The sequence below is a fragment of the Myxine glutinosa genome, chromosome 12 (assembly GCF_964187855.1).
Source record: "Myxine glutinosa chromosome 12, kmMyxGlut1.1, whole genome shotgun sequence".
Classification (NCBI taxonomy): Eukaryota; Metazoa; Chordata; class Myxini; order Myxiniformes; family Myxinidae; genus Myxine; species Myxine glutinosa.
Genome location: NC_136272.1, coordinates 94364840 through 94436928, shown reverse-complemented (window position 1 = coordinate 94436928; position 72089 = coordinate 94364840).

Sequence of the window (72089 nt, the reverse complement as noted above, 5' to 3'; positions counted from 1 at the left end):
ACGTGCCGGATGTCCGTCGTAAATTCGGACACGGCGGAGAGGTGGCGCTGCTGGCGGGCCGACCACGGCTCCGTAACCTTGGCCATGGCGAAGACCAGGGGTTTGTGGTCCACAAACGCCGTGAACCGGCGGCCCTCCAAAAGATGGCGGAAATGGCGAACAGCCAGGTAAAGGCCGAGGAGCTCGCGGTCAAAAGCGCTATACTTGCGCTCGTTAGGGCGAAGCTGCTGGCTGAAGAAGGCCAGCGGTTGCCAAGCTCCGTTCACCCACTGTTCATGCACGGCGCCCACCGCGTAGTCGGAAGCGTCCGTGGTGAGGGTGATGGGTGCGTCGAGCACCGGGTGCGCCAGCATGGTCGCGTTGGCGAGGGCCAGCTTAGCGCCCGTGAACGCTGCATCCATCTCTGTGGTCCAGGCGACGACGTGCTTAGCCGGCTTGCCCCGGAGGGCTTCGTACAGTGGGCGCATGAGTTGGGCGGCGCGAGGCACGAACCAGTGGTAGAAATTTACCATCCCCAAAAATTCCTGTAGGGCCTTGATGGAGCGAGGGCGCGGGAAACTTTTGACTGCCTCCACCTTGGTAGGCAGCGGGACGGCCCCGCGCTTCGTGATGCGGTGCCCCAGGAAGTCGACGGCCGTTACGCCAAACTGGCATTTCGCCGGGTTGATGATGAGGCCGGGCTGGCCAAGGCGCTCAAAAAGCATGCGCAGGTGGACGAGGTGCTCTGCCCGGGAAGTGCTGGCGATGAGAATGTCATCCAGGTAGACGAACAGAAAGGTGAGATCGCGCAGCACACTGTCCATCAGCCGCTGGAAGGCCTGGGCCACATTCTTAAGGCCGAACGGCATTCGGAGGAACTCGAAGAGGCCAAAAGGTGTAATTACAGCCACCTTCGGAACGTCGGCCGGCCGGACAGGTACCTGGTGGTAGCCCCGAATGAGGTCGACCTTGGAGAAGATCACCCGCCCCGCCAAACGGGTGGAAAAGTCCTGTATGTGTGGTATCGGGTACCGGTCAGGGGTGGTGGCGTCGTTGAGGCGGCGGTAATCGCCGCATGGTCGCCATCCGCCACCCGGTTTGGGCACGATGTGCAGGGGCGAGGCCCACGCGCTATTCGAGTGCCGCACAATTCCCAATCGCTCCAGCACGTCGAATTTCGCCTTTGCTACGGCAAGTTTGGCCGGGTCGAGGCGGCGAGCCCTGGCATAGACCGGTGGACCTGTAGTCGGGATGTGGTGTTCGACGCCGTGCTTGACGGCGACGGCCGAAAACGTCGGCTGCGTGAGGGCGGGAAACTCGGCGAGTAGGCGGGTGAAATCGTCCACGGCCGGGAGCGCGCAGGCTAGCTTGGTCGGAGCGGAGCCGCTCAATGAGCAAGCGAGCGAGCTGAAGGTCTCCGCGTTGATGAGCCGACGCCGTTTGACGTCGACCAAAAGCCCAAGCGCAAAGAAAATCTGCACCCAGCAAGGCCATGGGCACGTTCGCCGTGATGAAGTCCCACCTGAAGCGCTGGCCCCCGAAGCAGAATGCGACGCTGCGCGAACCGAAGGTGCGGATGGAGGAGCCGTTTGCGGCAACCAAAGCGGGGCCGCAAAGCGCGGCCTGTTTGTCCTCCACTGAGGCGGGTATCACGCTCAGCTGAGCGCCAGTGTCACACAAAAAAACCCCACCCGGACTCCGCGTCCGTGATAAACAGAAGGCTGCCTGAATGGCCGACGCTCATGGCAGGCAGCGAGTGCCGGCCTGGTCGTTTCCCGACCCGCCGAAAGTGCATGGTGGGCGGCACGTTCTGGCCTTCTGCCCGAACCTGGCGTGGTAATAGCACATGGTCCGCTCTGGTGGAGGCTCCGGCGGTCGCATCGGGTTCGGTCGACGGGGCGTCGCGGCGGCCACTGCCGCCAGTGGCGCTGACTCGGCCGGGGGAGGCGCCGGTCGTGGCGAGGGCGTTGCCTCGGTCGGCCCAGGGTCCCAGGCGGCCGCTCCGACGTGTCCCCTTGCCGAGCAAAATTTATCGGCCTCCTTGGCCAGGGCGCGAGGGTCCGTGATGGGCGAATTAGCCAAAGCTAACCATACCTGCCCGGGTAGCCGATGGAGGAACAGCTCGCGGAAGAGGAAGTCCGAGCTGTGATCACCGAGTAGAGCAAGCATGTGGTCCATGCTTTTGGACGGACGGGCCTCGCCCAGCTCCGGGAGGTGTAGTAGTTGTCGTGCGCGTTCGGTCTCCATGAGTCCAAACGCACCGAGGAGTAGGTCTTTGAGCGCGCCGTATTTGTCGGCATCCGGCGGGTGCTGTACGAAGCTCAGAACCCGGGAAGCGGAGGAGGCGTTGAGCGCGGAGACCACGTGGTGGTAGCGCGTCGTGTCCTCCGTGATGTTCCGCAGGATGAATTGAGAATCCGCTCGAGCAAACCAAATGGCTGCGTGAGATTCCCAAAAGCCCGGGAGCTTCAAAGCTACAGCTGACTCCATCGCCGTGTTCATAGAAAGGGGTCACCAATTGTGGGAGCTGTGCTCGCACGATAAAATCGGACAAAATGGATGACGCCAGGAATTAGGTTTCTCTGAGCTATTTATTCCCAGCTCACTCAAACGAACTCCAAAGCACTCCATCAGCCCATCGAACGGGCGGCAATATATATCAGAAACTCAACACACAAAAGCCACGCCTCTCAGGCAGGGCGTGGTATGCAAATAGATAAGCCACGCCTCTCAACGGGGCGTGGTATGCAAGGTAAGCGTTCGCCCGGTAAAGGCAAGTCTCAACACGCCCGGGCGAGTCCGGACACGTGACCGCTCGCCGGTTGCGTCATCGGCCGGTGCAGGGTAATTGTGTCATGCTACCGGTAACCGCTACATAGTTGTGTTTTTTCAGTTTTGCGTTCGTTTCTCACTGCCAAGATCGTATTACACGCGGCTGCTTCTACATTCTACAAAACTCGTGCCTAACCTTGATTTCTTATCTCGTCAGCGATTGGTTATTGCTTCCAAACTAAGCATGACCAATGGGAGGACAGGAAACAGTGGGCATTCATTTCAAGACAACGCGCCATTTTCCATTCATGATCAAAGACTGCAGTTAACAGAGAGTACTCATACAGAGAGTACTCACTGGCCAAACACGTCCTGCTGATCCCTCACAGTAACGCCTACTGTGAGTCCCTTTTCAGCATGGTCAAGAAAATGACAACTGATCAGAGGAGCACGTTGGGACGCGGCAAGGAAGGTCACGCCAAGTCAAGCGTGTACGAGGACAGCCATGGCGTCAGAAACACTCTGTGTGGTTTGCTGGCAGGGAAGATTAACATCTTCAAGCCGGATGGAGTCAGCTGCTTCTCGTGGAAGCCAGATGCCGACCTTCTTAAGTAGGCTTAATCTGCCACCTACCAGGCTCTGAATAGCCAAATGTGCATCTTAACTGTTCAAACCTGAAAACTGTAAATATGTGTGAAACTGTAAATATGTGTGAAACTGTAAATATGTTATGAAATCAGAGTGGCCAGTCATTTCATTCATAAAGATGTGTCAGTGAGTTTATGTAAACTCTTGTGTAGGGGAGAGTGGGGTAAGATGAGCCATTTTTCAGCAATGCCCTTCTGGACATCAAATATAAAGTGCTGTGCATCAGAGCCATAGTGATTATGATGGTGTAAATACTTGCTTCTCCCCTCATACACGTTACCATTTCATTTTCATGTAATTAATTAGCACGAACATGGCCGAACTCAAAATATTTGACGATCCATATTTTTTATTCATATTTACCTCAGCGCATTTCAGCGAAGTACCCGCTAATCTCAGCCGGTTCCAGAGCAGCTCGCTGATTCGCTCAGAGCGATCACGTGATGTTCCATTCCCGCCGCCAGACTGATTCGCTCAGAGCGATCACGTAATGTTCCATCCCGTCACACGTCACTTCACCTTTTATGCGATCGTGTTTTGTATCGATTTTGTGCGATATGAATTAAATGTCTTTGAAACAGCTGTGAAACGTCTTTTCACAACCCTTCCGTAACCGATTGGAGCAGTTTATTGCCGCACAAAACGAGATCCGCGAAGCGAGTTGGTCGAGTCGTGCTGACCAAGATGGCGACACGGCGGCTTCACTTTTCACGGAGTATGAGCGTTCTATATATTTTCAATTCAGTGCGCCCGTGATTTGTGGCATAGACATGACCATTGGGCCTTCACGGTGTAATTTGTGCGAGGCTTTTGTCCGAGTGAGCTTGAGTCGAGAGGGCGAATGTACGGGTTGGGAATGTACGGGTTTCCCTTCCCCCGCCCGGCAACGCCGGTACTGGAGGACGTCACAGGATCGGTGAGTCTCCAAAATCCGCTTCGTGCTGTTGCGAATATGCAGGACTATGTCCGATTGTTGTGCTGCTCTCCGACCATGAGAACTGCAACGTCATTGTTGACTGGCCATCCCGTTCCCTCCCCCTTCCCCCTCCCCCCTCCGCCCCCCCCTCTTCTCCCCTCTCCCCCCCCCCCTCTTCTCCCCTCTCCCCCTCCCCCTCCCCCCCCTCTTCTCCCCTCTCCCCCTCCCCCTCCCACTCTTCTCCCCTCCCCCCCCCCCGTTCCCCTCCCTTCCCCTCCCCCCCGTTCCCCTCCCGTCCCCTCCCCCGCCCAGCAATGCCGGGTACTTCTGCTAGTTATTGATAAAACACTGAGAAAACCCATTGAAACTGGGAATGCATGAAGTATTAATGAATACACATTTTTTTGACAATCACGCAAAAGCTGTTGCTTATAGCTTTAACAATGCAAAACAAGACAAAGTAGTTTCCTGTAAATGTTCACGTTTTTCAGATCAGATTTTTCAGTTCAATAATTGAAACTTGATAAATGCTCCTTTCCCTTGTGTGAAATTTACGCACATGTAAGAAGCACCTCGTGTCTATTACAAAGTAACATGATGTAATTGATCTAATGAAATGTAACAGTTTGAACTGAAATAATTATACATGTATTGTGTTCTGATTATTAGTAAGACACATGAATTATCAGTAAACTTTGGCTGAATGTTCATACATATGTAATCGTCAAGATTTATCAGTCAGATATGCTGATGAACTGGTTTGTATTTCAAATAATTATGAAGAACAACCACGTGCTGTCTTCCTTTTATAGTCCCAAGGCATTTTTCCATTTACCTGTGATTAATGCAAAAATATTTACATAAATCATTCTTAGGAATAGGACTTAGATCTATACACAAGTATCAGTGTTACAAGAACTACAGTTTTCAACTCCAACTTCTGTATAAAGCAGTAACTTTATCTTGCACACATGTTCATGGGGTAAGATGAGCCATGGCTCAACTTGACCCGACCCAATTGATCATCTTACCCCACGGGCGCCACTTTGAATATAAACATGCTCATTTCACGTATTGATTCAATTTACAATTCATACTCTCAGGTAAATAATCAACACCATTCATGTTCACATTACTACATAAACAATTCATTAAGCTTCCATTAATTCTATTGTTATCACCCTCAAAACACCATAACTCAAAGTTTGGGAAATTCCGAAAAAAATACAAAGTTCATTAGATCTTACTTACCCCTGCTTCATATTCCTCTGCATGTGTACTCAGGAAGAAAGACTGTTGCTATGAAAATATAGATGGCGCTCTCACACCTTCAAATATTTCACTTTCTAAGAAACATGGGGTGGCTCAACTTACCCTTAGTCTCAACTTACCCCACTCTCCCCTACATGTATGGGCACATACATGTAGAGCTTGGACAGTGAGTAATTTATGTAAACGTGACTGATGATCATGATGTCTTAGAAAAATAAAGATTGGTGAGTAGATCAACCATGTTAAGTTTTCTCTTTTTCACTCTATAAAGATGTTGATATATTTCAGCTAACTGTGGTCTCAAAATGCAGGAGATTGCAGCATTTTGCTTCATTTTTTTGAAAAATTTCCGGGGGCGCTTGCCCCGGGACCCCCCTAGGGACGAGTGCGACGCACCGCTTTTCTTTCAAAAAAGGTTGGCAGGTATGGGTTTCTACTTTCTAAACGTGACCTTCGCGGATCGCCATATGCAGATTCGCCACGGACCCACGATCGATGTTTCTATACGTGAACGTACCCGTTTGTTTGTGAACGGGTACGTTTTTCATGGAAGTCCTTCACGAGCTTGCTGTCCATGTCTGATGTGCGACTGAAGGTGCTACAGGAATGTGGAATTTATTGGTTTCATGCTTTAGCATTCGCCGTATCTACATTGCCTGTTTGCCTCTGGCCTCCCACCCGTGCGTAGCACGGGTACCTCACTAGTACTGAAAATAGATTAAATTCTCCAACCCAAGCTTTATGCTATATATTACCCACAATGCACGGCAACAATGACTGCAACCTCCCTATCCATTGCCATATCTTCCATTGATGGCCTCGCATTGAATCTTCTACTCCGGCCATGCATTCCATTCTTCTTGGTTAAGCTGTCTCATTCTCCATGATAAAGATTCAGGCTCACGTGATAAATATTTCCCCAATAAGCACATGTTATAGATACGTCTTCCATTCCACACCAATGCCATGTACTCCCTTGTTTGCTAAGGCATAATTGGTCCTTTGTACAACGCAGCCCTCAGATGTTTTTTCACTTCATTAATTTGTGTGTTCCTTTCTCAATCGCAATCCCAAGTGCTTCGTTCCCTGCTTCGGCCTTGTGTTCTCAATCCCAGCTGTGGCCAAGTTTGGCCCGAACTGAAGTGTGTTAGCCAAAAAAACCTTGTGCCTTCATACGATCATGAAACACTACTATATTTCCTCGAAGTACTCAGTGCAAGACACCACAATCCGCCATGGCGATACGCAGGGATGGAAAGTTACAACCATTTGGCTCCTTCAAACTTCACCATCAGAAACCTTTTAATTTTCAATCACATGGATCATCTCATGATATTACATCCTTTCTACTACATACATGAATATTATTCCCACGATCTTGCGGACACTAATATTTGTGGAAGTATAACTCTGAAGGCCTTCCTGAAATTCCCTAAAATGCTTCCCTTATTTCTGGTATTATAGAGAAGTAGCAGCAGTTTCCCAGCTGAGCGAGCTATTCCCGATGGGGGTTTTGGGAAGTGGTGGACATTGAAAAGCTATGGAGTTGTTGTCCTCATGGTTGTTACCTTTTATCTGCTGGATGGCAGCAGCATTACCCGACCCCACATCCCAGTGTACACTTTACAACGACTTTTGGTGGCCTCAAAACAGACGTCAGGTCAATGTTTGGTAGATGAGAACCGAGCCCAGATTCGGACGCACCTGCACCCAAAATGTGGGGCCTCTAGGTGCTACATATATATATATATATATATATATATATATATTTTGTATACAAGATCGAGGCTCGTGAAAGAGCTAACATTAATCACACAAAAAGTCAAACCGACACATAAAACACAAAAAATAAGGGGAGCGGTAGACAAGATGGGGAGAGAGGGAGAGGACACAAACACGACATTTGAGAGCAGGGACATCGGGAGAAATGTGGGAGGTGGAGGGCTTGGGGGGACGTGGGAGAGGTATAAAACATATGAACACTGCAAGGACTTCAAGGAAAGAAGTTGGAATAAAAAAAATTTTTAAAGTATCTGGGGTGAATTAGCGGGGGTAGAAAAGATCAAGGTTTTGGATGGGGGAAGATAAGAGATGGTGGTGAACAGCTGTTTTAAAGACCTGGAGGGAGGAGAGGGATTGAAGGGAGTGGGGGAGTTTGTTCCAGAGGCGGGAGAAAAGGGGAATGAAAGAGTGAAGGTGAGCAGAGAGCCGAGATTTTGGCAGTTTAACCGTAAGAGGGTTGCTGGCAGATCTTGTGCGACCTGAAGGAATATTAGGGGGACAAAGCACAGAGAGAGCTGGGGGAGCCAGGCCGGAGAGGAGTCGATAGAAGACAGAAAGACCACCAACCTGCCTGCGGTGAGTGAGTGAAAGGCCCTCGGAGTTAGCTTCATCGCGGGAGATTCCAATGATTCTGAAAGCAAGCCGAGCTAGGTGTGAGGCAGGAGCACCGGCCCAGAGGGGAGAGCAGTATTCCATTGAGCTGTGGATGAAAGCCTTGTATGTGGTGAGGACCTCAGGTGTGCCAAGGAAGGACTTCGCACGACGGAGGATGCCCAGTCGGTGACTGGCTTTGGCGGACAGCTTGGAAATGTGGTTTTCCCAGGAAAGATCGTGGCAGATAGTGAGACCCAAAAGCTTGAGCGACAGAACTTATTGGAGAGGATTATTCAGAAAGTGGATGGGAGGGTTTTCCAGACGATCTTTTCGGAGAGACAAAGTGAGAGTGTGAGATTTGTCAGAATTGAAAGACATGTTCCACTTATTTGCCCAGTCTGTGATTTTGTCCAGGTCTGCAGAGAGTGAGGAGGGTGCAGTCTGCCGATCTGAGGGATGAAGAATGGAGCGGCAGAGAGTGGAGTCATCAGCAAAGAGATAGAGAGGATTTTCAAGAGAGTCGGAGAGATCATTGATGATCTCTTGAACGCACAAATGAAAACACAAACACTTGAAAATCTGATAAGTTCTTTGCACGGGTTATTGAAATTTCCTGCTATCCTCCACTTTGGAAACTTTTGACTTTTCAAAGAAAAATGTATACAGTATGTCAAATTACTTTGACAAAGTGGATGTAATTCCATGGAAGGGAATGCAGGTGGTTGAAAGACTGAGTTTATAAGAGGATATAGTTCATGATTGGTCTAGAACCGCAGACGACATATTCTACAAAATCAAAAAGTTCATGGTGATTGATGAAGCCTTCGAAATTTCTCAAGGTATTCCCTACCAGGGGGTGCACACATCCTATCGAGAAGGTCATGCCATGCCATCTGCATAAAAACATTCGGGATAGGTAACCGCCATTTCATGGCACGTGCTCCGATGTCCCTTCCATTCATAAACTTCATACCACCCAAATGTTCTTTGGGTGATCCAAATAGATGAAAATCCGAAGCCAACAAGTCCCGAATGTATGGGAGATGATTTAGAACTTCCCAACTAAATCTCCCAACTTCCCAAGCTGGGGGACAAATAACATCTGAGATGTAATGATTTGTAGCATCTTCCAACAAATGTGTGGAAATTATATAAAGGTGCTTTTCAAAAAGCCCTCACATCATGTACAAGCCAAAAAGTCCCTGGAATTCTCTTCTGTTTCTACAAAGAGGGATTTTATTATTTATTCTTTCAATATAAAATGAAGTGAATTGATAACAGCTGTGGAGGTCTTGCATTTTCCTAGGTTACTGCATAGTGAAATAACTGAAAGCAAACCTGCTTACACTGAGTCATACTCCACCAACGTTTTCCTAAACGTGAAACATGTGTGCCAGGAATAATGTTATTCTGTGGTTTTAAACAACAACATTTTCATGATTGGCATCAATTTCTGGCCTGTAGAGTTCTATAAAATGCAAGCAGAGCAGAGTAACACACGAGATATTTACCCTAATAGGGCATTTTATTGAAACGAATGCTTAATTATCTAGCAAACGTATACTGTACATTACTACATACATATCTGAACAGACTGGTGGTTGCATCATTACTGAGGCGTGGCAATGCCTGCACTGATGGGAGCGCACAGGAAATTGGAGCAGGAAATTTAGAGTTTGGCCGGAAGACCGGCACACAATGACCAACTGCAAAGGGCACCGTGGGACCTTCAACATCCACCGACAACATGTACAATGTCCCGAGGGACACATAGATGATGAATTACCCTGCATGTGAAAATCCAGGATGACAGTTTTTATCTGGGCCAGGATTCAAACCCCGATGAACAGCCTAGAGGTGAGTGTGCGTACCTCTAAAGTCTAGGCCATCCTGTAAACCCAAAATACAGCATGTATGACTAAAATTATACACAACCACAATAATAACCTATATTAATCTGATGTACAAGCAGATTTGGCCAGATCAAAGGTAGAAATGTCCAATGATGGAATGTTATTTCCCGGAAAGTTTGAAGGAATTCGCACAGACTTCAACACAAAATTGCAACAAAATACTGCTCGAGTTTGCACATCCCAGAAAAAACTAATTTCAGAACTCGTAGATCTTGCGATCCGAGTGATATGCAAGTTACAGTCACGTGAAAAAGTAAGTACACCCCATGTAAAGTTTTGACTTTTTCAACATATTTCAGCATACAGCTATTTGATCTTCATTTCAACAATATTGATAGATAAAGGTGATATAGTATAACAAATATCATGAAGCATTTACATTTTGTGGCCTGGTAGAGCCTGGTAGAGCTCTAAGGTAGAGCCTGGTGTTGGGCTAGTGGCTAGGGTGCCGGCTTAGGATCCTAAGATCCTGGGTCCGAATCTCGGTCGATCGCTGAATTAACGCCAGGTGGGTTGACTCAGCCTGTCATTCCTTCCGAGGTCGGCAAATTGAGTACCAGTTCACTGGTAATTCCCTGCTTGTCGTTAAAGGCGGCAAAAAGGGTTGGTGTCAGAAGGGCATCCGGCCGTAAAACATTGCTTCAAAAAGGGGACCGAAAAACAACAACAACCACAGTTCCCGAAAAAGGCGCAACACCCCGCTTGCGGGGAAAAATGGCCTCTAAAGGTGGTTTATTTACATTTTGTAGTCCATTGTATAATTTAAATAAACATAAATGCAAATTTCGCATGTGGAAAAACTAAGTACACCCTTGGCTCTAATAGGTGGTATTGCCCCCTTTGGCAGAAACAACCTCAAGTAGGCGTTGCTTATAACTGTCTACCAGTCTCTGACATCGACTGGGAGAAATTTTTGCCCACTCCTCCATGCAGAATTCTTTCAGCTGTGTGATGTTTGAGGGGTTTCTTGCATGCACAGCTCGTTTCAAATCCCCCCACAACATATCGATGGGATTTAGATCCGGGCTTTGACTTGGCCATTCCAGAACCATCCATTTCTTTCTTTTCAGCCATTCCTTGGTGGATTTACTGGTATGTTTAGGGTCATTGTCATGTTGCAAGGTCCACCTTCGGTTGAGCTTCAACTTTCCGACACATGGCCTCACATTATCCTCAAGCACCCTCTGGTACAAAGAAGAATTCATAGTGGCTTCTCTGATGGTGAGCTGCCCAGGCCCTGATGCAGCAAAGCTGCCCCAAACCATAATATTTCCACCACCATGCTTTACAGTTGGTATCAGGTTCTTGTGGTCAAATGCTGTCTTTGGTTTTCGCCAAACATGTCTTCTGGTACTGTGGCCAAATATCTCTACTTTTGACTCATCTGTCCAGAGCACATTGTTCCAGAAGTGCTGGTCTTTGCCCAGTTGTTCATTGGCAAACTTTAGTCTTGCCCTGATGTTCTTTCTGGACAGCAAAGGTTTCCTCCTGGCACACCGCCCATGTAGATCAAATTTGTGCAGCCTCTTTCTAATGGTAGACTCGTGCACTTTGACATTAACAGTGGCAAGAGCTACCTGTAGGTCCAGTGATGACATTCTGGGGTTCTTAGAGACTTCTTTCAGCATCTTGCGGTCTGCTCTCGGGCTGAACTTGCTGGGGCGGCCTGGCCTGAACAAGTTAGCAGTTGTTTGGAATCTTCTCCACTTGTAGATGATCTTCCGGACAGTCGAATGATTGATTTCAAATTGTTTGGAGATCTTTTTAAATCCCTTCCCAGACTCGTAGGCATCTATAACCTTCTTTCTGAAGGCCTCAGAGAGCTCTTTTGATCTAGGCATGGTGACGCCGCACACTTCAACAACAAAGAGCAAACCAAACGAAATGTCTGAGGTTTAAGTAAGACAGGTTCCTCCAAGATCCTCTCTCACGATGTTCTAATCATTTGCACCTGAGCTGGTGCACCTGATTCTAATTTTAGGTATTTGAATGAGTGATAAATGTCGGGGTGTACTTACTTTTTCCACATGCGAAATTTGCATTTATGTTTATTTAAATTATACAATGGACTACAAAATGTAAATGTTTCATGATATTTGTTATATTATATCACCTTTATCTATCAATATTGTTGAAATGAAGATCAAATAGCTGTATGTTGAAATATGTTGAAAAAGTCAAAACTTTACATGGGGTGTACTTACTTTTTCACATGACTGTATAACTAAAACTCCAAATGGAGAGAAGGATTTTTCCTCTCACTCAAATGAATCTCTTCTTAAAGGAAAAGAAAACTCTAAGGTATCTCCACTTAAACTCAAAATAATCCAAAGATTCTCCTTTTCTTCTTATTTCAAAACGCTCAAGTGTGGGATCTATGGAATAAATGTTGTTGTTTGGGATCTATGGAATAAAAGTTGTTGTGTGGGATCTATGGAATAAAAGTTGTTGTGTGGGATCTATGGAATGAAAGTTGTTGTGTGGGATCTATGGAATAAAAGTTGTTGTGTGGGATCTATGGAATAAAAGTTGTTGTGTGGGATCTATAGAATGAAAGTTGTTGTGTAGGATCTATGGAATGAAAGTTGTTGTGTGGGATGTATGGAATGAAAGTTGTTGTGTAGGATCTATGGAATGAATGTTGTTGTGTGGGATCTATGGAATAATAGTTGTTGTGTGGGATCTATGGAATAAAAGTTGTTGTGTGGGATCTATGGAATGAAAGTTGTTGTGTCGGATCTATGGAATGAAAGTTGTTGTGTGGGATCTATGGAATGACAGTTGTGTGGGATCTATGGAATGAAAGTTGTTGTGTGGGATCTATGGAATAAAAGTTGTTGTGTGGGATCTATGGAATGAAAGTTGTTGTGTGGGATCTATGGAATGAAAGTTGTTGTGTGGGATCTATGGAATGACAGTTGTGTGGGATCTATGGAATGAAAGTTGTTGTGTGGGATCTATGGAATAAAAGTTGTTGTGTGGGATCTATGGAATAAAAGTTGTTGTGTGGGATCGATGGAATAAAAATTGTTGTGTGGGATCTATGGAATAAAAGTTGTTGTGTGGGATCTATGCAATAAAAGTTTTTGTGAGATCTATGGAATGACAGTTGTTGTGTGGGATCTATGGAATGACAGTTGTTGTGTGGGATCTATGGAATGACAGTTGTTGTGTGGGATCTATGGAAAGAAAGTTGTCTTTTGGGATCAATGGAATGAAAGTTGTTGTGTGTGATCCATGGGATGAAAGTTGTTCTATGGGATCTATGGAATAAAAGTTTTTGTGAGATCTATGCAATAAAAGTTGTTGTATGGGATCTCTGGAATAAAAATTGTTGTGTGGGATCTATGGAATAAAAATTGTTGTGTGGGATCTATGGAATAAAAATTGTTGTGTGGGATCTATGGAATGACAGTTGTTTTGTGGGATCTATGGAATAAAAATTGTTGTGAGATCTATGGAATGAAAGTTGTCTTTTGGAATTTATGGAATGAAAGTTGTTGCGTGTGATCCATGGGATGAAAGTTGTTGTATGGGATCTATGGAATAAAAGTTTTTGTGAGATCTATGCAATAAAAGTTGTTATATGGGATCTCTGGAATAAAAATTGTTGTGTGGGATCTATGGAATAAAAATTGTTGTGTGGGATCTATGGAATAAAAGTTCTTGAGAGATCTATGGAATAAAGTTTTTGTGAAATCTATGCAATAAAAGTTGTTGTATGGGATCTCTGGAATAAAAATTGTTGTGTGGGATCTATGGAATAAAAATTGTTGTGTGGGATCTATGGAATAAAAGTTCTTGAGAGATCTATGGAATAAAAGTTTTTGTGAGATCTATGCAATAAAAGTTGTTGTATGGGATCTCTGGAATAAAAATTGTTGTGTGGGATCTATGGAATAAAAGTTTTTGTGAGATCTATGGAATGACAGTTGTTGTGTGGGATCTATGGAATGACGGTTGTTGTGTGGGATCTATGGAATAAAAGTTGTCATGTGGGATCTATGGAATGACAGCTGTTGTGTGGGATCTATGGAATAAAAATTGTTGTGAGATCTGTGGAATGACAGTTGTTGTATGGGAACTATGGAATGACGGTTGTTGTGTGGGATCTATGGAATGACAGTTGTTGTATGGGATCTATGGAATGACGGTTGTTGTGTGGGATCTATGGAATGAAAGTTGTCATGTGGGATCTATGGAATGACAGTTGTTGTGTAGGATCTATGGAATGAAAGTTGTCATGTGGGATCTATGGAATGACAAATGTTGTGTGGGATCTATGGAATGAAAGTTGTCATGTGGGATCTATGGAAGGAAAGTTGTTGTATGGGATCTATGGAATGAATGTTGTTGTGTGGGATCTATGGAATAAAAGTTGTTGTGTGGGATCTATGGAATGAAAGTTGTTGTGTCGGATCTATGGAATGAAAGTTGTTGTGTGGGATCTATGGAATGACAGTTGTGTGGTATCTATGGAATGAAAGTTGTTGTGTGGGATCCATGGAATGAAAGTTGTTGTGTGGGATCTATGGAATGAAAGTTGTTGTGTGGGATCTATGGAATGACAGTTGTGTGGGATCTATGGAATGAAAGTTGTTGTGTGGGATCTATGGAATAAAAGTTGTTGTGTGGGATCGATGGAATAAAAGTTGTTGTGTGGGATCTATGGAATAAAAGTTGTTGTGTGGGATCTATGCAATAAAAGTTTTTGTGAGATCTATGGAATGACAGTTGTTGTGTGGGATCTATGGAATGACCGTTGTTGTGTGGGATCTATGGAATGACAGTTGTTGTGTGGGATCTATGGAATGAAAATTGTCTTTTGGGATCAATGGAATGAAAGTTGTTGCGTGTGATCCATGGGATGAAAGTTGTTGTGTAGGATCTATGGAATAAAAGTTTTTGTGAGATCTATGCAATAAAAGTTGTTGCATGGGATCTCTGGAATAAAAATTGTTGTGTGGAATCTATGGAATAACAAGTACAAAAAGTTTTAATTAAAACAAAAGCCGCGTCGATGTTACACAATGCCTAGATGCAGCTGTGCCTATAACGTCGATGTTACAGGCACAGGACATTCCTATTGATTCGATTACTTGATGTTATTTTTGTGCAAAGTGAAAATATATCTCGGCAATTTCCCGTGTGTGGCGACGAATTTTTAATATATCTCGGCATTTTCCCGTCTGTTATTTCAGGCGGTGTATGACTGACCATGCCGAGATTTAAAAAAACAAGTACAAAAAGTTTTAATTAAAACAAAAGCCACGTCGATGTTACACAATGCCGAGATGCAGCTGTGCCTATAACGTCGATTTTATCGGCACAGGACATTCCTATTGATTCCATTACTTGATGTTATTTTTGTGCAAAGTGAAAATATATGTCGGCAATTTTCTATGTGTGGCGACGAATTTTTCATATATCTCGGCATTTTCCCGTCTGTTATTTCAGGCGGTGTATGACTGACCATGCCGCGATTTAAAATATATATATCTCGGCAATTTCTCGTGTGTAGCGACATGTGAACGAAGCTATGCTCCTCTCTCCACATTATTGTGACGACGTATAAATTAAGTATTTCATCGTGACGATTGTCATCAAATGGACGAATTTTTAATATATCTCGGCATTTTCCCGTCTGTTATTTCAGGCGGTGTATGACTGACCATGCCGCGATTTTAAAAATATATATCTCGGCAATTTCCCGTATGTGGCGACACGTGAACGAAGCTATGCTCCTCTCTCCACATTATTGTGACAACGTATAAATTAAATATTTCATCGTGACGATTGTCATCAAATGGACGAATTTTTAATATATCTCGGCATTTTCCCGTCTGTTATTTCGGGCGGTGTATGACTGACCATGCCGCGATTTAAACAAAATATATATATCTCGGCATTTTCCCGTCTCTTATTTCGGGCGGTGTATGACTGACCATGCCGCGATTAAAAAAATATATATCTCAATGGACTTGAAGTTACAGGCCTTTGAGAATTAATTTCGCTCTATAAAGGGCAACTTCCATCGGATTTTCTTCCCGTTTTTTTTCAACCGAGTCTAAAACTATGTTAGCGACTGTGAAAAATGAAATGATATATCGAATTTGATTTGAAATAAAACTGTGTGAGAGAGGAAGACCCCACGGGCCTACAAAACAGGCCTCAAAGCTATGCGAGTTAATAAAATGGTGGATATTTGTTTATATGAAGCCTCTCCCACAATGGGTGGAGCTATGGTTCCCAGAATGGGTGGAGCTTTGAGGTTTTGTCTTCTCTGCAAGAACAAGAAGAACAAGAAGAAGAAGAACAACAACAACAATAGCAGAGGGCACTCTATGACCAGCGTCTTGCGACGCGGCTAAAAACAATATATCTCGGCATTTTCCCGTCTGTTATTTCGGGCAGTGTATGACTGACCATGCCGCGATTTAAAAAATATATATCTCAATGGTCTTGAAGTTACAGGCCTTTGAGAATTCATTTCGTTCTATAAAGGGCAACTTTCATCGGATTTTCTTCACGTTTTTTTTCAACCGAGTCTAAAACTATGTTAGCGACTGTGAAAAATGAAATGATATATCGAATTTGATTTGAAAGAAAACTGTGTGAGAGAGCAAGACACCACGGGCCTACAAAACAGGCCTCAAAGCTATGCGAGTTAATAAAATGGTGGATATTTGTTTTTATGAAGCCTCTCCCACAATGGGTGGAGCTATGGTTCCCAGAATGGGTGGAGCTTTGAGGTTTTGTCTTCTCTGCAAGAACAACAAGAACAAGAAGAAGAAGAAAAAGAACAAGAACAGCAGAGGGCACTCCATGAGCAGCGTCTGCGACGTGGCTAAAAATTGTTGTGTGGGATCTATGGAATGAAAGTTGTCATGTGGGATCTATGGAATGACAGTTGTTGTGTGGGATCTATGGAATAAAAATTGTTGTGAGATCTATGGAACGAAAGTTGTCTTTTGGGATTTATGGAATGAAAGTTGTTGCGTGTGATCCATGGGATGAAAGTTGTTGTATGGGATCTATGGAATAAAAGTTTTTGTGAGATCTATGCAATAAAAGTTGTTATATGGGATCTCTGGAATAAAAATTGTTGTGTGGGATCTATGGAATAAAAATTGTTGTGTGGGATCTATGGAATAAAAGTTCTTGAGAGATCTATGGAATAAAAGTTTTTGTGAGATCTATGCAATAAAAGTTGTTGTATGGGATCTCTGGAATAAAAATTGTTGTGTGGGATCTATGGAATAAAAGTTTTTGTGAGATCTATGGAATGACAGTTGCTGTGTGGGATCTATGGAATGAAAGTTGTCATGTGGGATCTATGGAATGACAGCTGTTGTGTGGGATCTATGGAATAAAAATTGTTGTGAGATCTATGGAATGACAGTTGTTGTATGGGATCTATGGAATGACGGTTGTTGTGTGGGATCTATGGAATGACAGTTGTTGTATGGGATCTATGGAATGACGGTTGTTGTGTGGGATCTATGGAATGAAAGTTGTCATGTGGGATCTATGAAATGACAGTTGTTGTGTAGGATCTATGGAATGAAAGTTGTCATGTGGGATCTATGGAATGACAAATGTTGTGTGGGATCTATGGAATGAAAGTTGTCATGTGGGATCTATGGAAGGAAAGTTGTTGTATGGGATCTATGGAATGAAAGTTATTGTGTGGGATCTATGGAATGACAGTTGTTGTGTGGGATCTATGGAATGAAAGTTGTCATGTGGGATCTATGGAATGACGGTTGTTGTGTGGGATCTATGGAATGAAAGTTGTCATGTGGGATCTATGAAATGACAGTTGTTGTGTAGGATCTATGGAATGAAAGTTGTCATGTGGGATCTATGGAATGACAAATGTTGTGTGGGATCTATGGAATGAAAGTTGTCATGTGGGATCTATGGAATGAAAGTTGTTGTATGGGATCTATGGAATGAAAGTTATTGTGTGGGATCTATGGAATGACAGTTGTTGTGTGGGATCTATGGAATGAAAGTTGTCATGTGGGATCTATGGAAGGAAAGTTGTTGTATGGGATCTATGGAATAAAAGTTGTTGAGAGATCTATGCAATAAAAGTTGTTGTGAGATCTATGGAATAAAAGTTGTTGTGAGATCTATGGAATAAAAGTTGTTGTGAGATCTATGGAATAAAAGTTGTTGTGAGATCTATGGAATAAAAATTGTTGTGTGGGATCTATGGAATAAAAGTTTTTGTGAGATCTATGGAATGACAGTTGTTGTGTGGGATCTATGGAATGACGGTTGTTGTGTGGGATCTATGGAATAAAAATTGTTGTGTGGGATCTATGGAATAAAAGTTTTTGTGAGATCTATGGAATGACAGTTGTTGTGTGGGATCTATGGAATGACGGTTGTTGTGTGGGATCTATGGAATGAAAGTTGTCATGTGGGATCTATGGAATGAAAGTTGTTGTGTGGGATCTATGGAATGACAGTTGTTGTGTGGGATCTATGGAATGACAGTTGTTGTGTGGGATCTATGGAATGAAAATTGTTGTTTGGGATCTATGGAATGAAAGCTGTCATGTGGGATCTATGGAATGAAAGTTGTTGTGTGGGATCTATGGAATAAAAGTTGTTTTATGGGATCTATGGAATAAAAGTTGTTGTGTGGGATCTATGCAATAAAAGTTGTTGTGTGGGATCTATGGAATAAAAGTTGTTGTGTGGGATCTATGGAATAAAAGTTGTTGTGTGGGATCTATGGAATGAAAGTTGTTGTGTGGGATCTATGGAATAAAAGTTGTTGTGTGGGATCTATGGAATGAAAGTTGTTGTGTGGGATCTATGGAATGAAAGTTGCTGTGTGGGAGCTATGGGATAAAAGTTGTTGTGTGGTATCTATAGAATGAAAGTTGTTGTGTGGGATCTATGGAATGAAAGTTGTCATGTGGGATCTATGGAATGACAGTTGTTGTGTGGGATCTATGGAATGACAGTTGTTGTGAGATCTATGCAATAAAAGTTGTTGTATGGGATCTATGGGAATAAAAGTTGTTGCATGGAATCTATGGAATGAAAGTTGTTCTGTTCCATTCTCTCTGAGCTGTTCTTGTCCCTGCACGTACAGAGTCCATTGTGCAGGATTTTCATCAGCAAGTGTGTTTGAACCCCATCTTTATCCCTTCTACAGTTTTACACTTTTCACCTTCTATACCTATATCTCTGACATTTTTTGCTTTTAACTGGGCACTGCAAAGATCCTTCATGAGTCTTGTCTGGGGAGGGGAGGTGTGCAAGAAAGTGCATTTATTTCCCCGCAATACAGATATTGTCGTTTGAGTCAAAAAAGGTCAAATACAGGAATGCACCTGCCAGACTAGAACGGCACTCGGGAGAAAGCATACCTGGGCGAGGCTGAACAGTTTACGTTTTGTATCCACTGATAAGCAGGATCTGCATCTGGACCTGAACCAAAATCGAATTGCCTTGTTCTTGTCACAATTATTTTTTGAAATATCATGTCCGGATGAAAATCCGAACCTTCACTAAAATTGAGTCAATTCTTCCTTGTCACACACCCACCCAACCTGTCCACCAAGTTTCGTCCAAATCCATCCACAACTTTTAGATATCCTGTTCACAGACGCAGGTGGCTTCCAAAGCCAAATTCAATGAGAGCTAAGTTATTGGAATAAACTTATGTTCAAATATTTGAACCCGATGTTCAAATATTTATGTCTAATAAAACGGCACCTTTCTGAAACAGAAACATAAATGAAATATAATGAAATAAAAGCGTTCCCAGGGGAGCACTAACTCACATACCCAGACACCGTCAAAGCAACCCTGGAGATTACTGCCTTTGTGTAGATTTCCTCACTCAAGGAGACGAAACGCAGCCATCATCAGCCAGACAGGAACACAATGAGACTTCCATTGTTTGTCCGTTTGACAAAGTAACATCTCTTAGCATATGATGTCTGCAAGTTGTTTTTTTTTTGATTCCCACATTCATCAGTTATGAGGTGCCAGTTACCTCAAAACTTTGTTGGATACAGTAAGGATTTCAATAAATGTTTTCTCAAAACTAGACCTTTGGTTGAGAACCCGATAGAAAGTTGGAATTTCATGGATGTAATGAGCATCGGAATAACACCTGCTTTACCTGAAGACCTCCTGAACAATCCTGAAAATTTTCATTTTGCAATTGCTTGAAAATTAAACGTTTCAATGATTAATTAGTGTGTGTGTGTGTGTGTGTGTGTGTGTGTGTGTGTGTGTATGTGTGTGGGTGTGTGTGTGTGTGTGTGTATGTATATATATATATGTACTGGCAGGGCTACACTTGTGCTCCCAGGGGGTGGGGGCAGGGTGAAGTGTATTCGATGCATTCCAGCTGGTTAATCTTTTTATTTTGTAATACTTTCCAGGAGGGCTAGTATATCTGGTATCTGGTATATCAGATGTATATCTAGTATATCTAGTGAGATACCCGTGCTATGCACGCACGGGTGTGAGGCCAGAAGCAAACAGACAAAGCAGATACGGCGAATGCTAAAGCATGAAACCAATAAATTCCACATTCCTGGAGCACCCTCAGTCGCACGTCAGACATGGACAGCAAGTTCGTGAAGGACTTCCATGAAAAACGTACCCGTTCGCAAACAAACGGGTACGTTCACATATAGAAACATCGATTGTGCGTCCACGGCGAATCTGCATATGGTGATCCGCGAAGTTCACGTTTAGAAAGTAGAAACCATCACAGCATGTCGTCATTTACTTGAACTCGATATCTCTTTTTTCATTCCAAACAACATAACTCCAATGACAAATTAATCACAAAATAAACTTTTAACAACATTGTTCATGTTTCCTTCATTGTAAAAACTACCAAGTCAACAGTAAAAGGATTTTTAGCCGATCGGTGTTACGGCCTTGGCAAGATCGATGGAGACAGCGATCTGTTAGCATATACATCGCCCAAATAGCTATGTCGAATTCTCTCATGTAGAGATTAAACCCACGTCATTTGAACTTTGGCCGAGGTCATTATTGACTTTTAATGATGTTTATATACGAATCAAAAATAAGATAATTGGTTTTGGGTCGTCCTTTCCACATATCTCGTGGGATTGTGAGTTGGAGAGACGGCCGTGATGGCGGGGAGGGGGTTGGCATTCTCTCAAGCAGGGATTCAACCCATGTCCTTATAAAAGGTCTTTGTCCGATGTCACCGAGTCCGATCGTTGCAGCCGATCGGTGCAGCAGTGCAGCGCAGCTGTGCAGCGATCCGTGCAGCCTTTTTTTGCGGCACCCGGGAAAATAACGTTATGCGAGAGTCCAAACCTGAAAATGCTGGAGGCCAAAGCTGAAATTGGAAAAACAATATACCCTATTTTACTCCAGGGGATCCCAGGATTACACACCCAAAATATCGTTGAATTGGTTCAGCCGTTTTTGCGGTACCTTCAAACAGATGGACAGACAGACAGATGGGCGGCCATTTGGTGAATTATAGTAAAGATTTAGACCACCATGTGCATTAGAAACACTGATGCTAAAACAGACACTGTCATACCATGGACACATCATGCATGCAGAAAATGAAACTCTGGAGAAGGCAACCATGCTGCTTGAAGGAAGAAGAGGAAGAGAGGAGGCAAACCTTGCCGGTGAAAAAATGGTGAGAGCAAAATGTCGGACATCATGTGCGCATGCGTTCAACTTTGGAGATACTTTATTTTTTTGTTGCGGTTATAAATCGTTAAAATGCAGATGAGATTGTCAACAATAATCCAAAAACATCAACAACAAAAAACAGCAATCAGAGATTGCAGACCCTCGCCAAGACATGTTTGTGTGGTGTATTTTGTGTGGATGTTTACTATCTGCTGTGCTTGTGTGGTTTATTGACGTAGATTTATGTTCAATCCAATATGGCTGCCGAAGCACGTGACCGATGACATCTTCAATATAATTCTCCTGTACAATCTTTGTGTAGATCCAATTTCAAATTGATCGGATGAAGCGTTCTACTTGTCCAATCATGACGTCATAATGAAGGCACCAATTGCATAATCATGAATATATGTTGTTCCTCATGGGGAGTATTTGACAATGAGCCATGCTTCAATTATTTCCATAGAGGGATTTCAGAGATATGGGGGTGCAAAGTTTTTCGATTTTTCCAAGATGGCGCCCGTACCACGTGATTTATGTCGTCATAATTATCATTAAAGTTTCTAACGGAGGAGGCGCTCCTGTCGTGAAAATTTCTGGTCAATCAGACCAACGGTTGCCGAGAAAAATCATACTCACGTTCTTTGCGGACAAACAGACAGACAGACAGACAGACAAACAGACAAACAAACGGACCCAAGTGCAATCTCCCTCTCATCTGGCGAGGGTAAAAAAAAAAAACCTGGTGTGTTTACGTCAAGGTACATAATGCCACGTGCAGACAAACTTCCTTTGTATGTGAGTAAACATGGACATCATAATCAATATTGATTCAATTTAAAGTGCCACCTTCCATGGATCCGCTTTACACATTTTTCCCATCTGCGTTTTATAATTTCACCGTCATTTTATTTTTCCACATTTCTGTCACCCTGATGGCAAAATACACAGGGCAGGGGTCATCAAGGATTTTAGGGTGTGGAAACTCGAATAAAATTGTATTTTCTCCAAAGCAAGTGTGCAATCATCGTTTGCCTAAAGATTCTTTTTACAGGACATTGATAACACGAAACGGAATTTATTTGCGAGACAGAATTTAGGTTTTTTTGGAAACGGAAAATCACTGGTTCTACTACAATGTGTAATAGATTGATTTGTAATTTCATAGATTCCAAAATAACTTTGTGCTCGGATATGATGTCCGCAGCCACTTTTTTTGAAAATATTTTACTTATTTTGCATCAAAACTACTTTTCAACCACTACTCTAATCGCATAAGAGACAGTGTATTAACAAAAATTATCTCCTCTCCAGATCTACATTTCTCTGGAGGACAGAAAATTCCAGATGCACACATTCTAGCATTCAAACCGGGCCGGCTACCCGGCCTTGCTCCCCCAGCCCCCCAAATATTCCTACATTAACCAGATGTGTCTTTTATGTCTTTATTAGATGTGTCTTTATTACCAGATGTGTCTTTATTTATTCTGGATTGTCATTCAAATGTTGCATTTGTCGAAAAGGAATGGCACTTTGGAGAATCTATCTGCAAAAAATGGAAAGAACTCTAATGTAAAGCAGCAATTCCCAACTTGATCAACTGTTTGTCAAAAACTCAAAAGTAGTTTGGTCTCACTATTTAGAACGAGGGTGTTTGATGTGTTTTGATGGTTTGCCATCTTGTGTTTGATGCTACACCAGGACCCTTCACACATGGTGTGAAGATGCAGATGTGTATTAATTGTGTCTTTGTTCTTTGTATTAATGCAGATGATGCAGATGTGTATGTGTATTAATTGTGTCTTTGTATTAATTGTGATGTGTATTAATTGTTTGTTAAATGTGTCTTTATTAGTTCCAGGACATCCTAACATGCATGCATTGTCAACAGTTCCCAGGAGCTTCACACAAAAGTTTGCTTTTGAGGCATTTGCCAAAAGAATTCAAACAATGCGATCCTAATAATACAAAAAGCCTTAACGCCTCCAAGATGTTGCCAAAATATATATAGTGTTATGTCCACTGTTTCAGACACAAGATGGTCTTTAAGAAATACAATCCACACCATGTGTGAAGGGTCCTGGTGTAGCATCAAACACAAGATGGCAAACCATCAAAACACATCAAACACCCTCGTTCTAAATAGTGAGACCAAACTACTTTTGAGTATTTGACAAACAGTTGATCAAGTTGGGAATTGCTGCTTTACATTAGAGTTCTTTCCATTTTTTGCAGATAGATTCTCCAAAGTGCCATTCCTTTTCGACAAATGCAACATTTGAATGACAATCCAGAAGTAAGAGCTAATATCATGACAAACTCGTCTGTTTCCATCAGTTTGGCACTCATTTGAGAAATGTGCTACGAGGATAGCCCAGAGGTGCGTGCACTTATTATTAGCCGTCTCACCTGGGTTTTTTGGGGGGGTTTTTTGTTTTTGTATGAATCGAATCGAGGCTCGTGAAAGAGCTAACATTTATTTCACAAACAAATCAACCAGACAAACAAAACATACAAAAAGAGGGAGCGGAAGACAAGATGGGGAGAGGAGGGGAAGCACACAAACACAACAGCTGAGAGCAGGGAGAAGCGCGGGAGGGAGAGGGCCTGGGGGGCGGAGGCGTGGGAAGGGGGGGGGGGGGGAGAGGTGTAAAACACAAGGAGACCAAGGACTTCCAGGACAGAAGTTGGTATTTCAAAAAAGTGTAGGATTTGGGGTGAAATTATCGAGGGTAGAAAAGATCAAGGTTTTGGATGGGGGAAGATAAGAGATGGTGGTGAACAGCTGTTTTAAAGACCTGGAGGGTGGAGTGGGATTGAAGAGAGTGAGGGAGTTTGTTCCAGAGGCGGAAGAAAAGAGGAATTAAGGAGCGAAGGTGAGCAGAAAGTCTTGATTTTGGCAGTTTAACCTTAAGAGGGTTGCAGGCAGATCTTGTGCGACCTGTAGGAATATTTGGGGGACAGAGCCCAGAGAGAGTTGGGGGGGCAAGGCCAGAGAGGAGTCGGTAGAAGACGGAAAGACCACCAACCTGCCTGCGGTGAGTGAGTGAAAGGCCCTTGGAGTTAGCTTCATCGTGGGAGATTCCAATGATTCTGAACGCTTTGGTTTCAACAGCATGAAGACGAGCTAGGTGTGAGGCAGGAGCACCAGCCCAGAAGGGAGAGCAGTACTCCATTGAGCTGCGGATGAAAGCCTTGTATGTGGTGAGGAGCTCAGGTGTGCCAAGGACGGACTTCGCACGACGGAGGATGCCCACTGCCCAGTCGGCGACTGGCTTTGGAGGCCAGATTTGAAATGTGGTTTTCCCAGGAAAGATCATGGCAGATAGTGAGACCCAAAAGCTTGAGTGACAGAACTTCTTGGAGAGGATTATTCAGAAAGTGGCTGGGAGGGTTGTCCAGTCGGTCTTTTCGGAGAGACATCGTAAGAGTGTGAGATTTGTCAGGATTGAAAGACATGTTCCACTTGTTTGCCCAGTCTGTGATTTTGACCAGGTCTGCAGAGTGTGAGGAGGCTGCAGACTGCCGATCTGAGGGATGAGGAATGGAGCGACAGAGAGTAGAGTAGTCAGCAAAGAGATAGAGAGGATTTTCAAGAGAGTCAGAGAGATCATTGATGAAGACCAGAAAAAGCACAGGGCCCAGGACACTGCCTTGGGGAACTCCAGCCTGAATGGGAAGAGGAGATGAGAGAAACCCATTCAGGGCCACAAGTTGACTACGACTAGAGAGCAGTTGACTACAACCAGCTGGAAGTCCGCCAGCTATAAGCCGCCATCCTGGTGTTTCACAGGCAGGGCGATTCATCGTGTGCCGTCCCTCGGATGGATATTAAGGCAGGTGTCCTGTCTGCCAGCAATGGTCGTTGGTGGACGATAAAAATCCCACGGTGTCCTTCACAAAGAGTAGGTGAGAAAGATCAAACCCAAACTTTCTGAGGAACCTTAATAAATAAATAGCTTAAGTCACACACCCAACCTGTCCACCAAGTTTCCTCTGAATCAGTCCACAATTTTTTGAGACATCGCGTTCTACATCATTCATCGACCTATCGCTCAATCGTAAAGAATCACTTAAAAAATTCTCCGACCTAGATTGTGATCTTTACCAAAATCAAATCATTCGGCCTTGTCACATACACAACCTCTCTCAACTAAATTTCGTCCGAATCTGTCCATAACTTTTTGAGATATCATGTTCGCCTGTACAACTCACAATCCCGCGAGATATGTGGAAACGATACGTGACAATAAATGACCTGGAACCAATGATCTTACTTCCTGGTGTGTGTGTGTGTGTGTGTGTGTGTGTGTCTATATATATATATATATATATATATATATATATATATATATATATATATATATATATATATATATATATATATATATACATATATATATATATATATATATATATATATATATATATATATATATATATATATATTGTTACGGTTGCGGTTTAGATGTTATGATGGGCCGAGCGGATGGTCCACCGCGACCGTTACAGGATCCCCAATTGGCCCGACTCCCCCAACGTTGACCAGATCGCACCACAGATATTCAATCGGGAAACCTCTAAAGCGACCGAACGAGAAGGAAAAGAGAAGAAGACAGAGTACGGAGGAATAACAGGATTTATTATGTATTTTCACAAGCCAGAGCAACGAGAGCAATCGGTTATATTCAGCGAATGGAATAGCAGATACACAGTGCATCGTTAGCTTATACTATTCAATTTACTTAACCCCAGGACAACGATTAGGACAGACGACGTTCACACTTACACGGGGGAAATTGCAGGCAGGAATGGCGGAGGTGGGTTGCTGGAGAGGGAGGCAGGGTCAGGTCCCTGCAACGGGCAGGGCTGGAGGGAGCAGCTCCCAATTCTTCGCGTTTTTGGCGGGAAAACCCTCGGTCGCGTCGACGCTGCTGATGCTGTGGACGGCACGCGCTGGCTCGGTCACACCTGCTCCTCTCCTTCTGGTGGAGCCGTCTCCCTCCTCTCAGCGCGTCTCTCTAAAGCTTGTTTCATCTCCAAGTACCTCTCCTTTTTGGTTTGGAGCGTCTCTCATCTCTCATCTCACAGCTCACAGCTCATCTCTCCTCTCATCTCTCATGTCATCTCTCGAAGCAGTCCCTTCCAGTCGCTTTTATTACTCGGGGTGGAATCAAGCCGCCGGCTGCGAGGGCACGCCTACCGGGTCGCTAACCGCGGTGCTGGTTGGCTGTTAGGGCTGTCCGATTCCTCCTTTGATCATCACGACGTGCCACGCCTGTGAGTTGGCGGCTCCTACCCCCCTCTTCTCCGAGATGAGCACATGGGCAATGGCGGCTTGTGGGATTGAACACCACTCGCACCGCTTTTGAAAGGAACTTTGGAGAGCGGAGATGATTGGGGAAATTGAAAGGGGCCTACGCTTATTTTGTTTGATACAATGCAGAGTCAATCTAGTGGGAAACACATATTTAGCCTACATAGAATAAGGAAATAAACTATTTAAAAAGATATATCGTGGCCTGTGTGTAAGTTTCATGGAATTAACTAGGAGGACGGCTGCGACCATTATTTACATTACGAGGGTGTTACACACAACAAAACCATACTTTTCACATTCGTTACACTTTCTCCAAAATTGTTACACTTCTCCAAAACCGTTACACTTCTCAAATTCGTTACACTGCACCCTCCTTTCTTCAGGCCCGTGCTCGGGCCTACAAAACTTTAACTTAGTGTGACACGTAGGTGTAATTCCCTCTACAATTAACCTGACCCTGAGTGTGACAATCTTAAAACACAAATAAGTATGTCCCCCTATTGCATTGCACCCTGTCTAACAGACTCAAGCCCACAGCTAACCGAATTACGGAATTGTTTTCAAACTATACATTTACGGTGGGGAGCATTATTTACAGTGACGTTATTTCTTATTTACAACGCAACCCAGGACCTGTTTTTTTTTTTTTCTTTTTAGGGAACAAGAAAAAGAAATTCCTGTTGGGAGGGAGGAGACAGCACGCATTGCATCGATGCACCAGTACCAATACCACCAAAGCACCCAAAAGCACCACAAAGCACCAAAAGCACCACTCGGTGCACAGTCACCACGGTTCATAATAAACACAACAAAACAACTGGTGGTGGTCTTCTCTTTCTCTGCTGGGCCGATGTTCTTCCCGACGTCTTCTGGCTTCATGCTGCCTACTTGGAAATAATAAAAAGCACAACTTGTGTTCATTTTTATTTAGGGCCTCAGGGGCCAACTAAGGGTGGCCCACCAGTTTGGCATAGGTGCCGCCTTACCGAGGTCCGCAAGCAAGATTCCCTGGCCACTATGGCCGGTCTCCAACAGAGGTGCCCTGCCCCAGAACCTGGGGTCCATCAAATGGTACTTGGCCGCAGAACAGCGGTCCATAAAGTGGTACATCAACGCAATGCATGCTGGTTCTGAGGATCTCGTGCGCACAATGGCCATCTCACGCACGCTCCCCTCGGCACCCAATGGCGCACAGGTCCTCAAGTGGGAGACAAAAGGGGGGAAGACAAATGAGCGAGGGGTAAGGTCACAAGGGTACACGTCAATAAAGGCAATGCAGGGTGAAGTGCGTACGGAGAGCGAAGTGAGAAAAACTCGTCCCTACCGTACGTCACCCCCCCCTGTCACCTACACTACCCTTGCCCTTACCCCATATTTACAACAATTTACACCTTTACAAATCCGTCGCTACTGTCACGTCTTCCCCTTATTTCCCCTACCAAATTCGTCTCCACAATCCCACTATCCCAAAATTTGACATCACCCAATTCGTCATCAATCCTCATAAGGAGGAAGAGATGGAACATCAAGCACAATGTCACACCCACGTCATGATGCGTCTCACAATCCAAAACATTTGCACATAAAAAATAATTAAACATGGCATGGTGTGGAGTTACCTCATCTCAGGTGAGTGGATGCAGATGGTGCGAGGAGACTTCAATCCTAACTATCCTCTAAATGACATTAACACACTTTACACTACCCGGGGTCTCTCCCTGCCAATCCATTGGCCAACTTACACTATGGGTTCTAAAAACCAATTCCCATTGCCCAAACTGTGGTGCTTCTCAATTTGGGGTCTCACTCCCCCGATTCATCTCCCGGTGCCCTCGCACAATTTCTGGGCTGCGACGTGTAGCTCTCCCAGCAGGTCTACCCACCTGCACACCTCCACCACTGTAGTTGCCACCCGAGCTTACCTGCTCCTTACCTAACCTATCTAATTTGGGAAGGCCCCTCCTGGCTCTGTCACCCCTTGGTGCCCTCTGGCACTGGGCTACCCGGGTCCGTCCTCCGGATCCTCGGGCCCCATCCACAACTACCGGCTCCCAGAGCCCACCTGCGGCCTCACCTGGCCGACATCCTCAGTGGTGGAGTGCCCAAACCAACTACACACACTAACAGCCTACACGCCCAGCCATTTCCACAACACTAATGCACCCATCCAATCACCATTCTTCCACCCGCACCACAGATGCCAATATCCAACCACAATTTACCTGTACCCTCTACCTAACACTTACACTACCCGCCCCAGGTATTCGTGATGGGGGTCCATCCTTCCCCCATTCACACCTTCGCACCATCCACTCCACTCCACAATTTCCACCATACTCACTCCACGACCATCCATTCCAATACTCCATTTATTCCACACTATTTATTCCACACAACCATTCTCCATACCTGTTGTTGCACACCTGTGCACTCACACCTGGTGCCACCTGCACCCTCCTTTCTTCCTGGACCATTTGGTCAACACAACACGCAATCACCACTACTCCCTCATACACTGCTCCATTCACCTGTTCAGTTGCACACCTGTGCAATCACACCTGTTCAATCCTCAAACACACGGCATCATCTCATCTAACTACTCCCCTCTGAAACTTGCGCTTCCCAGTCGTCCCTTTAAACTATTGCGCTCCCACGTCATTATCATCCACACTAAACTACCTGCGTCCCCACTACAGGTATCAGTCACTAACTAACCTTAACGTTACCTAATGTCAATCTCTTCTAGATCCCTACACACAATATCCTAACCCACCCGGGCTAGTTTTCACTGCCATCAACCCCATAAGCTAGTGCTCCTTTGCCCCCCTCATTGTGAGGGATGGTGGATTTGCCATCCCACCACATCGGGGAGGTCCTACTATCAATTTCGCTCGTCCAAATTCAACAAATCAAAAATTTTCCAATTACTGCCAATTCTATTCACTTTTCTAAATTTCGTATCAAATCACTATCACTATCACTATCACCATCATCACAGTCCGCTATATCCTAGCCTCGGTGCGTCGTGAGATCATTAAACTCGGTTCGTAAGGCCGAGCAATGAATTCGGGTGGTTTGGTCGCCTGCAGGTTGAATCCGTCCGGCTTTCGGTTCAAGGGAGGTGGTTTGGTTGGGCCGAGGCTCCACGCACCATCTCGGCGCGGCACCTTGCGGTCCCGGGCCCGATGGCTCAATCTCCCCCGGTCGGAACCCCGTCCCCACGAGGGGGCACCGTTCCGCTTCCTCCCACTCGCCCTTGAACCGGACCGGTCGCCTCGCCCGACAAAGCCCGGACTCGACCGTGCGGGGCGGGGCCAAGCCCGAATCGGCAACGACGCTTCGAAGAGAAGCGACGCAGCATCGACCCGCGCCGGGCCTCGCACCCAACAAAGCACCCCGCGCCCCGAGTGCTCGCATCGGCTATCCGTCGCCCTAACCGCTAACCCGGTTACCGTCGATGCTTCACTTGCATGCTCACACGCATACGCTACCCCTTTCACCCTCACAAAACCCGGCGTTCCAACGCCGTCCGTACATTCCACCAACGCACTCCCTGTTACAAACCACACCTCTCGCGCACACTCTTGCGCACACTCGCCGCTCGCACACCTCGGTCCACACCTCTCCTCCGTTACGTCCTCCGTAACACTCACCATGAGCGTGCACTCTTGCATCCACCCACTAACGCGCTCGGATGGGCTCTCCCACACTCGCGCTACCACCAACCCAGGTGTGCTTCCTCGCACACCCTCTACCATTCCAAGCGTGCATTCTCGCACCCGCTCCACCACCAACTCACTCTCCGGGTCACTCTCACCCTCGCACGTACACTCCGTACACCCCGACGTGCATTCTCGCTCGCACTCGGTTTCACTCCCACACTTTATAACACACCCACTCGCCGACGCACACTTTTTCCTCACACGCGTGCCATTTTTACTCACACGGGACCCTTCACCAACGCCCGGATGCCATATCGATCCCAATCGCGCGACAATTCTTTTGTCGCCAAACATCCTCCTGCAAAATTTACCCGCACAATACACAACAGCACGACTCACCTGGGGGATCCTTTTCTCCACGCGAACCTGTAAACTTCCATTTGGATTAGCGAGTACATCATCATGATTTGAGCAGGGACTTTGTACATATTCCATTTCTCCCTGCAATTCCCGGGCTACCTCCGTCATCTCTTCAATTTTAATTCCCAGCACTGCTTTGTCTTTGTTCCCCTCGACGACCGCTGGCTTTAATAAAATTCCCTCTACCTCATCGGTCGCCGGCTTTTCCAAACCCCGTGTCGCGATTTCTACCCCCGTCATTGTACCCGTGCTTTCCTCCGCTTCGCTCAACCAGCGCTTCTCGACCCGCGTTACCTCCTCGTGCACCCCTGGGACCCTCTCGCCCAACTTGCGGTCTCTGTCCCTCTGCTCCCTTTCCTTCCTATCGGCCCTCATTCCGTTTATTGTTGCTTCAATTTGCTCACTCTGAGCCTCCATCCGGTTCCCCATTCCTAAAATTTGGTTTCTCATCCCCCTGTTCTCTTGCCTCTCCTCATCCGCCTTGACCATGAAGGCCTGCATCTGCTGCATGAATAGGCCCCAGTTCATTGGTGCTGCGGCCGCTGCTACGGTCACGGGCGCGGCAAAATTTGGTGCCGCTACACCCACGTGCGCGAGGACGCCATCTTGTGCGCCCGAAACCTCGTGCGCGAGAGCGCCATTTTGTGCGTCTGATACCCCCTCAACCACATCCTCCATATACATTTCCCCGAGGTCCTGGGTTACCCCTAACCCGTCTATCTCCCCCACCGACATCCGATCGCCTTGATTGTCCATGGCGCGATCTCAAAATTCGGGTTTTATAAAACAACATTTCGGCAGCTCATAATTTTGACCAAAATTTTTTTTTCCTACACGTTTTAAAAATTTGGTTCGGGCCTCGAATCTCACTCCTCGACACCAATTGTTACGGTTGCGGTTTAGATGTTATGATGGGCCGAGCGGATGGTCCACCGCGACCGTTACAGGATCCCCAATTGGCCCGACTCCCCCAACGTTGACCAGATCGCACCACAGATATTCAATCGGGAAACCTCTAAAGCGACCGAACGAGAAGGAAAAGAGAAGAAGACAGAGTACGGAGGAATAACAGGATTTATTATGTATTTTCACAAGCCAGAGCAACGAGAGCAATCGGTTATATTCAGCGAATGGAAGGAGCAGATACACAGTGCATCGTTAGCTTATACTATTCAATTTACTTAACCCCAGGACAACGATTAGGACAGACGACGTTCACACTTACACGGGGGAAATTGCAGGCAGGAATGGCGGAGGTGGGTTGCTGGAGAGGGAGGCAGGGTCAGGTCCCTGCAAGCGGCAGGGCTGGAGGTAGCAGCTCCCAATTCTTCGCGTTTTTGGCGGGAAAACCCTCGGTCGCGTCGACGCTGCTGATGCTGTGGACGGCACGAGCTGGCTCGGTCACACCTGCTCCTCTCCTTCTGGTGGAGCCGTCTCCCTCCTCTCAGCGCGTCTCTCCAAAGCTTGTTTCATCTCCAAGTACCTCTCCTTTTTGGTTTGGAGCGTCTCTCATCTCTCATCTCACAGCTCACAGCTCATCTCTCCTCTCATCTCTCATGTCATCTCTCGAAGCAGTCCCTTCCAGTCGCTTTTATTACTCGGGGCGGAATCAAGCCGCCAGCTGCAAGGGCACGCCTACCGGGTCGCTAACCGCGGTGCTGGTTGGCTGTTAGGGCTGTCCGATTCCTCCTTTGATCATCACGACGTGCCACGCCTGTGAGTTGGCGGCTCCTACCCCCCTCTTCTCCGAGATGAGCACATGGGCAATGGCGGCTTGTGGGATTGAACACCACTCGCACCGCTTTTGAAAGGAACTTTGGAGAGCGGAGATGATTGGGGAAATTGAAAGGGGCCTACGCTTATTTTGTTTGATACAATGCAGAGTCAATCTAGTGGGAAACACATATTTAGCCTACATAGAATAAGGAAATAAACTATTTAAAAAGATATATCGTGGCCTGTGTGTAAGTTTCATGGAATTAACTAGGAGGACGGCTGCGACCATTATTTACATTACGAGGGTGTTACACACAACAAAACCATACTTTTCACATTTGTTACACTTTCTCCAAAATTGTTACACTTCTCCAAAACCGTTACACTTCTCAAATTCGTTACAATATATATATATATATATATATACTGTTACGGACGCGGTTTAGATGTTATTTACCGAGCGGTGGTATTGCCGCGACCTAACAGTTCCCCCGATTCTTCCCCAACTCACCCGATTCACCCAGACGTTGACCAAATCGCGCTATGCCAAATCAATGATGGAAAGGACACGACGACTGGGAAAGAGGAAACGACGCAAGGGGTACAGTTCTCAAGACCTCCGGAGGAGGGTATAATTACAGTGGTGGAGAAAAGGGGGTAGATTACACGGCAGAGTGAGGTAAAAGACACAGAAGAGATGGGCACTTAAATACAATCTTATCTATTCCCGGACAGACCACAGACAAACGGGACAAGGCTGACTTACACAGGGATTGATGGCAGGGAGGGACAGGTAGTTCGATGGCACAAGGTGCACCTTGGCTCGGGGACAGGATAAAGCACGGTCCAGTCCAGAAGATGCGGGGAGGCCTCACAGCGCTCGGAGGTGGTCTTGCTTGCTCCAAGCTCAGCGCGCATCTGACGTCACCTCCCTCTTCCTGCGCATGCTCAGCGGGGAGTGACACGCCCTCGCCTGGTTGGCTCCGCCCCACTGGGGCCGGTCCGCCACTTCCATTGGGTGTGGGGGTTACCGGGCTCCGCCCTTGACGAGGAGCTGACAGGGAGCCCCTATTTGGTAACCCCGTCGAGCACATGTTCGATGGCGGCTCGTTGGGAAGGCCTGGTGCCCTCCCAACACCCCCTACCAACCAAGCCGGAGTGAGGACGCGCACTTCCCGCGCCCGCCGCTGGCGTTGCTGTTGTTGTTGTTGTTGTTGTTGCTGAACCGTGAGGAAGAGCTGCGGGGAGGTATTGGGAGGTCCTAAACTTCCTAACGGTGCCATACAATCACATTCTGGTGCAACGAAGGGTCAGAATTAATGGAAACGAGTCCTTAACTGACATAGACTAAGAATAACTAGCAAGATGTCCTATAGTTGTCTTACATGAGATGCGGTGCACCTGGGCACGACATTTAATGGGGGAAATAGAGGGAGGTCGGGTCTACAGAGTGTTGTTTACAGAAAATGGGACTAGGGAATGGGGGATTGGGGATAGTTGGGAAGTATTGAGGAAATAGGGGAATATTTACAAGCGGATATGGATGGATGCAAATCCCATATTCGCAACAATAAGTATATATATATATATATATATGTATATATATATATATATATATATATATATATATATATATATATATATATATATAAACACACAGTTAAAGCAAATAATGACCTGGAACAAAGGCCTTTTATAAGGACATTGGTTCAAGCCTTGCTTGAGAGAATGCCAATCCCATTCCCACTTCAAGCCCTCTCCAGCTTCATTGTAAGTAAACGACACCAAGGAGAACAATCTCACCATAGAGTTATATTATAGACGAGAGGGCGTACATACCACGTGACAAGGATGACCGGCAGCCATGTTTTTGGGGGGCAACATTTGTTGACAACGTACATGTACATGACCGAGTTGTGTCACGAATATTTTCTTGTGGCAAGATGCCGAAAAGTTGTGCCTGCTACGGGTGCACAAATCGTAGCAACCAGAAGAAGGATGTTAGTTTTCGCAGGTGAGTGCTCTGTCTGTGTTTTTCTTTTTAAAAGTAAAAATTTTGGTCGGAATTTGGGCAGATGCATTGAGAGTGGTGGACAGGCATACGACAAGAAGCAGGGCTGTATGGCTCTCTTTTATGTCATGGGTCTTATTGTTGTCGCCATTACAATAAGACCCATGGTAAAAGAGAGCCATACAGTCCTGCCCTGCTTGTAGGGCTAAACAGGCACAGGCATGACAGGCAGACTTGATGTCTCTTTGCAACTCTTTCAATCTTTGGAACAAAGGCCTTTCCATTCATGCCATTGTGGCCAAGCATTACACTAGGCCTTAGACTAAAAATGAACTTCAAACCTGCGAGAGTTTATTTTTGTCTGTCATCTGGTAGTCATCATGATCGTGACTGATGGACTGATGATCGTGACTGATGGACTGATAACACCTACAATACTACAGAAATGTTTCGAGGCAAGTCGGACCCGAACCATCTCGGACCCAGACCATCTCGGACCCAGACCATCTCGGACCCAGACCATCTCGGACCCAGACCATCTCGGACCCGGACCATCTCGGACCCGGACCATCGCGGACCCAGACTGTCCCAGATCATCTCGGACCCAGACCATCTCGGACCCAGACCAGCTCAGACCCAGACCATCACGGACCCAGACCATCTCGGACCCAGACTGTCCCAGATCATCTCGGACCCAGACCATCTCGGACCCAGACCATCTCGGACCCAGACCAGCTCGGACCCAGACCATCTCGGACCCAGACTGTCCCAAACCATCTCGGACCCAGACCATCTCGGACCCAGACCATCTCAGACCCAGACCAGCTCGGGTCCAGACCAACTCAGACCCAAGTACCAACTCGGAGCCGAGTTTTTTTTTCAGTGTCACTTATCTTAATTCTTATCATGAAGTATCATTCTTTTAAAGTCTTCTTTTTTTTTCGAAATCCAAGTGGGACAAAGTACTAATTATGAAAAAAAAAATTTTTTAAGTGAAAATGGAAAAGTAAAAGTAAATACATGTAGGCCTCAATAGTAAAATTCATTTTTTTGGTCAGGTTTTACAATTCACTCTTAATTTTTTCTCACTTCAATTTTCGTGATTTTACAGATAAACAAATGTGATGGAAAAATTCTCCAGAATATTAATTTTTGCATTTTGTCTACATTTTTGTTTTCATTTTGTAGGCCTTTTCATTTGTTTAAATTTAGCGAGGACCTAAATAAGCCTACCCCCCCCCTCCCCCACCCCCCAAAAAAAATCAATCAATAAATCAATAAATAATAATAAGCCCCTAATAATAAATAATCAGTATGTCTGATTTTGATAAATGATAAATCAGTAGATAGAGGGGTCTGAGATGATAAATCAGTATTTTGATAAATAATCAGTAATCAGTATGTCCACCCTCAGGAGAGCCAGGAAACAATATCTCTCTGTTCTCAAGACCGAACTCTCTTATCTGTCTCCCTCTTCCAAATCCTGGTGGCGTCTGGTCAAATCCGTTTCTGGTGTTTGTTCCCCCTCCATCCCCTCCCTTACCTCAAACGGCTACACAGCTGACTCCGCACGTGAAAAAGCTGAATGCCTCAACTCTGTGTTTGCCTCTAAATCTTGTGTCCCAAACCCATCCCTCTCTGTACCCACCATACCCAGTCGTACCCTGCTGCTCCTGGACTCCGTGTCCTTTCCTCCTGACAAGGTGGAAAAGTTTCTGTCAACCCTCGACTCTGATTCTGCAACTGGACCCGACAGCATCAGCCCACGGGTCCTAAAATCCTGCTCTGCTGCTCTATCTCACCCTCTCTCTGTTCTCTTCACCCTCTCTTTTGCTCAAGGTCAACTGCCATCTGCTTGGAAATCAGCCAACATCACCGCTTTGCACAAAAAAGGTGCAAAAACAGATCCTAGCAACTACAGACCAATCAGCCTTCTCCCAATTATCAGCAAAGTCATGGAATCCATCATTGCTTCGGATATGAAATCTTTCCTCTTCTCCAATGGCTTGATCTCTGATCATCAATTTGGTTTCAGACCAGGTCACTCTACTCTGGACATGCTGCTTCTGCTGTCTCAACAATGGATGGAGGTCCTCAATGCCAAACAGGAAATTAGAGCTGTCTCCCTCGACATATCACGTGCCTTCGACACGGTCTGGCACCCCGCTCTGCTCAGCAAACTCTCCTCCTTTGGTATCCATGGAAATCTCCACGCATGGCTGGCGGACTTCCTCTCTAGTCGTCGTCAACGTGTGGCCCTGAATGGGTTTCTCTCATCTCCTCTTCCTGTTCAGGCTGGAGTTCCCCAAGGCAGTGTTCTGGGCCCCGTGCTTTTTCTGGTCTTCATCAATGATCTCTCTGACTCTCTCGAAAATCCTCTCTATCTCTTTGCTGATGACTCCACTCTCTGCCGCTCCATTCCTCTTCCCGCAGATCGGCAGTCTGCTGCCTCCTCACTCTCTGAAGACTTGGACAAAATCACAGACTGGTCAAACAAGTGGAACATGTCTTTCAATCCTGACAAATCTCACACTCTAACTATGTCTCTCCGAAAAGATCGACTGGACAACCCTCCCATCTACTTTCTCAACAATCCTCTCCAAGAAGTTCTGTCGCTCAAGATTTTGGGTCTCACTATCTGCCATGATCTTTCTTGGGAAAACCACATTTCCAAGCTGGCCTCCAAAGCCAGTCGCCGACTGGGCATCCTCCGTCGTGCGAAGTCCTTCCTCGGCACACCTGAGCTCCTCACCACATACAAGGCTTTCATCCGCAGCTCAATGGAATACTGTTCTCCCCTATGGGCCGGTGCTCCTGCCTCACACCTAGCTCGGTTTCACGCTGTTGAAACCAAAGCTTTCAGAATTATTGGAATCTCCCGCAATGAAGCTATCTCTGAGGGCCTTTCACTCACTCACCGCAGGCAGGTAGGTGGTCTTTCTGTCTTCTACCGACTCCTCTCCGGCCTTGCACCCCCAGCTCTCTCTGTGCTCTGTCCCCCAAATATTCCTACAGGTCGCACAAGATCTGCCAGCAACCCTCTGATGGTTAAACTGCCGAAATCTCGGCTCTCTGCTCACCTTCACTCTTTCATTCCTCTTTTCTCCCGCCTCTGGAACAAACTCCCTCACTCCCTTCAATCCCACTCCTCCCTCCAGGTCTTTAAAACAGCTGTTCACCACCATCTCTTATCTTCCCCCATCCAAAACCTTGATCTTTTCTACCCCCGCTAATTCACCCCAGATCCACCTTGTTTGAAATTCCAACTTCTTTCCTGGAAGTCCTGGCAGTGTCCATATGTTTTATACCTCTCCCACCGCCCCCTTCCCACGCCCCCCCCCCCCAAAGCCCTCGCCCTCTCTCAGATCTCTCGATGTCTCCATGTCTCTCGGTCCCTGCTCTCAAATGTTGTGTTTGTGTCCTTCCCCCTCTCTCCCCATCTTGTCTACCGCTCCCTATGTTATATGTTTTATGTGTCGGTTTGTCTTTCTGTGTGATTAATGTTCGCTCTTTCACGAGCCTCGATCTTGTATACAAAAAAAAAAAAAAAAAAAAAAAAAAATGTCTATTCTTAGCGATAAAGCTACACAAAAGTTGTGGCACTCTTTCATTTCAACAATTTACAATTTGTAAGAAATTTTCAAATTTGGGTCCAAGTTGGCATTAGTGGGGTCCGAGATGGTTTGGATCCAACTTGACCTGCTTCGAACAGAAATGATGAAACATTTCATCTGTTCATGCCTACCCTAATGACAGTGTACGACCGTTAAGAGATTGATGTCTGGAAAAAAATGTCATCCTAACATGCACCAAGTCTTGAGTTCGAACATGTTAAGCTGACATTTTAAACAAATAAGGATCGAAGAAGCCCAACCCAACTTTCCCAACTTGACTTTTTCATTTATGTTATTTTTCAGTACATTTTATCATCAGGTTCCCTCTTGAAAACCCTCACTTGTTTTCCAAATGGCTAACCAACATCAGCAGAGACAATTTTCATCCAACAGAAAATCACCGTGTATGCAGTGAACATTTTGTGGATGTTCACTGCATACGACACCAAGGAGAGAATTCCACATAGCTATTTGGGAGAATTCCTCATGAAATTATAATGCATGAAACAAATGCATGAAATTATAATGCAGAAACAAATGCAGAAACAGACATTTGGTGAATTATAGTAAGACGAGTAAGGTACCCATGCTACGCATTTGTGCTACGCACGGGGTGGGAGGCCAGAAGCAAACAGACAATGCAGAAACGGCGAATGCTAAAGCATGAAACCAATAAATTCCACATTCCTGTAGCACCTTCAGTCACACGTCAGACATAGACAGCCAGTTCGTGAAGGACTTCCATGAAAAACGTACGCGTTCGCAAACAAACGGGTACGTTTGTTCCATACCCAGTCAATGGCGAATCTGCATATGGCGATCCACGAATGTCACGTTTGGAAAGTAGAAACCATCACGGCATTTCGTCATTCACTTGAACTCGATATCTCTTTTATCATTCCAAACAGCATAACTCCAATCACAAATTAAATAACATTAATATAAAAAATAAACTTTTAACAACATTCGTGACATAAACAAATATTTAAATCCTGATGTGAAGTTCCGTATGGTTGGGTGAACACAATTACGAATTCAAAATCGTAATTGTATTCACTCAATTCCAATCATCCATTGATACTTTAACAAAACGATTAACACGATTAACGTTTAACGATTTAACATTACGATTGAATGACGGTTGTATTGGGATATTTATCAAACCCGCGCATTGCCGTCATCTGTCCACTTCCGCATTTGCGGCAGGTTCATAATTGTCATCAAAATCTAAACAGTATTTGTAGAATTTCAATAAAAGCCACATCACTGTTCATATCGGTAAATATTATTCCATTGTGTTTGGAAAAAATGGAAAATTGGAAAAATTTGAAAAACAATGTTTATTTTACTTCAGGGGTCCCAGAATTACCCACCCAAAATATCGTTGCGATCGGTTGAGCAGTTTTTGCGGTACCTGGGAACGGACAGATGGACATTTGGTGAATTATAGTAAGATTAATCCCTGCTGTAAAACTTTTAAACAGTAATACTAATTAAAAGCCTCCCTTAATGACTTTCCTAAGAATTACCAAATCAAATAAGGTACAAACGTCATAAATTTCAATGCAGGTATGAGTTAACTCACTTTTGAGGTGGCAACTTATCTCAGGTAACCAATTTGTAAAAGAAACCCCAGCAGGTTGTAAATGGGTGAAGGGTTGACTGTGAGCACATTCAAAAGGATCTTTTCCAGCTGTAGTCAGGTTCACTATGTTTTTTCGTTCAAAATCATGGTAGATTAGCAAACCTATACATTTTTGGAAACGTTATTACATGGAAAATCTGAAAATCAATGTTTACATTTGCCAATTCCGACCAATTCGATTCGACCAATTCGACCAATCGACCAATTCCATTCGACCAATTCGACCATTCGACCATTCGACCAATCGCTTCGATCGACCATTCGACCATTCGATCGATTCGATTCGATTCGATTCATCGAATTCGATTCGATCGACCATTCGACCAATTCGATTTGCCAATCAATTTGACCGACCTTTGCTTGTGTGGAACGGACTGTGAAAACGATGCGGACTATATTGTCGGATACGACACACAGGACAGTGATGACGAACTCTAAATGGCATATTCTGTAATCGTGTATGTTTGATGCCATTGACTGCCTGTGTATATTTTGTCATTGACTGCCTGTGTAGATGTGAAGTTATACTGACTGCATGTGTATATATGATTTTGCTGACTGCCTGTGTATGTTTGGTGATATGAATTATTGTGACACATTTTGATGTTATTAACTGCCTGTACAAAATGATAACATGTATTTGATTATGCAACTTATCGCGAATATAAAGACAGTATTTTGCAATTCAAAACTTTTGATTCGTGTCTTACCATTCCCCATAGCACTAATTTGATACTTTCATTGGATTCCTTGTCCCTGAAAATATAGGTTTAGTATATTTTTAAAAGTTTTTAGGGTAATTAGAGGCAGAAATAGAACAAAATATGTATTTTACAGTGGCCATTTTGAAAATCCAAAATGGCCGCCATACAGGTATCTCTCCAAATGTAAACATTGATTTTTAGTTTCCTTATGCTATAACCTTTCCAAAAATGTATAGGTTTGCTAATCTACCATGATTTTGAACGAAATATAATTTATTGACAAAGTGAACCTGACTACTGGTGCGCACAGGATAAATCCGACAGGCCAATGTATCAAGTCCTCTGAGGGTGAAACCATAAAATATATAAGTATACTGCGACACGACCACTCCTTATACAACCTCACACATGGATCATACAACAAAACAACAGGCATTTTAAGGCCAATTTCCCTGCAGGAGGAGGGGTTAGCCTTGCGGTCCCCATGACAATCTTCTCCATTTTGCCCTATTTTCTGCATCTCCCCTTGTTAACCCCCTTGCCCGCATTTCTTCTTCGACCATCTTCAGCCAAGTCTTTCTCGGTCTTCCCCGTCCTCTACTTCCTTCTACATTCATTTCCATCACTCTTCTCAACCAGTCACTTTCATCCTTCCTCAACACATGACCAAACCATCTCAACCTGTTTCTCTTCACAGCATCAATCACAGGTCTATTCCCATCATCTTTCGCAATTCATCATTTGTCTTCCTCTCTCTCAACGATACTTCACACATCCACCGAACCATTCGCATTTCCACCCTTTCCAGCCTTCGTTGCTGCTCTACGTTCATTACCCATGTCTCGCCCCCATAAATCATAACACTTCTCACACATGCAGCATACACCTTTCCCTTCAGCTTCATCGACACTCCGCTCCTCGTCAGCACGCCACTCAGTTCCCGAAACTTCTTCCATGCACATCTCACTCGAGCAACCATTTCCGAGTCTGATCCACCTTCTCCATTCAGCATGTTTCCTAGGAAACAAAATGTTTTCAAACCTTCCAGCTTCACGCCGTCTCCAAGATCCAACTCATCATTTCCTCCATCTGCAGCTCCCTCTGTGCACACCTTACACTTGAATGTAGCTGCCACACTGGTTAATGACCCTCTCAAACCACTACATTTTTCATGAACCCACTCAGCGCACATTGTACATTGAATGGAATTCACTCTGACACCCTTCATGCACACAGCACAGGGCCACTTCCCAGTTCTTTCCACCTTACAACATGCTTTACCACTTGCCATCACCTTCGTTTTTCCGATATTCACCTTCAGACCTTTTGTCTCCATACATTCCTTCCACTTGTTCATCTTCTCCTTCAGTCCATCCATACTTTCTGCAAAGAAGCTAAATGACGTGTTTTTTTTCCTAAAAAAGACAGTTTATAGTATTGAACCATGCTAAAAATGTGTTAGTTATGTCTAAACATGATAAATAAATGTTACATTTGAATCTAAAGCTGCCTACTCTTGAATTATTCCATGAAAACTGAATTTTGCTATTTCGGCTAATTGGCCTCAAGTCATAATCACGTATTGGGGTGTGCAGAAAAAACGTACTTGATCTGGGAGTGTTACCCAGATTTTTTCCAAGGGTCTCAACATATAGAACAGGAAAATCAAAAGTTTTGCCGTAGAAGAGAGATGTACACAAGCAACCCCCCAGAGCCTATACAATCTCGGTTATCTTCTCTGCCGCAACTGGGTTACTCTCTATGTTGCCATCCCATTCATTCTCTGCATTCAACAGCATTTCCATATATCTCTTCCATCTTCCTTTAATTCCATCTGGGCCCACAACGATTTGTCCCACTTCATCCTTCAAGCAATTCACCCCCATCACATCACACCTCTCTTTCGCTATCTGCTTTGCAATCCTGAATACCGCTCTCTGACCCTCTTCCGAATCCAAGCGTTCTCCGAACATTTTCCTACATGCCTCCTGCGCATTTGCTACCTCTTTCTTTGCAGCCTTCTTGGCTGCCTTATAACTTTCATGCTCTACCTTTTCTGCCCCCTTCTTGCACCTTCTGCCACTCCTTGAACTTGTTCCTCTTCTCGTCAATCCTCTTTCCAACTTCATCATCCCACTACCATGTTTCCGAGTGCCACACATGGATCATAAATGAATGAAAAGTTCAGTTGGGACTGATGGGGTGGTTCATGCATCTTGAAGACTGTGAGAACTAGAACGGCACTCAGTAGAGAGCAAAACCCCCTCCACCTGGTTGGCCATATCAATATCACTCAATGGTGAAGAATCACTTAAAAAATTCTACAAGCTGGATCCAAATCCGGATCTTCACCAAAATTTAATTGATTCTTCCTTGTCACGCACACACAACCTGTCCAACAAGTTTCGTCCAAATCAGTCAACAACTTTTTGAGATATCCTGCTATGTATCGTTTTTCGCCCCATCTCCCAATGTTGAATAATCACTTAATAAATTAAATAATTCTCATATCCGAATCCATATTCAGATCTTCACCAAAATCGAATCGTCCTTGTCAGACACCCAACTTTTCCACCAGGTTTCGTCCAAATCTGTCCATAACTTTTTGAGATATCCTGCTGTGTATCGTTTTTGGCTCCATCTTCCAATGGCGAATAATTACTTTTAAAATTCTAGTAGCCGGATCCGAATCCGGATCTTCACCAAAATCTAATCATTTCGCCCTTGCCACATACGCTACATCCCTGCCAGATTTCGTCCAAATCCGTCTGCAACTTTTTGAGATATTTTGTTCACAAACGGACAGACAAACAGACAGGGGTGAAAACATAACCTCCATCCACCTTTGGTGGCGCAGCTAACGAGAATGGCACTTGTTAGAGAGCATACCTTCGCTATAATGAACAGTTTACGTTTTGTATCCACTGATCTGGATCCGAACCTGAATCAAAATCCAATTGCCTTGTTCTTGTCACGTAGTAGTCAACTAATCCACCAAGTTTTGGCATAACTCGTCCACAACTTTTTGAGATTTGGTCCCATCTCTCAATGGTGAAGAATTACTGTAAAAATTAACAAATCATCGGATCCGGATCTTCACCAAAATCTAATCAATTTGGCCTTGTCGCACACCCAACGTGTCCACCATGTTTTGTTCGAATCCATCCATAACTTTTTGAGATATCGTGTTATGTATCGTTTTAGCCCTGTCTATCACTCAATGGTGAAGAATCAAAAAATATTGGATCCGAATCTGGATCTTCACCAAACTCTAATTGATTCGGTCTTGTCACACACCCAACCTGTCCACCGAGTTTCGTCTGAATCCGTCCATAACTTTTTGAGATATCATGTTCACAGACAGACAGACAGACAAAGAGACGAGGGTAAAAACATAACCCCTGCCCACCTTCGGTGGCAAAGCTAATAATGGCCCAACATATCTCCGGCCTGAGACAGGACAGGTACAAAAAAGTTTATAAATGAAGGTACTGGTACTGGAAGAGAATGCATTTGTTTTGAAAAGGAGGAAGAGTAGTGCAGTCGCTATGGAACCCTAACATAACGCACAACTAACGAACACATACACACGCAACCACATTCACACACACACATACAAACATACACATAGACACAGACACACATACACACATACACACACACACACAGATACATACACACACATACACACACACACATAGATACATACACACACACACACACACACACACACATAGATACATACACACACACACACACACACATACACACATAGATACATACACACACACATACACACACACACACAAACACACCAAACATACACACACCAAGCTTCCTCACTTTATCCACATTTTCCCTAGGATAACCTCTTCCAGCCTTGTACTAATACCATTTGCCAAATTTAATGAACTTATCCAATGGAAAGTTTTCTCTCCAGTTGTTTATGCTCAGCGGTTCATTTTCCTACCTTTCATGCCATTTTACGTCACCGCCGCACCAGGTGGATCCCTTATGGCCAATTCTTTTTTTTACGGAAAATCCTTTTCGGGCGTCCAACAACGCAATGGTTCTCAGGATTTTCGAGACAATATGGCGTCAATTTCCTATTCTAATGAATCGGCTACTGCTGCTGTGCATCTTGGGAAGCCACGTGATTATCAAGGATAAGTTCACAATGAACTCACAACACAAACATTGGAATGGAAATCAATAAACGATGGATGTTCGTGAAAAGGCTTTTTGTTACCCCTTGTCTGTTTGTCTGTGAACATGATATCTCAAAAAGTTGTGGACGGATTCGGACGAAACTTGGTGGACACGGACAAATTGATTCGGTTTTTGTGAAGATCCGGATGCAAATCCGAGAATTTTTTTTTTAATTCTCAGTGAATCTTTCTCCCATTGAGAGATGGGGCCAAAATCTATATTCCAATGATTCTGAAAGCTTTGGTTTCAACAGCGTGAAGCCGAGCTATGTGTGAGGCAGGAGCACCAGCCCAGAGGGGGGAGCAGTACTCCATTGAGCTGCGGATGAAAGCCTTGTATGTGGTGAGGAGTTCAGGTGTGCCAAGGAAGGACTTCGCACGACGGAGGATGCCCAGTCGGCGACTGGCTTTGGAGGCCAGCTTGGAAATGTGGTTTTCCCAAGAAAGATCATCGCAGATAGTGAGACCCAAAAGCTTGAGCGACAGAACTTCTTGGAGAGGATTGTTGAGAAAGTGGACGGGAGGGTTGTCCAGTCGGTCTTTTCGGAGAGACATCGTAAGAGTGTGAGATTTGTCAGGATTGAAAGACATGTTCCACTTGTTTGCCCAGTCTGTGATTTTGTCCAGGTCTGCAGAGAGTGAGGAGGCTGCTGACTGCCGATCTGAGGGATGAGGAATGGAGCGGCAGAGAGTGGAGTCATCAGCAAAGAGATAGAGAGGATTTTCAAGAGAGTCGGAGAGATCATTGATGAAGACCAGAAAAAGCACAGGGCCCAGAACACTGCCTTGTGGACTTTACACAAAACTTTACACACACTGCTTTACACAAAAAAAGGTGCAAAAACAGATCCTTGCAACTACAGACCAATCAGCTTGCTTCCAATAATCAGCAAGGCCATGGAATCCATCATCGCTTCTGACATCAAAACCTTCCTCACATTGGATTGGCCTCCTGGCCCTGGTCACCAACAAAACTCAGGCCCAACTGGCCCAAGTTGTGATGCTCAACATGGTCTCAAATGACCCAATAAATAAGTAAATCGACATGACCTTCACACTTACACAAAGCACCGACTTGCGTGCCTTTCATCCCACATCTGTGAAGTCGTTAACGTGAAGCAAGGAGTTCTGCGGTCTCTTCACAGTGTTTTTATAAACGTGACCCATCATTCCGAGTGATGCCCCTCGATATACCTTCCAGAGAAATTTACACTCGTTTAGACATCCTGTACAAGTGCAATAACGCTGGAAAAGTCAGGTTGTGTTTTAAATTCATGTGAAACTTAAACTTCAGCAGAGGATCATTGCTGAAGGATGATCATCATCCTCTTGTCGACCTGAAACATGACCAACACTTTTTTTTGGATATTTCTGCGCTCGCTGTTCATCCATTTTAATGGAAAGCAAATGAATTATAACAAGAGCGAGAATTGCTTTGCAATGCACGTCCCCTACCGGTGCCAATGAATGTTTTGTTTTAAAATAAATTTTAAAAATTGACGAAACACCCTGAAACTTGAAACTTGTTCTGTAACTTATAATAAAGCCATGTACCAAGTTCCAGTTGAATTTGTCAAGGGGTATGGGGAAAAAAGTCCAAAAAACCACAGGTGGGACAGACAGAGAGCAAACCTATAGTCCCCAGTGAAGCCGGTAGGGGACTATTAATCAAACTTTCATTACTTGGCAAAAAAAATAAATTTGGCAGATATGTTGATCACTCCGGTTTGTGTGTGTGTTTGCTTTTTTGTCTGTCTGCTCACTTATACTTTCCTACAGGTCACAATTTTAAACCAATCTTCACGAAACGTCACCAAATGGTAGAGTTCATGGTCCGATAAAATCCTATATATTTTTGAGGTCAAAAGGTATAAAGGTCAACATAGGCCAAAATTTTCTCAAGACTTTCTGCTCACCTTCACTCCTTTGTTCCTCTTTTCTCCCGCCTCTGGAACAAACTCCCTCACTCTCTTCAATCCCACTCCACCCTCCAGGTCTTTAAAACAGCTGTTCACCACCATCTCTTATCCACCCCCATCCAAAACCTTGATCTTTTCTACCCCCGCTAATTTCGGTCCCCTTGTGTTTTATACCTCTCCCCCCCCCCCCCCCTCCCTTCCCACGCCTCCTGCCCCCAAGCCCTCTCCCTCCCACACTTCTCCCTGCTCTCAAATGTTGTGGTTGTGTGCTTCCCCTTCTCTCCCCATCTTGTCTTCCGCTCCCTCTTTTTGTATATTTTGTTTGTCTGGTTGATTTGTTTGTGAAATAAATGTTAGCTCTTTCACGAGCCTCGATTCAGTATACAAAAAAAAAAAAAAAAAAAAAAAAAAAAAGCCAAAGGTCAACCACTTTTTTTCAAATTTCTAAAATCCTCAATTTTAATCTGATTGACTTGAAATTTGAATAGGATTTGCATATCAGCTAACTGAAACCCACCACTAACTATTTCTAAGGTCAACATAGGCCAAAAGGTCAACATAGGCCGAATTTCTAAAATTGTCAATTTTCATCTGATTAACTTAAAATTTGAAGACTATATGCAAATCTGGTCATTGAATTCAACCCCCAACTATTTTTGAGGTCAACATAGGCCAAAAGGTTAACATAGGCCAAGTTTCTAAAATCCTCAATTTTCATCCGATTGACTTTAAATTTGAATAGGATTTTCATATCTGCTAACTGAATTCAATCACCAACTATTTTTGAGGTCAACATAGGCCAAAATGTTAACATAGGCCAGGTTTCTAAAATCCTAATTTTCATCCGATTGACTTTAAATTTGAATAGGATTTTCATATCCGCTAACTGAATTCAATCACCAACTATTTTTAAGGTCAACATAGGCCAAATCTCTAAAATTGTCAATTTTCATCAGATTAACTTAAACTTTGAAGGCGATTTGCATATCAGGTCACTGAATTCAACCACTAATTATTTTTAAGGTCAAAAGGATGCTCTACTGAGTGCCATTCTACTTTGTTCTGTTTTGCTCTATGAGTGATTTTTCATTATTATATCATTTTAAAATTATTTTAAGTGTCTTTCCCTTGTCGATTACGGTCGGAGCTGTACAATTATCTTTAATCACCTCTGGCGGTGACAATTATTTTTCGACATTTTTTGAAGATGTGGTGTCCATCCCCGACATTTGGGTCACCCTCTAGTCTACAATAACACCATTTTTTTTTCTTTTTTTTTTTTTTCTTTTTTTTCTTTTTTTTTGTATACAAAGTCGAGGCTCGTGTAAGAGCTCACTCATATTACGACACTGAACACATCAGGACAAAAAGGAAAGCAAAATAAAGCCGGATAAACTCTCCATACTGAGCACAAAACCAAATGGAACTGTTCACAAATCCAAATGAGGGGCTTTGCAGGTCCAGGACAACCTATGGGATTCTTACTTGGATCCAAAGGCATCCTGCCTTGTTGGAAAATAATCCACATTTCATGTAATAAATTATATTGTTTAAGAAACTGCATAATTATATTGTGGGCTGGCAGTATGGCCTAGACGCCTTTAAGTTGTTTGAGGTACGCACACTCGCCTTTAAACTGTTTAGTCTGGGTTCGAATTCCATGGAGAGATTGTCTTGGCAAAAATCAAAAGGTGCAGGAAGAGGAATAAATGGATTGGACAGAAAACTAAATTCCTTGACGTGGACAACCCCCAAGATGGAGAAGGCCCAGCAAGTAGCAGAAGCAGACCATAGACATGATTCAAAAGATTACTTAAGTACAATTACCACAAATTGCATTAAATAGAACAGAATGGACCATATTGCGGGAGGCCTTCGCCCTGCAGTGGACTAAATAGGCTAATCAAGTCAAAAATGACGAAATTAGGATATTATATTGTAACTAGAACGGCAGGCTCTTGGTAGAGAGCATACCTCTGCCAGGCTGAACAGTTTACCATTTGTATCCCACTGATAGGCCAGATCTGGATTCGGACCTGAACCAAAATTGAATTGGCTTGTTCTCGTCACCTAACCAACTCATCCACCAAGTTTCATCCGAATCCGTCCACAACATTTTGAGATATCGTGCTATATATCGTTTTTGGCCACATCTCTCAATGGTGAAGAATTACGATTTTTGTTTTTAATTCTCGTATCTGGATCCAGATCCTCAACAAAACTGAATCAATTCGTCCTGTTACAACCAACCTTTCCACAAGTTTCGTAAAAATCCGTCCACGACTTTTTGAGATATCCTGCTCACAGTCAAACAGGAGTGAACACAACCTATTTCTCTTTTAAAAACCTACTGTGTACTGTAAGTGCGAGTTCGACTTCACAGGCCATCAATTGGTATGACCAAATGGTATGGCGGATCATTAGAAGGTTAGCATGAGCAAGTACAAATCTTACTTCTTCTGTTACTTCGGACAAGGAATACCACCAGTCTGAAAGGTTTTCCAAAAATATCATTATGCCTGCATTTTTTAGAACCATTTGTTGCTAGTAAGACATTTTGTGTGCAGTTTGCAGCACAAAAAAAATAAATCAAACGAAGCCATTAATGCAGAAACAAAACAACTTATGTTCGGACTGATCTCCATGGAAAGAAGCTTGGAATCTAGGAAACATTTTGAAAGTATTTTGAAAAGAGTATGCTAAAAAAAAAAAAGTCCCTGCTTAGGGTCACTAATACTACAAGACAACTCAAAGATAAGAGTATTACCTCTGCAACATCCTACTGGATACATTTACCTGCTTAGGGAGAGCTGTATAATTTAGCACAAGCTGCTGGGATTTGGATATGTCATGGAACAAGGGTCAAATGGCTTGCATTTAGATTTCCTTGCACAATGTGTCTGTGTGTCTAACCAAACAATAATATTGTCGTGCGAATCCCTCCGGTTAACACCATGGACCGCGGATGGACCAAACGGATCTACTGGAGGCGACGATCAAACACGGATTTTACTTATGTAGCGCGGGAAGAAGAAGGGAAGAGGAAGAAGCGGTAAAAGCGCGTAACTGTGGAAGGGGAACGAACTCAAACGGACACAAGATTTGCAGGGAATGGAAAATAATACAAGGGTTTAATTGCAATCAGGATCGGGACAGGGAACTGCGATGATAAATCTAATTTCTAAATTGGGATCCCACACACCGACTTCAGAAACAAACAAGGGAAAATTAAATACTAAAAGAAAACGTCGTGTACGTGTAAATGCGGGGTGTGAGTGCAGCCTTATCTCGTCTGTAGTCTTGTCCGTCGTCGTCCCACGCGGCTCCCTCCGTTCGCCTCCGAGCACCAATCCAAAAGCACCACACGTCCAACGCACCAAAGCACCACGCATCCAATGCACCGAAAGCACCACGCGTCCAACGCAGGCTAGCGAGCTCCACACAAAGTCGATCTCCAACACGAGGCACAAAGAGACAGGAATGGAGAGATTGCAGGAGGAGAGAACAGAGTTGAGGAGAGGAACAGAGTCAACAGGAATCCAAGCCAAGCGCAGCGTGAAGCACGATCCAAGCCACGAGGGAAGAGAAGGATCCAAGTCAAGCACGAACCAGGCGAAGAGAGCGAGCTTCAATGTCGTCTCTGAGAAAAAGCTTCCAAATCGGTGCAGCGCCCCCTTATGTCACTTCGCCTGGTGACGTCAGACCGAAGCTTCTCGTCGTTCCCGAACTTTCCAGCATCTTTCCTCCAATTAATCCCCTCCTCCTCAGTTGCATCCTCGTGCCTCCGGCGCTGATTGGCTGAGGTTTGCGCCTTCCGTGCCAACCAGGCACAGGCTTCACTGTGGCATGGTCACAGCCCCTCCCACGCGATGTTGCTATGCGAACAGGTGGTGCAGCTAGCGGCAGCCACCATCGGCGGTGCCCCGATCTGGCTTCCTGCCCGTCTTCCAAGTCGTTGTGGTAAGGGAAAGGGATTATTTAATGTTGCACTAAGGGCCTATCTAAGTGTTTATGTTGGTGTGCATTGCCATAAGAGACAAAGGCTTGATTATCAGGTGTGACACACAAGGGCTGTTATCCTTAATCCCTACAACTACCTAGCACACGAACATCCTGGTATGTTCACAGGTATACTCCTTAACCGACAAACCGGACTAAACACACAGAACTTACTACAGGGCAGATTCCTTATCGCGGCAGATGAAGCATGTTACCTATTCAGATCTACCTGACTCTAGATATTGCTTTCCCCTCCCTACATAAACCCCCCTCACCCCCTCCCCCCCCCCCCCCTTCGAACCGTAGCTCCTGCTAGGTTCACTGCAGGCGCTACCATTCCAGTGTTAACACTTACTGTCTCACATTTAATTAACCTATGAAATAAATCAGGAGGGCTGTGGGAAGTGAGCCGGACTTCCTACCTATTCTCCTTAACATGCTAATCCCCTTAACAATCATGCAATCAAATATGTACAATGATTCAGGTCGTTCCTGCGGAGGGAGGAAACAAACAACACGCAAAACCCTACCTTAACCACAAAACTTACCAAACTTACAAAACTTCACAACTCTATTAAACATTTGTACATACCCCGGTCGACAGACCGCGTCCCCCGGTGGATGCCACAAGACGCAACCTTACCTGCGGCGCCATCCCAAGGCACCCCTAAATTTCCGCGGGCCCTGTCCTGGTGTTACAGGTGAGTGACATGGCTCGGTGGATTTCACCCACATTCATAACACAACCCCTTAACCACTCATACACATTCCATAACTCCTTACACACAAAATCATTTCAAGCACTTATTTTATACACCCCCCCTGCAGGACCATGGCATTGATGTCATTCGTGTGGTGTGCATTTCTCTCTACTAGGCAGCGGGGAGGTACCGCACAACAAGATGGTGGGGGCGCTTCAGGCTGTGGTGCCCGCAGTCCCAAACACAATTCAACCGACTCGCAAGTTCATTGCCCCCCCCCCCCCCTTACACATTGGCCCCGTGACAGCCCAACAGCCCTTTCCGCCGTTAGCCTGCCAGTGAGGGTCTCCAAACCCAGGCTCCTCCGTGGCCTCCTGCTTCCGTGCAGCTCCACGGGTCGCCAGGGGTCTCCTTTACCCCACGGCGCCCAACCAGACCCTCCACAGATGAGCTCCAATTTCCAGATACCTCTGGCTGCCAGGGGTAATTGCCGCAGAGAGGGGGTCGCAGGCATCGCTCCTCTGAGGTTGATCTGTACTTACGGAAACACACACCTTCCCCACCCACAAGTTCCCAAAACACACTTCCTCCCCTGCTGCCATTCAATTCTCCAACACACTTCCGAGAAGATGGTACAAAAGATTTGCCATGGACTGCCTCATGTGAAATCCCATTCACAGTTTACCATTACATTTCCCAAAACACAATAATCACAATAATCACAAAATAATCACCACTCATCCATATTTCATTCCAAACTCACGACTACATTAAAATACATCACCTCTACACAAAAACAAACGCCACCCACAAGACTCTGTGGCACACATTCCATCCCCCTCACCGGCCATGTCATCAGTCTCACCCGCCCCCAACTCCAAATGACATGTCCCCAAATTTTCCATAGCAAGTCCTGGAGCCTGGGACAGTACACATCAGTTCCTCTCACCTGAAACGCAGGTAGTTGCAGGTTGCTCAGACCCAAAGTGCCATCCACCCACAAAATCCCAAAATTTCACATTGGACCAATCAAATTTCTTCCAAAATTCTCTTTTGTCCCCACTATACTGGCAGGTATGTGGGTCTGCATCCAACGGTGATTATCACTACCCAACTACATGTGGCTATGACAGCTCCGCACCTTTTCCATGCAAGGGTCATCGGGACAAGGTGAGCAGTCAAAACGCCAACATGACCAATGAGTGTCCACAAGGGTGCGACCCACCATCCATCCTTCGGCCCCCCTGCGAGGAACACAGCTGCACCAGCCCCAGCTGGCCAATGTGGCGATCACCTGCTGCCACAAACACTACCGCACGCACAACCTCGGCCCTGGGGGAGACGGTCGCAGTGCGTGGCATTCCCCTCACGTCACCTAAGCCGCCCTCGTCCCCCAGTCCACAGAACTGCAGCCCCCCCCCCCCCCAGTGCTCACCCACACCTGACCACACCAAGGTCCAGTCAACAGCCATGCTCCACCAGGAGACCTACCCGGAAGACATGGTCCACACACCTCGGACACGCACAGCACCACGTTGTCCCTCAGACAACACAACTACATCCCCATAACCCTGCGTCCCAAATATCAGCACAGTCGCCCCCGCAACCAGTTGAAGGCTGTGTCCTGCCTGCTACCCTGTCAATTTTATCACAGCCTCCAACACTTTGGTCTAAACACACCTGGATCAATAATGGTGTCACTATAAAGTGTCCACCATTTCTCCTTACAAAATCCACCCTCAAATTTTCATCTAACCCTTAGATTACCCATGCCAAACATTTTTCACATTTCACTAACCTCACCAAAGAAAGATGCTTTGCCATAGACATGCCAGCCGAGCATGGCCCATATGCTCGGCACGTTACCAATCTCCCGATTCATCAACCCCATGGCTCTCTTCCCAAACAGAGATTCCATAAATCATAAAGAGACATCTGTGGAAGATCATTCTCACACCATCAGGTTCCACCAGTAGCGGACTGGGTCTTAAAACCGGCCCGGGCATCCTTGACCTAGGTCGGCCCATTATTCATTAATATGTTGCTTATCTGAGAAAATCGACTAAAAGCTTGAAAAAAAAAAACTAAATGAAATCCACTAAAAATTAAATTTATTTTCAGTAACACAAACACATGTCATGTCTAAGAGAGTAGGTGCCTGCACAGTTCGCTGCTTCTGGCAGCCACACCATCAATGATATCCTTAGTTTGAAGTTTGGCCAGGATCCCTTTTTCCACAGACATCAACATAAACGCCTCAATATGTTCTTGTGTCATTGTACTTCGCAGGCGGCTTTTGATTCTCTTCAAAGCAGAGAAAGACCGTTCACATGCCACTTGTGACACAGGCAGCGTTAGCAGCAGCTTGTAGGCAAGCCCAATGCTCTTGTAGGCATCAGCGAAGAGGTTCAACTTGAGGAGCACCTTGTAGCAGCAGAGAGGACAGGCTTTACATGACTTACATGTACTTGACAAAGTCTTCCTGTCCTGTTCAGACTCACTGTCCTCCTGCACTGTATAAGCATCTGCTACTGATTGTTTCAGTGTTGACCATTGTTCTCCAAGGCTTCGCTGTTCTTTTTGTAGTTGTTCTGCAGTGACATCATCAAATCTCAGCAAATGTTTATGCAGCTCTTCCATAGCTCCCAATTGTACTTGATCAAAGTTCCTTGGCTGAAGAAGTGAGAGATCAGCACACAATGTTGATGTTGCTGATCTGTCAAACCGCTGCTCAATGCTGCTCACAATAGTGTCCACTATTTGGTTGTACACTTCAATGCGATACTTCTTTACTGGGTCAGAAGCTGATGTACCTTCATCTATGGACAGTTCGCCATCAATACGTTTGTGCTGTCTTTGCCGTTTTATAGGAAGGGACTCTTCCATAACAAGATTTACATCCATTTCATCCAGCTGGTCATTAGCCCATTGAACAAACTTTGCAGCTGCATCATGACAAGCTTGGAAGTCATCCCATAGCATCTGCATATTCTCTCGCAATTCATCCACCATCCGGTGCACAGTCAGCAGATCCAATTGCACAGTTTGTAGATACTTGGAGAGCGCTGTAGTGCGGGAGAATACTTGCAGATATACTTGTGCAGTCAGAATTGTTTCAAACTGCAGGAGACTGGCAATGTATCCCTTCACCATGGCCTTAACAGCTGCTTGGATTTGGTCAGCAACTAGTATGGCATTAAGAGTGGTGATAACTTCCATGAAAAGTGCTCCAGTTGGGTTGTTGAATGAACCAAAAACCTTCTTCAAGGCAGCATCCTTTGACCACCATCTAGTTTCTCCGATAGTTCCCATTCGTTTCACAGTAGTGGAGTGTCGACTCCAGATGTTCATTCGCTGATAAGATTCCCGAAAGAATACTGCAATGTCATTCAGTAGTGAGAAAAGTGATGTGCAGGTCACCACAACACTTGTAGCTTCGGTCACAACGAGATTTAACACATGTGCGTGGCACCAAACATGGATCTGCATTGGAGCTTCCTTTGATAGCAGAGTACTGAAGCCTTTGTACCACCCCTGCATGTTTGCTGCACCATCAGTTGAGTTTCCAACACAGCAGAGTACTGAAGCCTTTGTAGCGCCCCTGCATGTTTGCTGCACCATCAGTTGAGTTTCCAACACAGCAGAGTACTGAAGCCTTTGTAGCGCCCCTGCATGTTTGCTGCATCATCAGTTGAGTTTCCAACACAGCAGAGTACTGAAGCCTTTGTAGCGCCCCTGCATGTTTGCTGCACCATCAGTTGAGTTTCCAACACAGCAGAGTACTGAAGCCTTTGTAGCGCCCCTGCATGTTTGCTGCATCATCAGTTGAGTTTCCAACACAGCAGAGTACTGAAGCCTTTGTAGCGCCCCTGCATGTTTGCTGCATCATCAGTTGAGTTTCCAACACAGCAGAGTACTGAAGCCTTTGTAGCGCCCCTGCATGTTTGCTGCACCATCAGTTGAGTTTCCAACACAGCAGAGTACTGAAGCCTTTGTAGCGCCCCTGCATGTTTGCTGCATCATCAGTTGAGTTTCCAACACAGCAGAGTACTGAAGCCTTTGTAGCGCCCCTGCATGTTTGCTGCACCATCAGTTGAGTTTCCAACACAGCAGAGTACTGAAGCCTTTGTAGCACCCCTGCATGTTTGCTGCATCATCAGTTGAGTTTCCAACACAGTTCTTGAGGTCAAGATTCAGTCCTAATAAGACTTCAGAAACAAGTTGCACAAAAGCTTCGCCAGTAGATTCCTCACATTTCACCACACTCACTAATCTTTATTGGATAGTGCCAGTGCTATCAACATATCTAAGAACAACAGAGCACTGGTCTTGTGTGAGATGTCTTGAGTGGTATCAATTTCCACAGCAAACATGTCTGTTACTTATTCAGAAATCCACTGACGTATCTTATCCCGGATAACTGTGATAACAGAATTAACTGTAGTTTTAGACAGCAAAATTACCAAGGAGCCTCGACTTCGTGAACTCTTTGCCTTCTCATGTTGCTTCTTGCTGTTTTGGACAACGTGAGAGAGATGATCGGCTGTGCAGGATTCATACTTCTGAAGTAGTTTTACAACTTCCAGAAATGTACCATTGTCGATCTCCTCATTGTCAAGTGTGTATGCTGCTTCTTCATTACTTCCTCTGTAGCTCAGTCCCCTCTTACCAATGAGTTTGACCACATCCACAACTCTTTCCATCACTTGCCGTCTCTTTCTAACCTCATCATGATGGCTACGTGCGAGCAGGTGAGAAACGCTGGACTGTTGTCGATCTACCAGGTATGCTGTAGAGCATCTCAAATGAAAAGAAGAGCGTTCATGTTCTTCAACACGTGTATGTACATGTCGCCAGTCAGTCATTCCCTTGATGAACGTGGACCAGTCTGAGGTGCTGGAAAACGCCAAGTACACTGAACAGTGAAGAGAATGATTGTCCTTGTTGTATGACAACCACCATCTGTTTGTACCATCTTTTCACATGAAACACCTCTTGACCACTCGGTTGTCAGTTTTTTGATTAGGGTGGTGATTCCAAAACAGCAAACAATCTTCATCTCTACATGGTTTCCTAAAGTAGTTAATCGAGGGGTATCCCTCCTCTGCAAGTGTAGCAGCTGCAGCTGGTACATCTCTCTCAGCTGACCGCACCTGTTTGTGTTAACCAATTTGCACCAATTCCGCCGATTCAGCTGCCAATTGGTCATCTACTGATTCAGCTGCCAATTGATCATCTACCAATTCAGCTGCTGATGGTCCAGCTACCGATTCAGTATCCTTATCCCCGTGTTCACTGACTTCACCAGGCCCAGTATTAGTACTCTTGAACAGATCCAAAAGGTTTCTGCACTTTGAAGCACTATCTGACAGTTTCTTTTTCTTTCGATCACATTCCTTCTCAGCACCTCCTTTTCTCCTCTTCTGGTTTGCTTTATCCATTGTTGGTTACAGATGCAGATGCTGATTTTTTTTTTTTTTTAATTAGCATCGTAAGTCAGTTCGCGACATTGTTATCAATACTAGATCAGTAGTCAGTAGACCTATCTAAACTTACTTGGCCTATCGGCTCAAAATCCTTTTTGCTGTTGATTTGGTAGTTTTGACAATGAAGGAAACACGTATCGGGAGTACATACGACATAGCGATTGTGAATGTGACAGCTCTGAGGCGTCTTTCGCTTCGCATCGCAGTGACAGTGAGCACCAACATGGTGGCTGTAAGACTAAAATCTGGCTTAAAACCCCCTCACCTCACCACCCAAAGCCTTCAACCAGACATATTAACACACTCCTCCCCCTTCATTCCCGTTCTTCAAAGCAAAGCGGTAAAAATTGTTGTGTCGCCATTATATATGCACGGTACCCGCCCAAAGGGCGGGGCTTCAATTAGGAGGCGCGATTTATATAAACATCCGTTAAATATCACATGCAAATCATCAAAATCTAAACAGTATTTTTAGAATTTCAATTTTAAAAAACCACATCACTGTTCATATCGGTAAATATTATTCCATGGTGTTTCAAATCGTGATTAGTGACATCAACTGTACGCTTTTCTTTAGGAAAAGAATTGAATGATTTTGTCTGGTACCTCTTCTTCAGCTTAGAACTTCAGGGTACACGACATTGCTGATAAAAGTTCCTTTTCTCTCTTTGAAGTTCTTGGCAAACATTTTTATATTGTCACTGCTGCCAACGCGACGCCATGGCATGATTCATAACATTCATTCATCTATCTATAATTCCAGTAATCTCTGTGTGTGTGTGTGTGTGTGTGTGTGTGTGTGTGTGTGTGTGTGTGTGTGTGTATGTGTGTATGTCTGTGTGTTTGTCTGTGACCGCTGTTTCTCGACGACCACGGGTCCGATATACTTGAAACTTGCCAGGTATATTGCTGGGGACCCGAGGATGTGCCTTTTCAAGGTTTTAAATTAATCGGAGAAGTAGTTACCGAGCTATGTCCAAAAAACGATTCAACCAATCAGAGAGCAGCGAGCTATCACGTGTGCCGAACGTGGCGAACAGACTCTGCCTCGGACGGCACATTTGAGAGCGTATTCATTTATTTCCCGTCGGCAAACTATGTTGGCGTTCAACTATGTTTTAAAACTAATTAAAACTAATTTGCGATTCATCGTAACTGCGATATGCGACCTTCCGGACAGTGAAGACTGCACTTCCGGCAGCCAATCACAGAACGCGTTGTTGCGTAGGCGTGGCCGATGTGAGAGCGAGCCGAGCCGAGCGCGTGCGCCATTACGGTTCGTAATTCGATTTCTTCCGGAGAAAATAATAATTTCTCGATTTCTTATGCGCATTATCTATCTATAATTCCATTAATCTCTGTGTGTATGTGTGTTTGTATGTGTGTATGTTTGTCTGTGACCGCTGTTTCTCGACAACTACCGGTCCGATATACTTGAAACTTGCCAGGTATATTGCTGGGGACCCGAGGATGTGCCTTTTCAAGGTTTGAAATTAATCGGACAAGTAGTTACCGAGCTATGGTGATTTCTTTACCAAACACCGCAAGCCGTTCGCTTTGGACCAAACCATTTCATGTAAATAGAGGGGGGGGTTCTGTGGTCGTTGCGAATGGACCAAACCATTCATGTAAATAGAGGGGGGGGGGGGTTCTGTGGTCGTTACTGCCACGTGGTTTCAAAGTTTTTTTTTGTTGTTGTTGTTTGCACGCATGTTTTTTTGCACCCACGTACGGGCACGCCCTAGGATGTTTACACACACACACCCCTACACAAATTTTTTTTTTTTTTTTTTTGGCAAGGAACGGGCACCCACGTACGGGCACGTCCTAGCTTATATATAGTACGGGCATGCCCTAGTTTCTCCCAATTCAGTCAGAGCGAAGGGCGGAAGCGAAGAGCGTTGTTTTTTTTGTTTACGGGCGTACGGGCGTACGGGCGGGGTAGAGCGTACAGGTAGCGTTTTTTTTTTTTTTTGGCAAGGAACGGGCACCCACGTACGGGCATGCCCTAGTTCATCTAATGACCATTAAACATTATTCTTACGCTCATTAAACGTTCATTAAACGATTACGAAAATAAAAACGAAAAACATTACGAAATTACGTTCACACCGTCACATCAAACACTACCATGAACACAAAAGTCACAAACATCGTCACAAACGTTACGTTACGTAATTCAAACCGTGAACACATCGAATATTGGAGAGGCCATTGCCGTTTTCCGTGACAATTTTTTTTTCAGCAGTTTTTTTATCCAGCCCAGCGGCCCATTTTTTACCCAGCGGTCCCAGCCCACCGGGCATTGCCCAAATGCCCTATGGCCAGTCCGCCCATGCGTTCCACAGACGCCCCAATGGTTGTCCGGTGGGCTATAATCCATCCCTGTCGATTCGGTTCGATTCGCTTCCATGGACCAACACAGCATGGCAGGTTACCACATGCTGGCTGTCCCAGAGTCTCAGGAGGAGGGTGTCAGGCTGCATGCCCGGGTGGTCACCAAATCAGGCCCAAGTTGGCCATCCGCATTGCCACCACCAAAGCTTGACCCACAACACCTCCCCCTAGTGGTCCTCAATAAATGCCATCCCAGGCTTGAGAAACCACCTCGGACCCCCTGGAGGTCTTAACCCCCACCAGGGTCCTCTGACCCTGTCGGCCTGAGCCACACGCTCGGGCGGTGCCCCAATGGACAAGGGACGCCACACTCCACCAGACCCCCCGTGGGGCCCAGGTCGTACCATGACACCCATGGCTGGACCCCACGTCCAAATTTCGCCAGCACAGCCCCCCAGCTGGCTGGCATCACCAAATTTCGAAAGGGGCAACTTTTGCCCGAGGCCATCCCCAATGACCTCTCCTGGTCCACATTCCACAGCCCGGGGACCAACTCTCCCCATGGCTGCTCCACATCAACCTCCCATTTTAATTTTATTCTAAATTTCCTTTTAAAAATTTTCACCACCTGTGCCAAACCACAGCTGCAGGTAACAACTCCCTCAGGTTGTTCTGCCCCTCCCTGAAGCTTGTCCACATTCCCTACGGAGACCAACTCTTCAGATGCTCTATCTCCCGATCCCTCTCTGCCCTAATCCAGCCCGGAGCCAACACACTCCCCCAACTGGTTGTTCAATTTCGGAGCCTCTGTTGCCAAATTGTAGTGCATGGTGAGGGTCCCCTCGGTCACCTCAACCTCCTCCTCGGACCGACTCACCTCCTCCCCCAAACTCCTTTGGGCCTGGTCAAACTCTACCACCCTGGGACTGTCCCAGGTCTCCAGCCGCTGGATCACATCATGCTCATCATCATTACAAATCATTTTTGGCCCCTACAGGCCTGGATCAATAAATACATGGTCCGGTTCCATTACTCGGCCCCCCTATTGTTATCCCCTTTTGCCTTGAACCACCGCCCTGGCACAGCAAGGATTCAAATCCATCCCCCAGTTGGGGTGTTGGGGCATCCACCCGGCCCCGATAAACCTCCAGGTCATGATGTGGGAAACATTCCCCATTACAATTTTCACATTCCCTATTTCCTTCCAAATTTCCTTCCCTAAGTTCCCCATTTATTTCAATTGCCATTCCCGGCTCCTGAGCCCCGTCGGCACCATTCTTTAGTTCTTCCTTCGATTCATTCATCCATTCATTCAATTGTTCAATCTGGGCATCCAGTTTGCTATTCATTCGCTTCATCTGCTCAATCTGAGCATCCATTTTGTTTTCCAATCACGCCATAAATTGCATTATGACCTGGTTGTCTATGGGGGCCATCTCTACGACGGGAGAAGCTCCACCACTGCTCTCTACCCCCACTACTTCCAACTCACTTCGAGTGCTATCCCCATCTTCCATCCTCCTTTCCTCCATATTGCTTACCTCTTCCATCCGTAAAGAAGAGGTCGCTTCTCCGCGTGGCTTTTCCAACCGTAATAAAATTTACATTTTTACTGACGCGCTGTTCACGTCCTCTCCCGATCGAAAATCTCCGATCTACGATGCAAATTTTATCGCCTCCGACTACAAAAATTTTGTTTCCAAATTCTCCACTCTTGACACCAATTTTTTTTTATCCAGGGTTCAATCCCACTCCTAACACCAGTTGTTGTGCGAATCCCTCCGGTTAACACCATGGACCGCGGATGGACCAAACGGATCTACTGGAGGCGACAATCAAACACGGATTTTACTTATGTAGCGCGGGAAGAAGAAGGTAAGAGGAAGAAGCGATAAAAGCGCGTAACTGTGGAAGGGGAACGAACTCAAACGGACACAAGATTTGCAGGGAATGGAAAATAATACAAGGGTTTAATTGCAATCAGGATCGGGACAGGGAACTGCGATGATAAATCTAATTTCTAAATTGGGATCCCACACACCGACTTCAGAAACAAACAAGGGAAAATTAAATACTAAAAGAAAACGTCGTGTACGTGTAAATGCGGGGTGTGAGTGCAGCCTTATCTCGTCTGTAGTCTTGTCCGTCGTCGTCCCACGCGGCTCCCTCCGTTCGCCTCCGAGCACCAATCCAAAAGCACCACACGTCCAACGCACCACGCATCCAATGCACCGAAAGCACCACGCGTCCAACGCAGGCTAGCGAGCTCCACACAAGGTCGATCTCCAACACGAGGCACAAAGAGACAGGAATGGAGAGATTGCAGGAGGAGAGAACAGAGTTGAGGAGAGGAACAGAGTCAACAGGAATCCAAGCCAAGCGCAGCGTGAAGCACGATCCAAGCCACGAGGGAAGAGAAGGATCCAAGTCAAGCACGAACCAGGCGAAGAGAGCGAGCTTCAATGTCGTCTCTGAGAAAAAGCTCCCGAATCGGTGCAGCGCCTCCTTATATCACTTCGCCTGGTGACGTCAGACCGAAGCTTCTCGTCGTTCCCCGAACTTTCCAGCATCTTTCCTCCACTGAATCCCCTCCTCCTCAGTTGCATCCTCGTGCCTCCGGCGCTGATTGGCTGAGGTTCGCACCTTCCGCACCAACCAATCACAGGCCTCCCTGTGGCGTGGTCACAGCCCCTCCCACCTGATGTTGCTATGCGAACAGGTGGTGCAGCTAGCGGCAGCCACCATCGGCGGTGCCCGATCTTGCTTCCTGCCCGTCTTCCAAGTCGTTGTGGTAAGGGAAAGGGATTATTTAATGTTGCACTAAGGGCCTATCTAAGTATTTATGTTGGTGTGCATTGCCATAAGGGACAAAGGTTTGATTACCAGGTGTGACACACAAGGGCTGTTATCTTTAATCCATACAACTACTTAGCACACGAACATCCTGGTATGTTCACAGGTATACTCCTTAACCGAGAAACCGGACTAAACACACAGAACTTATTACAAGGCAGATTCCTTATCGCGACAGACGAAGCATGTTACATATTCAGATCTACCTGACTCTAGATATTGCTCCACCCGCCCGACATAACAATATTGTTGCGGATATGGGATTTGCATCCATCCATATCCGCTTGTAAATATTCCCCTATTTCCTCAATACTTCCCAACTATCCCCAATCCCCCATTCCCTAGTCCCATTTTCTGTAAACAACACTCTGTAGACCCGACCTCCCCCTATTTCCCCCATTACATGTCGTGCCCAGGTTCACCGCATCTCATGTAAGACAACTATAGGACATCTTGCTAGTTATTCTTAGTCTATGTCAGTTAAGGACTCGTTTCCATTAATTCTGACCCTTCGTTGCACCAGAATGTGATTGTATGGCACCGTTAGGAAGTTTAGGACCTCCCAATACCTCCCCGCAGCTCTTCCTCACAGTTCAACAACAACAACAACAACAACGAGCGCAGGAAGTGCGCGTCCTCACTCCGGCTTGGTTGGTAGGGGGTGTTGGGAGGGCACCAGGCCTTCCCAACGAGCCGCCATCAAACATGTGCTCGACGGGGTTACCAAATAGGGGCTCCCTGTCAGCTCCTCGTCAAGGGCGGAGCCCGGTAACCCCCGCACCCAATGGAAGCGGCGGACCGGCCCCAGTGGGGCGGAACCAACCAGCCGAGGGCGTGTCACTCCCGGCTGAGCATGCGCAGTGAGAGGGAGGTGACGTCAGATGCGCGCTGAGCTTGAAGCAAGAAAGATGTCCCCTCCGAGCGCTGTGAGGCCTCCCCGCATCTTCTGGACCGTGCTTTATCCTGTCCCCGAGCCAAGGTGCACCTTGTGCTATCGACCTACCTGTCCCTTCCTGCCATCAATCCCTGTGTAAGTCTGCCTTGTTCCGTTTGTCTGTGGTCTGTCTGGGGTAAGATAAGACGGTAATTAAGTGCCCATCTCTTCTGTGTCTTTACCTCACTGCCTTGTAATCTACCCCTTTTCTCCACCACTGTAATTATACCCTCCTCCGGAGGTCTTGAGAACTGTACCCCTTGCGTCGTTTCCTCTTTCCCAGTCGTCGTGTCCTTTCTATCATTGATTTGGCATAGTGCGATTTGGCCAACGTCTGGGTGAATCAGGTGAGTTGGGGAAGAATCGGGGGAACTGTTCGGTCGCGGTAATACCAACCGCTCGGTAAATAACATCTTTAACCGCGGTCTGTAACAATTGGTAGTCAGGAGTTGGGATTCGAACCTGGGACTAAATTTATTTAGCCCAAATTTTGGACACCAATTGTGTTATTACCGCAACAATTGGTGTCTGGGAGTGAGATACGGATCCAAAGCGCGCTTAACGCGCTCAAAATTACAAGTCACCGAAATTTGATTTTGTTTTACAAAAAAAACCCGAATTTTGAAAGTCGCGCTATGGGAGATCAAGACGGCTGGGTTCCGGTAGAGGAGAGTGAGGCAGGGTCGATCCAGGACCAAATTGAGACCCATGAGAAGAGCGAAGCAGTGAGGGCGGCAGGTTCGCAAAATGGCGTCCTCGCGCACGAGGTTACGGGCGCGCAAAATGGCGCCTCGCAGATGGCTACGGCGACCGCGCCCGCGACCGTAGCAGCGCCGCTGGTGGATTTGAACCTTTTTTTATACAAATGAAGGCCCTTATGGCCCAGAATAGCGAACAATTGGAACAAAGAATGGGCAAGCAATTGAGGGAGGACATGGGGGCCAATAGCCAACGGTTAGAACAAAGGATGGGGTCCAATAGCGAGAAATTGAGGGAGGACATGGGGGACCAGATCGGAGGGTTAGGGAGTAGAATAGAGGGATTAGGAAACAAACTTGAGGGACTAGACAACAAATTTGAGGGATTAGACAATAGATTAGGGGAAATACAGTAGGGGTTAACGGGGGTAGAAAACAGAATGGCCGCTAGAATCAAATGGAAGGGATGAAAAAGGGGTTAGAGGGGTTAGAAAACAGTATGGAAGGCAAATTGAGGGACATGAGGGACCAAGCGGAAAGGGAAGTTTAAAAAATGGGGCAGCAGATAGAGGGGGTCAGAATGGGGGTAGAAACTAAATTGGATGCTCACAGGGAGGAAATGGAGCAGATGAGGGTGGCATCTGGGCAGGAGATGCAAGTGATGGGAGAAGAGATCAGAAGAGGTGTGAGTGAGGAGGTCGGAGGAGTGCGCGAGGAGGAGAGGCACTGTAAGGAGCGCATGGAGAAGGAGGTGAGAAAGGGGACTGTAAAATTGCAAGGTGGTATAGAGGAGTTGACGCTGGGAGTAGAACAACTGACAGTGGGACAAAAGGAGTTGGGGGACCAGGTAAAGAAGAACACAGCAGTAATAGAGGGTTTAAAATCGACACAGAAGGAGATGAAAAAGGACGTAGGGGTAATTAAAAAAGAGTGTCAGACGGTACATGAGGACCTGACGAGGAAAATGAACAAGGTGGTAGAGGTGATGGAGGTTAAAGAGCGGGAGGTGCGGGAGCACATAGAAAAAAATAAGGTGGAGTTAGAGGAAGAACTTAAGGGGGCGCACGAGGAGATGAAGGAGGTGAAGCAGAAATTAGAAGAAGTTGAAGAAGGGGTGAGCGAAATTAAGAAGCGACGGAGAGAGGATAAGAAAGAGATAAAAGAGGAAGTAAACGAATTGGTCCAAAGTCTGTGTTCGGATCGTGATGATGTGCTCATTAACTGGATGAGGGATTCGCAGGTGATGGAGGAGCAGCGAAGAGAAAGAGGACCCGGTGTAAGTGGTGACCAATATGGTCGTGCGTGTGATGCGCCAGGTGATTTAATAAGCTTGGGGGTCGAGATGGACCCGGATGTTCGTGAGAGGCCAAGAGTGAGGTGTATGGCTGGTCCGGAGTGTATGGAACGAGGGTGCGAGCGAGAGGGTCCGGTGATGGGAGAGGTGCGAGGTGTGAGTGAGCAAGGTTGTGGTGGTATGGAATGGGTAGCGGGTTGCGGAAGCGTGACCCATGCATCGACACCAACAGGGGTAGTTTTTAGAGGGACAGGGGAGGCACGGGAGCCCCTTGGGGGTAATGTACTGTGGGGGCCCGGCCGGTTCGGCCCCGCGCTGACCCCGCAAGGGGCGACGCACGGGGTCCGGCAGGCGGGCAACGACTCACATACGAGGTGGTCCCACAAGGTCCCACTCGCGCCATATGACGGTGGGTAAGGGTGGCATCCCTGCCACCCTTCCCATGAGGGGGGCAAATGCGCTATAGATTATGGGGTGTATGGCAGTGAAAACTAGCCCGGGTGGGTTAGGTTATATTGATAGGGACTAGAGGTGACTATGGGTGACAAGATTTAAGGAAGAGACTTGGTACCTGTAGTGGGGACGTAGTAGCTTAGTGTTTGATAATGACGTGGGAGCGCTGAGTGTAAGGGAAGACGGAGGAGCGCGAGTTTAGAAGGGAGTAGACAGAGCAGATGATGCAGTGTGAATGGAAGTGCTGGTGAGCAGCTTCAAATGAGGCATCGGTGAGGCAATGCTCCGAGGTGTGTGTGAGTGTACAAGTGATGAATGAGAGCGCATTGCGGATGAGTGTCATGGTGAGTAGTGAGTGTTGTGGATCAGCGCGAATGCGCTTGGGGGAGAGAAGGGTGCAGGCGGCACCAAGTATGAGAGCACAGGTGTGCAAGTACAGGTGTGTGGAGTATATGGAGTATTGGAATGGATGGTCGTGGAGTGAGTAGGATGGAAGTTGTGGAGTGGAGTGGATGGTGCGAAGGTGTGAATGGGGGAAGGATGGACCCCCATCACGAGTACCCGGGGCGGGTAGTGTAAGTGTTAGGTAGAGGGTATAGGTAAATTGTGGTTGGATATTGGCATCTGTGGTGCGAGGTGAAAGATTGGTATTTGGATGGGTGCATTAGTGTTGTGGAAATGGCTGGGCGTGTAGCCTGTTAGTGTGTGTAGTTGGTTTGGGCACTCCACCACTGTGAGGATGTCGGCCAGGTGAGGCCGCAGGTGGGCTCTGGGAGCCGGTAGTTATTGTGGATGCGGCCCGAGGATCCGGAGGGCGGACCCGGGTAGCCCAGTGCCAGAGGGCACCAAGGGGTGACAGAGCCAGGAGGGGCCTTCCCCAGTTAGATCGGTTAGGTAAGGAGCAGGTAAGCTCGGGAGGCAACTGCAGTGGTGGAGGTGTGCAGGTGGGTAGACCTGCTGGGAGAACTACACGTCACAGCCCAGAAATTGTGCAAGGGCACCGGGAGATGAATCGGGGGAGTGAGACCCCAAATTGAGAAGCACCACAGTTTGGTCAATGGGAATTGGTTTTTAGAACCCATAGTGTAAGTTGGCCAATGGATTGGCAGGGAAAGACCCCGGGTAATGTAAAGTTGTTAAAGTCATTTAGGAAATAGTTAGGATTGATGAACCTGTCGCACCATACGCAGCCACTTACCTGAGGTGATGCTGATGACTCCACACCTGTGTTTTCTTTGTTTTGTGTTGCAGGAAATGAGAATTGCTGTTTGGATTTGTGAGACGCATCACGACGTGGATGAGACATTGGGGTGATTCCATCTCTCCCTCCTTAGGAGGGACTGATGATGAATTGGTGATGGCAGATTTTGATGTTGAGTTGGAGATGGCAGATTTTGATGAGAGTTGGAAATGGCAAATTTGATTGGTTAGGAGGGAGAGAAGACGAATTTGGTTTATGGGAGGAATGGGGAAGACAGTAGGGACGTTGTTGATGTGTAAAGTAGATGTTTATGGGTAGTGTTGTGTTTTGTGGATACAGTAAGGGGTAAGGGAGGGGCAATGTAGGTTACCTGGTGGGGGGGGGGGCGTACGGTAGGAACGTACCTGTCTCACCTGGTTCCCATGTGCCCCCAGTGTGCATTACCTTGTATTGCATGCACTTTTGCACCCTTACCACCTTACTCACTTGTCTTCTTTTGTCTCCCACCTCCGAGGATCTGGCTTTGGGGCAGAGAGAGAGGAGAGAGAGGTGCTGGCTCCGCAGTTGTGGGCCTGTACTTCCGCTGCTTGCTGCCTGGATCGATACACCATATGGACCGCAATTTTTGTGGCCGCCCACAATGGACCGCAGTTCTTTTGCGGTCAAGCACCACCCGTGGATGGACCTCTGGGTCAACGTGGCACCTATGCCATACAGGTGAACCACTTTTAGTTGGCCCCCCTGACGGCCACAATTCAGAAATGGACGCGGTTGGCGCCTTTCTTTATTTCTAAAGAAGCCAGAAGGCCAAGTGCACTCCATGAAGGCAAGACCAGCGGCAGAACATCGGCCGGCTGCGACACCACCGGTGACCATGGACACTTAATTGTGCATTTTTATGAACACTTTATTGGTGCACCGGATGGTGCTGACTGTGCGTATGGGGTGGTGCTTTTGGTGCTTGGACGGGGTGCTCTGCACATTATTAAAGGCCGTAGGGCCACAGGGCACTCGTGGGTTGGTGTATCGATGCTGGCATGCGTGCTCTCCCTATGCATAACATCTGCATGTGTTCCTCAAAGAACAGGTCCTGGATCGTAGTGTAAATATCAGTGTTGTATAAATAATGCTCCCTACCGGCTGTATGTTTAGTTTGAGGATGCTTTCTGTGATTCGGTTATCCTGTGGGTGTGTTTCTGTTAGGAGAAGGGTGCAACGTCGCAGGGGGACATATTTACTCATTTGTGAACATCTGTAAAACTGTCGCACTCAGGGTTGAGTTAATAGTAGAGGGAACTACATCTGAGTGCCACACTAAAGTAGGTAAAAATTTATCGGGTCGGGACGCCCCGAGGTAGAGAAGGCTGCAGTGTTGCGGATATGGGATTTGCATCCATCCATATCCGCTTGTAAATATTCCCCTATTTCCTCAATACTTCCCAACTATCCCCAATCCCCCATTCCCTAGTCCCATTTTCTGTAAACAACACTCTGTAGACCCGACCTCCCCCTATTTCCCCCATTACATGTCGTGCCCAGGTTCATCGCATCTCATGTAAGACAACTATAGGACATCTTGCTAGTTATTCTTAGTCTATGTCAGTTAAGGACTCGTTTCCATTAATTCTGACCCTTCGTTGCACCAGAATGTGATTGTATGGCACCGTTAGGAAGTTTAGGACCTCCCAATACCTCCCCGCAGCTCTTCCTCACAGTTCAACAACAACAACAACAACAACAACAACGAGCGCAGGAAGTGCGCATCCTCACTCCGGCTTGGTTGGTAGGGGGTGTTGGGAGGGCACCAGGCCTTCCCAACGAGCCGCCATCAAACATGTGCTCGACGGGGTTACCAAATAGGGGCTCCCTGTCAGCTCCTCATCAAGGGCGGAGCCCGGTAACCCCCGCACCCAATGGAAGCGGCGGACCGGCCCCAGTGGGGCGGAACCAACCAGCCGAGGGCGTGTCACTCCCGGCTGAGCATGCGCAGTGAGAGGGAGGTGACGTCAGATGCGCGCTGAGCTTGAAGCAAGAAAGACGTCCCCTCCGAGCGCTGTGAGGCCTCCCCGCATCTTCTGGACCGTGCTTTATCCTGTCCCCGAGCCAAGGTGCACCTTGTGCTATCGACCTACCTGTCCCTTCCTGCCATCAATCCCTGTGTAAGTCTGCCTTGTTCCGTTTGTCTGTGGTCTGTCTGGGATAAGATAAGACGGTAATTAAGTGCCCATCTCTTCTGTGTCTTTACCTCACTGCCTTGTAATCTACCCCTTTTCTCCACCACTGTAATTATACCCTCCTCCGGAGGTCTTGAGAACTGTACCCCTTGCGTCGTTTCCTCTTTCCCAGTCGTCGTGTCCTTTCTATCATTGATTTGGCATAGCATGATTTGGCCAACGTCTGGGTGAATCGGGTGAGTTGGGGAAGAATCGGGGGAACTGTTCTGTCGCGGTAATACCAACCGCTCGGTAAATAACATCTTTAACCGCGTCCGCAACAATATATACAAATATAATGACCAAAAGGAAAACTGCACCCCATTTTAGGGCAGAAGAAAGTCCTTGAAAAGTGTCGGAATGTGAGGAACGTATCCTGGTGTGTCAGGAGCCTATGAGCATGGTGATTAATATGTCTGACTGTATGTCTGACTGTCCAAGTCCTTGTCGACATATGCATGAGGCCAAAGGAAGAAAATGGTGCTTTGTCAGTTCCTTACATCAGGTAAGGGAATTCTTTTCAAGTTTCTATACGATGCACTTCCATAATGGAATGAAGCTAGTGCACAGTAGCTATAGTTCATTCCTGCCTTCCAGAAAATCAGAAGGTGCAATATTTGAACAAACCAGGAATGAAGATAAACTTGCTCCAGGGACAAACCAGGAATGAATGGTTCATGAGGTTCTCGGTTTTGTCTTCCTTGGAGATTATTAGCGGATAATGCTAATATCTGTCCATTTTGCCTTATCACAGAATGAAACGCTTTGGGATGAACCCCCATGCATAGGTAACGCACATGTCTGCACAATGGACAGTTGTATTTGAAATTATTTCAAGTGTCTCTACCAGATTTTAATTTTAATCTTTCAAATACCCAGCAAAACAGCCAAGAGATTTTCAATCTGCTTCAAGCCATCAACAAAGTGCATATGCAGAACTTCCTGGGGTTCTAACCAAAGTTATTCTGAAACTACTACGCGATGAAACTACTATGAAACTATCTCCCGTGATGAAGCTGATTCTGAGGGCCTTTCACTCACTCACCGCAGGCAGGTTGGTGGTCTTTCTGTCTTCTCCCGACTCCTATCCAGCCTAGCCCCCCAACCCTGTCTGTGCTCTGTCCCCCAAATATTCCTACAGGTCGCACAAGATCGACCAACAACCCTCTTCTGGTGAAACTGCCAAAATCAAGACTCTCTACTCACCTTCACTCTTTCATTCCTCTTTTCTCCCGCCTCTGGAACAAACGCCCTCACTCTCTTCAATCCCACTCATCCCTCCAGGTCTTGAAAACAGCTGTTCACTTCCATCTCTTATGTTCCCCCATCCAAAACCTTGACCTTTTCTACCCCTGTTAATTCACCCCAGATCCACTTTTATGAAATACCGACTTCTTTCCTGGAAGTCCAAGCAGTGTCCATGTGTTTTCTACCTCTCCCACCCCCACCCCCACCCCCTTCCCATGCCTCCTCCCCCCAAGCCCTCTCCCTCCCACAGATCTCCCGATGTCCCTGCTCTCAAATATTGTACCTGTGTGCTTCCCCCTCTCTCCCCATCTTGTCTCCCGCTCCCTCTATTTCGTCTTATGTGTCCGTTTGTTTTTTTTGTCATTAATGTTAGCTCTTACACGAGTCTCGAACTTGTATACAAAAAATAAATAAATAAATAAAAAAGAAAACCCAACCATCTTTTGGCAGCAGACTCACAGAGTCCTTGTAACCTTACACCAAGAGTCGGAATGATTTTAAACCCTTTCCACATGAGACTTGTTTCGTTTATTTTTGCCTTTGGTATGACAAATTCCTCAAAAGTTATCGTGAAATAATCATGACTCTTTACAGAACTCCAGGGTGTGTGAGAACTAGTCGAGAAACGCTTCCAGGCCAGATCCAATCCTAGGTGGGTCGCCGCTCCAACGCAGGATACTCAACTGAAGGAGAAGGAAATTTTAATTTGTTCAGGGTGATAATGGTCAAGAACTGTACTCACCTCTTCCCAAAAGACACCGCGGGATGTTTAACGTCCACTGACGACTGGTCCTGGAAGACGGATACTCAGGGTTAGCTCCATCTGAAGGATGGCAGACACAATGATTCCTTGCCCTTCACATGAAACATCAGATGACGGTTTATAACTGGGTCAGGATTCAAACCCAGGCTGGATATCTCAGATAACTCAGCATACCTCTACGGCATTGGCTGTCCTGTCAGCTCGCTGTGTTTATGGCCAGAAACTACGATGTGTGAGGATGGCATACCAGAGAGCGGCTGATATTCCTATTAACATCTGGGAAGATTTGGCTCTGAAATAAACCGACTGGAAGTCTATAAGATCAAAGCAATGAGTGAAAAATGTGTGGAGAAATAAAAACCGAGGTGATAACTAGCCAAAATACCATGAACAGCAAGAACGATCTCACAATCCTCAACCTCCGGTCATATCCTGCCATATATAACATATCGTTGCGGTCCTGGGTCAGCTGGGTGGGCTGGGCAACTGGGTCAGCTGGGTGGGCTGGGCAACTGGGTCACCCAGCCAACTGGGTCCTGGGTCAGCTGAGCAACTGGGTCAGCCCAGTTGCTTGCTTCGAATGAGGCAAGTCACTTTAATGTGGTCGACCATTTTTGGGTCTTCCCTACCGATATCACAATACCGTACGGATTGGAGGTCTGAATCAACCCAGCATTATGCCAATTTGGCGTCACATGTCTTATGCAAATTAGGCGGAGCGAGCCTGACGTGTGACACAGTCCAGATGTGCGGTGTTGAGAACCCCAGCCAATTATCCCTCAACGGTTCTTTCCTGATCATCCCAGGAAAACCACGACAACCAAAATTAACCCCTGAGACGAGGTATCTATAGGCCTACTATAAGAGAGATGTTTGTCTCCCAGTCACTATTTTTCCACAGAGATGGCCAAACGTATCTTCGTCAAACTATGAGGTTCGTCAGTGAGTGCCAGGGAGTGTTTTAGGCCAAAAAATAAAAATAAATACATATTATTTTTAATTTTAATCGCTCTTTAGTGAGTGCCTCAGCCTTTGTGGTAATGTGAAAGGTAATATTAAATGATCCCCGACCCCATTCCTTAGTGGGTGTAGGGAAGTATTTTAGGACCCACAAAAAAAACCAATATTCGATTTCTTCAAAATG